At 34.0% G+C, this 53,421-nt stretch overlaps 3 protein-coding genes and 1 pseudogene across 3 annotated transcripts; 1 reads left to right on the top strand and 3 right to left on the bottom strand.

The window, feature by feature from the left end:
- Positions 1-17,107: 17,107 nt before the first annotated feature.
- LOC121203529 (uncharacterized) lies at positions 17,108-18,634 on the bottom strand. Its single transcript, XM_041074153.1, has 6 exons — positions 18,573-18,634; positions 18,470-18,501; positions 18,027-18,158; positions 17,844-17,927; positions 17,654-17,758; positions 17,108-17,570 (listed from the first exon to the last, which is right to left on the bottom strand). The coding sequence occupies exons 1-6, from the start codon at positions 18,632-18,634 to the stop codon at positions 17,278-17,280; spliced, it is 708 nt and encodes a 235-aa protein (XP_040930087.1). The 3' UTR covers positions 17,108-17,277.
- A 1,710-nt stretch (positions 18,635-20,344) lies between these two features.
- LOC107952726 (E3 ubiquitin-protein ligase BRE1-like 1) lies at positions 20,345-26,903 on the bottom strand (annotated as a pseudogene).
- Positions 26,904-34,871: 7,968 nt separating this feature from the next.
- Positions 34,872-35,608, top strand: LOC121232326 (mitochondrial import receptor subunit TOM9-2). Its single transcript, XM_041118078.1, has one exon. The coding sequence runs from the start codon at positions 35,021-35,023 to the stop codon at positions 35,336-35,338; it is 318 nt and encodes a 105-aa protein (XP_040974012.1). The 5' UTR covers positions 34,872-35,020; the 3' UTR covers positions 35,339-35,608.
- Positions 35,609-38,646: 3,038 nt separating this feature from the next.
- LOC107952724 (plasmodesmata-located protein 1) lies at positions 38,647-40,975 on the bottom strand. The gene is made up of 3 exons (XM_016887885.2): positions 39,910-40,975; positions 39,469-39,603; positions 38,647-39,009 (listed from the first exon to the last, which is right to left on the bottom strand). The coding sequence occupies exons 1-3, from the start codon at positions 40,658-40,660 to the stop codon at positions 39,002-39,004; spliced, it is 894 nt and encodes a 297-aa protein (XP_016743374.1). The 5' UTR covers positions 40,661-40,975; the 3' UTR covers positions 38,647-39,001.
- Positions 40,976-53,421: the final 12,446 nt, after the last annotated feature.

Genomic DNA, 53,421 nt, shown 5'->3' with positions numbered 1-53,421 from the left:
TGGCGGGGAGGTGTGTGGACTTGCAGCGGCTAGGGTTAGGGTTTTTGGGTAGGGAAGACAATGAATACTGTAGGGTTTTTATAGATTTGTTGCACACGTCCAGATAACACGCCCGTGTTCCCCAATTTCAGGCCGTATGATTTGCGAATTTTGAAGTTGGGCGCGTCTGACATTTAGTACACGCCCGTACTCCTTGGGCGTGTGGGTGCACACGGCCGTGTCGCACGATCGTGTCTGGCGTTGTTCACTTCTCCCACGCTCGTGTATGAAAGCCCCATGCCCGTGTTAATTTGACAGGTTCGACCACGGGTGTTAGACACGGGCGTGTCGCACGCCCTTGCTATTTTAACAGGTTCACCCACAGTTCTTCCACACGGGCGTGTCTAACGCCCGTGTTGTTTTGACAGGTTTGACCACGGCTATGTCGCACGGTCGTGGCGTTTTATCGCAGCCCGTGTTTGGGAAAATTTATTGTCCTGTTTTCACACGGCCCTAAGCACGCCCTTGCTCTTGGTCGTGTCCCTGTGGAAAACCTATATTCAAGTGCTCCATTAGTAAGTTAGATGTTGAAGACTAAATTTTAAAGAATTTAATACAGTTATTGCTCGAGTTGCCTCTACAGAAGCGTTTATTTATAGTCTAAGCTTGACTTACCTCTCCGTAGAATGATCATGGTGGTTTGAGGAGTTTATACTCCTCATTCCTACTATTAATCTCATCAAAATAAGGTTTTAAACGGGTGTTTTTTACCTTAAAAGTGTTGAACTTGGGATGACTCACCTCGACCGTACCGAATGGGAAAATGCTGAGTACCGTAAGAGGGATTTCTTCATTCAATGTGGTAGTGACAATGTGGGGATCTATGGCATCTAATAAGACTCTATCTCCAACCTTAAGTTGATTTGGAAAGGGATTGAGCTCGTTCTGTCGTAGATTCTGTTTGTCAAGTGTTTTCGGTCTATGCGTCCGCCATTCATCTAGCTCCTCAATTTGTATCCTTCGATCGTCATGAATGGTTCCTCTACTACTACTTGAGAATGGTTTATGTACTTCATTTAAACTCATTTCCTGCAAAGAAGGTTGCACCATATTGTCAGTTTGAGTAGAATAGTTTACACGATCACCTTCAATTTCCATTTTGTTCCAGAATTGTGAGCTTGAAGGGTGATTGTTTCATCTCCCACACGGAGTGTGAGTTCACCTGTGCCAACATCAATAATTGTTTTAGCAGTTGCTAAAAAGGGCCTTCCTAGAATTAAAGGAGTGTTGCTATCCTCCTCTATGTCTGGAACAATGAAGTCAATGGGAAATATAAATTTATCAATTTTAACTAGCTCATCTTCAACAATACCCCTAGGAAATCTTATACTTTTATCTGCTAATTGAATGCTCATCCTAGTCTGTTTGGGTTTCCCAAGACCTAATTGCTTAAACATTTTGTAAGGCATGACATTGATACTAGCCCCTAAATCAATTAATGCATTATTAACTTCATCGCGTGATTTCGTGATAGGTTTTAAATATTTATAATTAATCGTTCTTGAAACTAACTATTATCGCGATGTAGGCGAGTGTACATATCGAATAGTCGTATAGTTTTAGCAAGACTGGATTGTCGAACCCAAAGGAACTAAAAGTACTAGTAATGACTATCTTTTTAATATCTAGCCTAAGAATAAAGAGGTTTTTGTTTTAACTAACTAATTATCTAAACTAAGAATTCACAGAGAATGGAATTGGGGAATTGCTTTTGGGAAAATCAATTGAATTAAGACAATACCTAAGGAAAAATCCACCTAGACTATACTTGTTATTCTGGTTCTAAATCGGACGATTTATTCATTTAACTAGTTCTGTAGAGATTCCTAAGTTTTGTTATTATCCCTATTCAAGACTAATAACGTCTAATCCCTAGATTGAATAATTGAAACCTTTCTCTAATTAACACCCTAGGGTTGCTTTAACTCGATCTATGGATCTCCTTATTAGGTTTCACCCTAATCTGGAAAAATCTTGTCACCCTATGTCTAGGCGCGCAAACAACTCCGCTTAACTATGACAAATGTACTCTTAGATAAGGTCTATCCCTCCTCTAAATAATAGCTTATCTTGAATCAGTATCCTGGGATATCAAAACAAGAATTAAGAACAAGTTAAATATTTATCATACAATTCAGAAAATAATAACAAGATTCGTCTTAAGTTTCATTCCCCTTAGGTATTTAGGGATTTTAGTTCATAACTAAATAACAAAATATCTCAGAATAATAAAGAATACAAAACATAAAGAAAACCCAAAACTCCTGAAGGGAAAATTGAGGAGAGATCTTCAGTCTTGATGGAGAATCCGGTTTCTGAGATGGATCAATCGGCTTCCTTGGAGTAATTCCTTACTCTCTATTCTGTGCCTCCCTTTTCTTCCTCCTCTAGGGTGTATTTATAGGCTTTGGAATGCCTAAGAGCCCTCAAAATTAGCCTTTTCCGAATTGGACTCAACTTGGGCTCGGTAGGGACACGCCCGTGTGAATCGTGCTTTAAAACTACCAAATTGACACGGCCGTATGGTCTGCCCGTGTAAGGAAGTCCAAGCCGTGTTGATTTCGTACTTTGGCCCATTTTCTCTATTTTTGGCGCGTTTCTCGTTCCTTTTGCTCTCCTATGCTCTCCTGAGTATAAAACATGAAATTAAAGTATTAGGAGCATTGAATTCACCAATTCTAATGGAAAATCATCCATAAAATGCATTAAGCATGGGTTAAAATATGTATAAATTATGGTTTATCAATGCTCTTGATAAGAATATGATTTGAATGCTCAATGTATGAAAATTATTGAAACATTGACATGATTGATAATAAGAGGAAGAAAAATCTCGGTTGAATGAAATAGGATATTCGATGGATTCTTGAAAAGGAATTGATGGTAAAAAGGATCTAGCCTGGACAGGTGATCCAATCCCTATATAGCCCTCCTGAAGAATATGTGTAAATGGATTTAGCTTGGAAGGGTAATCTGAATTAGGTTTTGAATTTTGCCTGGACTGGTAATTCAGATCTGAGCTCATTGGAGTATGTGTCGTTGCAGAGGATTTAACCTGGACTGGTAATCAAGACAATATTCTATGAGTATATATTACAGGGGATTTAGCCTGGACTGGTAATCCCGCTGTAAGAAAGGAGCTTCGTGGGAGTGTGCTTTTTAGAAAAGGAAAATACGAATTGACGGACGTGAACTTGTAAAGTGATCTAGCCTCCCGAAAAATATATGTGCTGAAATGGATTTGCCCAGATGTGTAATCCGATAAGGATCTGAATTTAGCCTGGACTTGTAATATCCTGATTTTGGGCCTAATCGGAATAGTGGTTTCATGACCACAAAATCTGAGATAGAAATAATTATTTTATGATTATTTTAAGGTCTATGATATGATTGCTTGATTGTGTGAAAATTTCGTGAAGAAATTTTATGCATAAAGTGCTTAAATTGAAATTAGGGACTAAATCGAATAATTTGCAAAACTTGCATTCTAGAAGTTTCTAGTATGAAATTGTTTTGAAATATTAATTAGGAGGTCTTAAATAGAAATTTTACCAATTTATAAGTCTATGGACAAAAATTGGACATGGATGGAATTTTTGGAAAGTTTAGTAGTAAGGGCATTTTGGTCATTTAGGGGTAAAATGAATTAAAATACAAAATTAAAAGCCAATTTTGCTCATCTTCAACCCCATGGCCGAATATAGCAAGGAGAAACCATGGCTAGGGCTTTTCAAGCTTCCAAGCTCGATTGTAAGTCCGTTCTAGCCTCGTTTTTAATGATTTTTACGTTTTTGGAGTCCTGGTAGCTCGATTTAGCTTATGCTAGCAATAATTTAACCTAGGGTTTATATTTGGAAAAATACCCATAGGTGAAATTTGTGTATTTTGGTGTTTTATGATAGAATATGTGGTTTTAAATTATGTTAGACAACTTGTGCTACTCGGTTTTAAGTGAAAACGAGCAAAAGGGCTTAATCGGTAAAAATACCTAATAGTCATAAGTACATGTTAGAGTGAGAATTTGATGTTGCCATAGAAGGGAAAAATGATCAGCATGTCATAAAACATAAGAAAATAGGCTGAAGTTTAATTTACGAGCTTTGAGGAAAAAGTGTAAATATGCAAAAGTTTAAGGGCAAAATTGTAATTTTTCCAAAATATGATTTTGGGTCAATTTGAATAATGTGAGTCCTAATTAGACTATATTTTTAATGATAGAGCAAGGAAAACTGAAATTCGGGCTAAAATGGGGAAAATACCAAGTTGTGGACGAAATGGTAAAAGTAGCCATTTTCGCATACAAGGTAAGTTCATATGTAAATGTTGGTAACATAGTTATTGTTTTAAATGTTTTAATGTTATTTAAATGATATGATAATTATTATGAAATATCATACTTGTGACAATTGTTTGATAATATGTCAAATTATGTGATATACTTGGAAAATGTGAAATACTACCGAGTATCGGTATCGACATTCCATAGAAGATGGTTGAGACATATGATTGGGAAAAATGTCCCGTTGAACCTTAGGAATGGATTAGGATACAAGTGACATGTCACTGGGATATTTGGGCATCCGAACTCATTGAGTTGAGTCCGAGTTCACTTATGGATGCGAATGTCCGAACTCATTGAGTTGAGTCCGAGTTCGTGAAATGTAACTAGGCATCTGAACTCGTTGAGTTGAGTCCGAGTTCACCTATGGATGCGAACGCCTGAGCTCGTTGAGTTGAGTCCGAGTTCGCTTATGGGCGGGTTACATGGTAGCTTGGCTACATATGTGGCACTTATGTGCAAACTTTCCATGTATCCGAATTATATTCCGATGTGTTCAACGGGTAAAGTTCTACTGAAATGGAGGAATACTCAAGATGAAAGGGACGTATTCGTAAGTGTTGTGAAATGGGTACTTTGAACAGGTATGTACTTAACCCTCGGGTTGAAAAATTGATATAACAACAATATGGTAAGATGATAAATGAAAATGTGATATGAATGTCTTGGTGATGATTATGCAAATGATATTTTATGTTTGCTTATATGGTTATGTTACTTGCTATTTGCATGTGAACTTATTAAGCATTTATGCTTACTCCCTCCTTTTCATTCCTTGTAGTTTTGACAAGCCAGCTCGGAAATCGGGAACGGTCGGAGGCTCGCTCACACTATCCGTATACCATCTTGGCATAATGACTTGTATATTTTGAGTATGGCATGTATAGCATTATAATGATTTTGTATATATGGTCTTATAATATGGTTATTGAGTGGTATGAAAATGCTTGGTAGTGAGTAGCCATTGGAATGGCTAATCATGATCATATTTGGTGTTATGTATGTCAAATTACTAGCTAACCATGGAAACCATGAAATAGGTAAAATTTACCATAAAATAGATTTAGACAGCAGTAGTGACGTGAATTTATAAAATCACTAAAAATAGTAGAAATGGAATTAAATAATGAATAAGTTATGGAATCGAAGCTTGATGAGTGTATTTTCATATGGAAGAAGCGAAATAGGTATATGAGCTATATTTTATGAGATGTTTAAATTTTTGTGAAACAGGGCCAGAGCGATTTCTGGATCCCCTGTTCAGACTTTGGAAATTCACCATAAATTTTACAAAGATAATTAGAAGTCATACTTTATATGTACAGATTCATTATTGAGTCTAGTTTTATTAGAGACAAATGGCATATTCATTGAAGATCTGTACAAGGAGATATCTGATTCGAAATACACAGAGGTCAGAGTAGTCAAACCCTGAAACAGGGGAGTCTTTAACTAATAAACTGTACTAATTGGCCCAACCAAAAATTCTAGAAAAAAATTAGTAGATGGATATATGAGTCTAGTTTCAGGAAAAATTTACGGAATTTGATTTCGAGTTTCGGAACTCGAGATATGATTTTTAAAACGACTGTGATGCAGTTAGCCAGCTTGTCTGGAAATTTTAAAATGAATTGTATGAGCTGTTTAAGTAATGAATTAAGTCCGTTAACACCTCGTGTTCGACTCCGGAAGCGGTCTCAGGTACGAGGCGTTACAGGACTGGTAATTCAGATTTGAACTTATAAGGGTAATTGTCACTGCGGGGGATTTAGCTTGGACTGGTAATCCTGACATTACCATATGAGTTTATACTACAGGGGATTTAACCGGACTGGTAATCTCACCGTAAGAGTGAGGTTCGCGGGAGTGCGTACTTGAAATGATCACTTGTTTGAATTGACGGTGAATGGGATATCCATCGAGATTCTGAGAAATTCAACGAGATTAATTTGAGAAATGAAATAAAAAGGTTCTTGCCATGATAAACTCATTTATTTTATATGATATTGTTATGATGCATATGAATTGTCACATTTAGAAGAGTGTTCTGCTAAATGATAGCACAGGTAAGTACTCGAAACCCATGGACTTCTGATAAGAATGAAAATGAATGAGCGATACTTATGAGAGTAATTTCATGAAAATCTTGTGATGGTATCATTATATTGTACTAAAATAGTTTAGACAACAACAGTAATTCGACTTTGAAAATCCACAAAAAATTGTGGAAGTTGAATTAAAGGTAAAATAAATATGGAATTAAAACTTATTGAGTTTAGTTTCTTATAAAGGAAACGTTGTAAGTAAAGGAATCTCATATTATGAGATATTTGAATGTTTGTGAAACAGGGTCAGAGTGATCTCGGACTCCCCTGTCTTAATTTTGGAAAATCATTAAAAATTATATGAAACTAATAATGGGTTATAAATTACATGCTTAAAATCATTAATAAGTCTATTTTCAAGGGAAATAGACAAAAGCATCATACGATTCTCGTACTATGAGAGAAGTAAATTTTAGTGAAGAAAGGTCGAAGCTGTCAAACAACGAAACAGAGGAGATTTTGAATAATAAACTGTATTTATTGGCTAGACCAAAAATTATAAAAATTTTATAGTAATAAGATATGTGAATCTAGTTTCTAATAAAATTTGCAGTTATCAATTTGGAATCTCGTATCTTCGGATATAAATAATTTAGTAACCATGACTCGACAAAAAAACTTAACTGGACTTTGAATAAATAGAGAGGAATTGAAAATAGCATGTTAATACATTGCTTATTATTTTTCATGCGAGCTTACTAAGCGTAAAGCTTACTCCCTCTTTTCCATTTCTTTTAGTGTTGTTAGGTCGACTCAGGGTTGATAATCGTCGGAGGCAGCATCACACTCTCAAGCCAATACCTTTGGAATATTGATACATATGTTAGAAATATCAAGAGAGTGGCGTGTATCGGGACCTAGTTCTATGACATGTGTTATTATGATTTGGCCAAAGTATTGGCCTATTTTGACCTATTGTATATGACCATGAGATGTGGCTCATATTGATTATGGCTTGTAATTATAGCTAGTCAAGTTATGATTAATTGCTTATGATATGAAGATATCATTATGTTTGTTTGTCATGCATGGTTGGCAATATGTCATGTGTGTTGAATGCATGTTTTTTAACCATGAATTAAATGTTTAATATGGAGATAAACTAATAATTCTTTGAACATGAAAGTTTGATGATAAGTTGAAATAAATTGGCACAAAGATAACTATGGTATGACTAGTCTTGGTTTAATGTGAGAATGTGTGACACATGCATGTTGATAGGTAAATGATATGTTTGTATCATAATTGAAGATGTTTAATGCCATTAGATCCATGTATATGTGTGTGCATGTAAGGGTGACAAAAAGGCTTGGAAAATAGCCTAAGAGTTAACTACATGGGATGAGACACGGCCGTGTGTCTCAACCGTGTAAGGGACACGGCCTGGTGACACGGGCGTGTGGCCTGGCCGTGTGGTTCAATTTATCTGCTGACATCATAAACAAAGAGTTACACGGCCTGAGGACACAGACGTGTTGATGGCACACAGGCATGCCCCTGTGTCCACACGGGCATGTGACCCTGTTTCATGGGAAAAATTTCTAAGTTTTTCCTAGAGCTTTCCAAAGTTCTCGGTTTAGTCCCGAACCCTTTCTAAAGTATGTTTTGGGCTTCGTAAACCCAAATAAGGGACTATGTGCATGTGATTGAATGTTTTTAAAATATGAATGAAATTTTATGGCCTAGTTTGCATGATTGTTTATGTTTAAGTCTGGTAATGCCTCGTACCCTGTCCCGATGTAAGACACGGGTAAGGGGTGTTACATTGGTACTCCCCGACTTATACTTTATTGTGAAATCAAACTCAGCTAGGAAAACCTGCCAACAAGCCTGTTTGGAGACAACTTTTTTTGGATTAGAGAATAAATATTGGCAACATTATTGGTAAGGACCATGAACCTGGAACCCAGTAAATAATGTCTCCATGTGCACAAGCAAAGCACCACAACGGTCATCTCCCTTTCGTTAAGCTTTCGAATCTCGAAAGCAATTGGATGCCCGTCTTGCATCAGTACTCCCCTAATGGCATAATCTGATGCATTCGTGCATACCTCATAAGGCTTTAAATAATCTGGTAAAGCAAGTACGGGCTCCTTCGTCATCATTTGCTTTAATTGATTAAAGGCCCTCTCACATTGTGGATTCCAATCCGATACTTTCCCTTTTTTCAACATGTCCATCAAAGGTGTGGTAATTCTAGAGTAGCCTTCAATGAAGCGTTGATAGTAATTTGACAACCCAAGGAAAGACCTCAACTCCATCACCTTGGTCAGAGGCTCCCACTCAACAATAGCCTGAATCTTGGTCTCATCCACTTGGATTTTGCCACCTCCCACAATGTGGCCTAGAAATGACACTTCTCATTGGGAAAATGAACACTTCTCCTCTTTGATGAACAATTCATTTTCCCTTAAAGTTTGGAACACTTCCATCAAGTGTCTTATATGCTCCTCAAGAGACTTCCTATACACCACAATATCATCAACGTAAACAACCACAAAATGACCAAAGAAATGTTGAAGTACCTTATCCATTAGGGTGCAGAATGTAGCTGGGGTATTCGTGAGCCTAAAGGGCATCACAAGGAACTCATACGAACCATACCGCATCACATAAGCTGTCTTTGGCTTGTCCCCTTCGACTATCTAAACTTGGTGGTACCTCGATCTCAAATCCAACTTGGTAAGCCACTCACATTACCAAGTTGATCAAACAAATCCGCAATAAAAGGAATAGGGTACCTGTTCTTCACAGTGATCTTGTTTAAAGCTCAATAATCGATACACATTCTCAACGACCCATCATATTTCTTTTGAAACAACATTGGCGCACCAATAAAGATTTAGATGGCCTAATGAATCCCGCATCTAAAAGCTCCTTCAATTGTCTCTGCAGCTCTTCTAATTTCGACAAAGACATATGATATGGGGCCCTTACTGGTGGCATCATGTTGGACACTAACTCGATCTTGTGGTCCACCCTCTTAAATGGAAAAATTTTGAGCAACTAGGTGGGCATCACATCCCGAAATGACTATAGCAATTGACTTACTTCTTTCAGGATCTCGCCAACGGACTTAACAGTTTCCTCGATCTTCAAGGTGGCTAAGTTGGAGAATTCATTTCTACGTACTCCTTTAGCAAATTGGATTGCCGAAAAGGTCTTTCCTTCCATGCTTCCTTCCTTGTCATTCTCACCATGCAATGATAGTTCGAATCCGAAATCACCACGAAATTACTAGAAGGAACAATAGACGCATTAACCCGGTCAAGGAAACTCAATCCAACCACAAAATCATAGTTATCAAGTGGTATTACCTTAATGGATGCCTTACCGGTCCAATCGCCAAGTTAGAGATCCACTCCCTTTGCAACCCCCTTGAGTGAAATACTTTTTGAGTTCACCGTTTTGATCCGTCCCAGCTCATTTTTTATCTTGAGGCTAAGTTTACGAGAAAGCTCTTCTAACATGAACAAATTAGATGCACCTGTGTTGACAAGCGCATTTAATTTTCTACCAGCCACCATGATGTCTACAAACATCAGCCCATGACCCTTCTTATCTTTGACACCCCTTAGTATCGAACCAAGATTGTTATAATCCTCATCTGACTCCTCATTTACTTCCACAACAGAGAGTGCGACCTTCTTCAGACAGTCTTTGATCATATATAGACCATCACAATGGAAGAAACTTATAGGCTCATTCTTCTTTTTGTCCCAAGGCTTCTTACCTTTGCCATTCCTAGTGGGGCCTTTCTTTGTCTCCCCCACCATTACCCTTTGGTTTGAATTTGGGCTTGGAAGACTCAGGCTTGTCTTTCTTCCCACTAAATTCAATAAACGATTTTGCCACAGACATGGCATTGGTAAGCTCTTGGACTCCTCGGTGTTACAACTCTTGCTTCGCCCATGGTTTCAACCCATCCATAAAGGAAAGGAATGCCTCTTTCTTACCCATATATGAGATTTAAAGCATGAGTTCAATAAACTCCTGCACATACTCCCTTACAGTTAGGGGTGAGCAAAATTCGATTCGACTCGAAAGAATTAAAAAAAATTCAAATTTCAAGCTAAACGAATCGAGTTATTCGAGTTGATTGAGTTATCGAGTCAACTCAATTTTTTTTTTGAATTTCGAGTTCGAATTGAGTTGAGTTTTCGAATTTGAATAACTCGAATAATTCGAATATCAAACTATATTATTTTATATTTTTACCCCAAATTCCCAAATCATTTTATTTTTCCCTCAAAACTTTTACTCCTTCTCACTTGTCCCCCAAAACTTTTACTCTCCTCTATCCCAACCCCCCCATCTACCCAAAATCCATTTCCCACCAAAATTTTACTCTCTCATTTACTTTTCCTCAAAATTTTACTCCCAAAAACCCTTAAAACTTTTTATTTTCCCTCTAAATTTTTACTCTTTCCCACTTTCCCCTCAAAACTTTTACTTCCTTCCCATCCCCTCCTTTTTTTTAATATTTTCCCTCCAAAATTTTACTCCCCCTATTTACTTTCCCTCAAACTTTTACTCTCAAAAACTTTTTATTTTCCCCTAAAATTTTACCCCCTTAAATTTAATCCCTAAAATTTTACTTTCTAAAATTTTACTTCTCACTCTTTACTCTCAAATAAAAAATCAATATTATCCAAAAAAATCCCTAAACATAAATAGTAATAATTTTATTTATATCTACTCTTTATATTATTAAATTAAATTTTACATTTTATGTTATTTATATTATTGAATTGTTTAGTCATATTGAATATTTATATTAAAATTGAATTATTAATGATGCCATAAAATATTCGTGTTAAAATTTTATATTGGTATTAGTTTCACATTTTATCTTTAAAATAACTTTTATTAAAAAATCACAATTTTACATTTAATATATTTTTTAATTTCAAAATACATAGTGACAAGAGTATGGAGATAATTGAAACAACTAAGCGAGCAAAGAATTTGCTCGCTAACCCGTATATAAAAGATTAATAAATAAATTATGAGGTGATGAAAGGTAATAAAAAATTTGATTACGGTGGACAAATTTTATTACGATGGGTGATAGTGGTTACAAGGACCCAAAATTATTTTTTAAAATTTAACTCGAACAAATATATTCGATTCGATTCGATTCGATTCGAATTCCATCTCACTTGATTCGATTCGAGAAAATTTCAAATCAAATTAGGATGATAAAATATGATTCGTCAACTCTATTAACTCGAAATTTTTTCATTCGATTCGATAGAACGCTCACCCCTACTTACAGTGCCTTGTTGCGCGAGCTGACACAACTTTGCCCGAGCCTCATCCTCAGCATACTCTGGATAAAACTGTACTTTAAACTTACTTTGGAACTTCTCCCAAGTTCCAATTTTGGTCCTACCACGTCTCATATTGGTGGACCTATGATGCCACCATAGCAAAGCAACGTCAGTAAGATACATAGCGATAGTAATTACCTTAGTAGTATCATCCTTGATACTTTTGGCACGATGGTATTGCTCGATTCCCACAAAAAAATGTCCACATCTCTTGTGAACCTTGTTCCCTTGAACTCCTTAGGATTGGGAACATCCACACTGGGCTTGGTTACTACATCGGCTAACCCTCCATTGCCCAAAGCAGCCTTATAGATTGTGAGCTCACCCTTGAGTTCCGCAATCTCCCCTTTCAAGGCCGTCATCAGGGATTTAAATAGCGGTTCAATACATTTATAGCGACCGTTATATAGCGGTAGCGACACCGTCTAAAACTGTTACTGCCAAAACCGCTATTATTGTTTTACAATAAGTTGTGTGAATTTTTTTAAAAATTCACGACCGCAATTGTAACACCCTGATTTTGGGCCTAGTTGGAACAGTGGTTTCGGGACCACAAATCTGACGATGAAAATTTTATTTTTTATTATATTTTTATGGTCTACGATTTCACAGAATAATTTCGTGAAAATTTCGTTCGAAAGTTTTGATGTTCGGGCACTTAATTTAGTCAAAAGGACTAAATCTTAAAAAGTGCAAAAGTTGAGTTCTACATACTAGAGGTGTCCAATTGTTATGAAATTTTAAATTGAGGGTCCTTAAATGGTAATTAGACCATTGGTTAATTGCTGGAAAAGAATAGACATGAAATGGGTGTAATAAAATATTTTTAAGTTAGGGGTATTTTGGTAAACTAAGAATTAAAAGAATTAAAAAGGGAAATAAACCAAATTAGCTATCATCTTCTTCATTCAACCATTTCTACCAGCAGCAGCCATGGTTAAGGTTTGTTCAAACTCCCAAGCTCAATTGTAAGTGCTCTCTAGCCCCGTTTTTAAGGTTCTTTACATTTTTGAAATCCCGGTAACTTGGTTAAGCTTATTCTAGCAATAATTTAACCTAGGGTTTATATTTGGAAAAATACCCATAGGTGAAATGTGTTTATTTTGATGTTTTATGGTAGAATATGAATTTTAAATTGTGTTAAACAACTTTTACAAAGCGATTTTACGTGAAAACGAGTAAAACGACATAATCGACAAAAATACCTAATGTTCATAAGTACATGTTAGAGTGTGAATTTGATGTTGCTATAGAAGGGAAAAATGATCAGCATGTCATAAAACATAAGGAAATAGGATGAAGTTTAATTTACGAGCCTAGGGGCAAAAATGTAATTTTGATAAAGTTTAGGGGCAAAATTGTAATTTTAAAAAAATATGATTTTGGGTTAATTTGAATAATGTGAGTCCTAATTAGGCTACATTTGAAATGATACAGCAAGGAAAAATTGAAATTCGGGCTAAAATAAAAAAAATATCAGGTTGTGGACAAAATGGTAAAAATGGTCATTTTCACATACGAGGGAAGTTCATATGATTTTTAATAATGCAATGTGTAATTTAATGTTATTGCCTTAATATTAAATGAGCTGTAAGTTCATGTGTAAATGTAGTAACATAATTGTCATTTTAAGTAATTTAATGTTATTTATATGATATGATGATTATTTAATGAAATATTGTGCTTTGTGGATTATTATTTAGTAATATGCAAATTATTTGAGCTACTTGATAAATATGAAATGCTATCAAGTATCAGTTCCGACGTTCCATGGAAGACGACAAAGATGTGTGATCGAGGAAAATCTCATTTGAACCTTGGGAATAGATTAGGATACAAGTGACATGTTACTAGGATATTTGAGTTTCAAGCTCGTTGAGTTGAGTCTGAGTTCGTGAGATGTAACTAGGACTCCGAACTCGTTGAGTTGAGTCCGAGTTCACTTATGGATGCACACACCCGAGCTCGTTGAGTTGAGTCCGAGTTCACTTATGGGTGGGTTACATGGTAGCTTGGCTACACATATATTCAACGGGTAATTTTGCGAAGTATTCATTGATGATCCCAATGAGATAAGCCATTGGTGAGTATGTCTTTGAGTTATGTTACACGTTGTACAGGTATGTACACTAAACTTATGTGTGATGCCTTGACATGTGATGATCTATGATGTATATAGTATTTGGTGAATATTATGAAAATGACATGATTTGGAATAAGTCCTTGATACTTGATGACATTGAGATTATGGATTTATGCTTATGAAGCATAATTATGCGTTCTTACCATTATGAATGAAATGATATTGTACGGATTTGGTGAATAATAGTAATGAATGAGTAAATTTAGCCTTGGCAGTTTTGGGTTACTGCAGTGGTGCAACTTTGGAAATTCACCATAAATTGTGAAAATTGAATTAGGGGCTGAATAAAATATGAGGTTAATTCCCAATGAGTCTAGTTTCACATAGAAGAAATGGTATATGAAATTGAAATTTATATTATGAGATATTTAAATTGTTGTGAGATAGAGTCTGAATGAATTCGTAATCCCCTGTTCCGATTTGAGAAAATCATTAAAAATTTTATAAAAATAATTATGAGTTGTAATTTATATTATTAAAATATTTAATGAGTCTATTCTCTAGAAAGATAGATGAGAGCATTATCCGAATTCTATACTATGAGAAAAATAATTTTTTACTGAAGAGAGGTCAGAACTGTTGGACAGCAAAATAGGGGAAAATTTAATGAATAAACTGTACTAATTTGCTAAACCAAAAATTTTGAAAATTTTATGGGAGAAAGGTATATGAGTCTAGTTTCAAGTAAAATTAACAAAACTTAATTTGGAGTCTCGTAGCTCCAGATATAAATGAATTAGTAACTGTAACTCGGTAAAACAGTTTAACCTGAACAAGAGTAAATTATACGATTAAGATGTTTTACTTAAAAAAAATGTGGGTAATTGCTTATTAACTTCATATGGACTTACTAAGCGTAAAGCTTACCCCTCCTCTCTACTTCTTCAGTTTTGGTAGGTCGGCTCGGGGTTGGAGATCGTCGGAGGCAAAATCACACTATCAAGCTATCATTTTTTTGGAGAATTAATTCAAATATTAGAAATATCAAGTGAGTGGCATGTATAGGAAGTTGGTTTGTGATATGTATTATTATTATGACTTTGACCATACGTATCGGTCTGCATTGAGTTATCGTATATGATCATGAGATGTGGTCCTTATCCATTATGGTTTGTAAGTTTAATTAATCATGCCATGTCGTATGTTTTGATGTGATGATATAGTTAGCTTTGTTTGTTATGCATGATTGGTAATACATCAGGTAAGTTAAATGCAGGCCAGTGGATCATGAATTAAATGGAAATGAGTAATGTTGCCTTGAATATGGATGTTTAATGGACAAATTGGTAACTACATTATGATGGTATAAAATGAGAATAAGATTTAGCATGTCTAATTCTGGCTAATGTAAGAATGTATATTATATACAGGATGGTAAGCAAATATGTTTAAAGTGAATGACATGTTATTGCATGATTATGGATGTGTAAGTGCTCATTTATGCTAAGTTATATGTCTTTAAATATGAGTCTATGCATGTGTTCGAAAAGTTTTGAATTAAATGAAATTTTATGGCCCGGTTTTCGACTATGTGTATGGTTAAGTCTGGTAATGCCTCGTACCCTGTTTCGGCCTTGGATACGGGTAAGGGGTGTTACAACAATACCCACAGTGACCACAATAGTATTCGTTATGTCCGCAACCGCGACAAACGCAACGCGGCTGCGACCGCAATTTAAATCCCTGGCCGTCATCATGGCCTCAATGGCATCATCCCTACCAGTCAGCTTTTCAACAGAGTCCAACACATAATCTCTAAGTTACTCCTTCATGGACAGTAACCCATCATTGACTCTATTATCGACATCATCAATCCTCTCATTAACATCCCCCATGGATTCCTCGAGAATAAGGACTCGATCTTCCAAAGCTGACAATATGTCCCTCGAACAACTAGCTTTCCTAGCCCTCCCACGAGTCTCCATTCCCTCAACATTCTCAGCAACTTCTTTCGACATATCTTCAACGGTGCCTTTGAACGCTAGCTTGGATACCAACTGTCACGGACTTAGATTTTTCTCATGCAATCCGTGCGGCCTTAGGCAATTTCTTCTCTAAAAAAGCCTAAGTCAGCCTAACTCGCAACAATTGAGGATTCAACATAATTCTTCTAAGGCACCCACAAAGAACAACCAAAGAGCAAAGTAAGAACGAACTCGAAAGATGAACAAAAGCCACAGAAAAGCAAGAATACTTGAGAGAAAAGTTTAAGTGAATGCTCTCAAAATTCTATTAATAATTGAATGAATTACAATTAGGGGAGAGACCTCTATTTATAGCTGAGCCTCCCTAAAATCAACTGTACAGATCAAAGTACATCAATGGCTAAGATTAAAAGCTATCTAGATATCAAATCTCCAAGATTATAGAATCTTATCTTCTAAAGATTACATTTAATGTCTAAGATCACATATCTTTGAAAATCACTTTCTATATTTGTCAAGCTTCGGAGATGGGCTTTCAATCTCTCCAAGTAACGGACCAGTCCGATTGGGCCAAATGACCTCTTTTGAATATGATGGGTCGTACAAGTTCGTCATGGTTGCGGGCTCTCATGCGCAACCTATGACACTAGTAGTTGGTAATAGTGAGTTAAAGATGGTGATGTGTATATGGTGATTCACAAGAAGGTTGGGGCTATGTATTGTCAAGAGTGAGAGAGAGTTCAATTGTTTCTTGATAGAACCTGTTGAATCATTTAATTTAAGATCAAATTGATAGAATATATAAATATTAAAGGGTAAAATTTGTTATTAGATCAATAAAAAAGTCCACATTAAACTTTTGTTATTGAATATATGAAAACTAACGGGGAAGTGGCTAAAAAATAAACATTTAATTTCAAAAAATTAAATAACTAAATTGAAGGAAAACAAATTGGGTGATTATTCTTATGTTTTTTTAGTGATGCAATTTAGAAATGACTTTGCGGGACGGAAAAGGGTGTAGGCAAAAAATAACCACGTGGCAAGTGGAAGTTGGAAGGCAAAAACAAGTGTGTCGTCTTTGCCATGCATTTCCAGTCTCCGCTAGCTAAGTGAGGTGGGCCATGTGAAGAGAAATGAAATCTCTTTTAACTCCAAAAGGCTTCACGGTATTGTTAATTGTTGCTTTGTTTCAAATCAAGGGCTGGCCGAGGCAAAGCACAAGAAGAAATGGTGATTCTAGTTATATATTCCCCTACAAAGGGAAAAGAAACTAAAAACAATTGAAGGTGCCCACCAGAAGAAAAAAAATGTTGTCAAATGTAGACTCAAGATTATCATTTGAATATTCCCAAAATACAGATTTGTTAAAATTCCATCTCCTATACGTACTTCAGACGACACCCTTCCTAGTACTTGCAGCGAGTCCAGGATTTTTAGCCTTGGGGCCTTTCCCAACATTCGAATCTGGAGTGGGTTTAACAATGTTAGTGTTGTAGCCACCTTTGGTAGTAATCTTGGTTCGTGCAACACTTGGAGTGTGTTTAACATTTTCAGTCTTGGGCTTGGGGCCTTTCCCAATGTTAGGAGAACTTGGTGTGCCAACGTCGGCTGGACGTTTCTTCGAAGCTGAGGAGGAGCTTGCATAATCTATCTTGTTTATGCTCCCAATCATTCTATCGTTATCTAAAACAAAGATCTCATTTGAGCTCCTTCCTGCACTAAATTGAAAACATGATGAAGAAAAGAGAAAAAAAGAATCAGATTACCAGGACTGGACAGAACAGCTCGAGGGGGTAGTACTGAACTAGCTTTTACATTTGATTTCATATCCTTCCCAATTTGCTTCTTGTTCTTCTTGATTGTTCCACCATCTGACATGATAAATGGAGAAGCTGTCTGATCAACATAATAAGAAAGCCATGCCAATGCAGAATTACCATATATATATATATCAACCTTTTGGAGTCCGGCTAGTGATATAAGCTTTTGTGATACTGGAAATTGAATTTGAAGGTGGGGAATTGATTTTATTCTCCTTTTCTGCAAAAGACACCAAATGTTCAAAATACTTGAAACAAGTAGACATAACATAACCTTATTTTACTTTTTCAAAAAAGAAAAAGTAGATGCAAGTATAACCTTGTTTGGATACAGATTCGAGAAGCCTCAAAAACAGACAGGGTTCATGGTGGTTGTTGTTGTGGGGTGGGAAATGGTCCTCTTCTTCTTCTTGAACCCTCACTTTCACCCTCACTTTCACCCTTGGATACACTTCACATAAATCAACAAAATATTCAGATTAGAAAATCTACTATTATTTTTACCATCACAGAAGCAGAAGATGAATATGATTATGCAGGGAAAGAACCCAACAACTAGGAACTTGATAAATTCACAAAACTAGCTAGAAAGCCTTGGAAAAAAAATGAAGAAAACCCAAGTGAGAAGTCCTACTTTTGTGTCTTTTTAGTTTGAAATTCGAATGGCTGTTGTCTGCCATGTCATGTTGAAATAAATATAGAGAGTAACAATAAGTACAATGGTATACGTAAGGTGGAAGGAAGCAGAGGGTTAACGGCTACCTGGTGGGAGAGGAAAGTGGTCATTTTCTTGACTTCAAAACCAAGGTCTCAGATTCTTGAGCTTACATTTGGGTTGGGGGCTCCACGTGGCTACTGTACTGACGCCTGGGTGGGTCTCTGAATTATGTCGCTTCTCACGGACGAAAGCAAGGAATAGTAATTCATTTTGGTAATGATATATATATATAGGTATGAGAAAAGATTGTTTTAAAGTATGATTCTACTTTACTACAAATCAGATTTTTTTCTCTTGATATTTTTTTTTTATTTTTAGTTGTATTTAAATTTATTGAGGAGGAAAAAAAATTGAAAATCAAAAATAAAAATTTAATATGTTATTCTCTTATTGAAAAAAAGATAGAGATAACATGAAATTAGAGTTTCATACAATCCCTTCTGATATAGGTATTAATATACTTTTATATACTATTATGAATTTATTGGTATTAGTTTATTTTTTAACTTTAAGGGTGCGTTTGGTTCGCTGTATTGGATTAGAGGTGTATTGGATTAGAGGTGTATTGGGATTAGAGGTGTATTGGATTAGAGGTGTAATAGCTAATCCACTGTTTGGTTGAATGTAATGGAATAGAGGCGTAATAGTAATCTTGTGTTTGGTTGAATGGAATAGAGGTGTAATAGCATAATAGAAAAAACTAAAATGACTAGAATACCCTTAGCATAAATTTGTTTTGGTAAATGATTTTTGTTATTGTTATTTAAATTATAACAAGATTTTTATTATCAATAATAAATAATTTAATCATATTTAAACATAATTATTATTAAATATATTTTAATTAAAATATATAATTTAATAAAATTCTTAATAATTAATATTCTTATATTAATTTACTGAAATCATAATATATGATACTGTAAAATATAAATTAACATAATTATTATTAAATATATTTTAATTAAAATATATAATTTAATAAAATTCTTAATAATTAATATTCTTATATTAATTTACTGAAATCATAATATATGATACTGTAAAATATAAATTAACATAATTATTATTAAATATATTTTAATTAAAATATATAATTTAATAAAATTCTTAATAATTAATATTCTTATATTAATTTACTGAAATCATAATATATGATACTGTAAAATATAAATTAACATAATTATTATTAAATATATTTTAATTAAACTATATAATTTAATAAAATTCTTAATAATTAATATTCTTATATTAATTTACTGAAATCATAATATATGATACTGTAAAATATAAATTAACATAATTATTATTAAATATATTTTAATTAAACTATATAATTTAATAAAATTCTTAATAATTAATATTCTTATATTAATTTACTCAAATCATAATATATGATACTGTAAAATATAAATTAACATAATTATTATTAAATATATTTTAATTAAAATATATGATTTAATAAAATTCTTAATAATCAATATTCTTATATGAATTTACTAAAATTATAATATATGATACTATAAAATATAATTTGAAATAATTATTATTAAATATATTTTAATTAAAATATATGATTTAATAAAATTCTTAATATTAAATATTCTTATATGAATTTACTAAAATCATAATATATAATACTATAAAATATAATTTAAAATAATTATTATTAAATATAATTTTTCTAAATATAATTTAACATTTTTTCTAAATATTTTGTAAAAAGAAATAAATTTAGTGGCAGCTTACTTAGTGTTAAAAGTCAAATTAAGCCGCAAAGAAGAGTAATTTGTGTTAGTGAAAATTACATTTCTCTAAGATCCTATAAACTGTGGCAGCATATACTCATTGAAACATTTATAAATTCCAACTTTAAATATGAACTTATGGAAATCAAAGGCATTTATGCAGCAAGTATATTATGGGAATCTAATATAAATTTGCTGCTTTATAGTGAGCTTGTTAATTTTGAATAACTTTAACACTTCCACACTCCTCAAAGTTTTACAAAACCTATGGCATTCCATAAACCAACAGCATCTCTCTAATGCTTCAAACAAACAACATCAAGTAACCCGTCCTGGAGCATGCGACGAACCAAAACCGTTTCCCGATCGCTTTTCTCATGAGTCATCATATTCTGGATCTGCTGTACAATCTGCCAACAAACTGAAAATTAGTACCATGGCAACAAATTCACCATAATCGATTCTTCCATTCTGTAGAAGCAGAACATAAATTGCTACAAAGTAAAGACATTAACAACATGAATGCACTAACGTCTCAATATCTGAATTGCCAACATATCAAAATTTATATAAATATAGAATATTTTGAATACAATTACGGCACAGCAATATATATATATATAAACATGATACGGATACAACAGTAAGTCTCATGATTCAATCATTCTCATTAGTCCCCTACCTAGAGGAACACAAGCAAAATCAGACTCGTTAATTTCCAAAGGAAGGCCTTATAATGGCTACTTCCTCCACAATAAATAAAAGAAATAGAAGACTATTTTCCTTCAACATGTAACTGTCATAAACTACCATTAATATATATATAAAGAAAAAATGAAAAAGAAAACAAATAATACTAAAATGTTCTACTAAAATCTGTGCAGCCCAAAAACTTTTGAGTACTGCTCCAAAAGGTTTCAGCAGAATACAGAAATTGATCAATTCTGAATAATCTGCAAACAGTAACTTGAAAGATTCCAGTGGTTCCAGGCAGTTAAATGAAGAGGCAAACATCATAAAATACTGTAGAATTAAGTCCAATCAACTTGGAACCAAACAAGCAAATGTTGAGAGGATCTGCACTGACCAAACGGATAGGAAACCTCTAGTTCCAGTCTAGATTCTTTTCTAACAACTCTAAAACAACAATACATGGAACCTGTGAGTGTTCATATCTGTGTTGACAGTGCAAGCATGTGAGATGTGCATCGAATCTCATGGATAACCAGTTCTGATGAGAGCTCCTAAATCAGATATAAACAGGTTTAACATCATTGGCACCAAAGCTTGCAGCACAAACCGGACACTTGCGGTGACGATTTTCGGTGACTTTATGCACACAAGGGTTGCAGAAGAGATGGTAGCATTTTGTAATAACAACCTGAAGAACGGAATAATCTATAAGCAAATTTGGAAATAGATGGAGAAAACAGGCCAAATAAAAAACAGTGTCCAAAACAGAATCGAACAAACCATAGCTGTATGCTATGTTACTTGAACTTGGGAGTGTGCATCAGATAGGGGCATGTGCCCAACACAAGTATGGCCAATTTTTCTAAGTTTTTCCATATACTTGGAGAATCATACCGACACCGTAATATGTTTCAGATACTGCTGTCGGACAAAGGTAATTCAAGGAAAATGAGGAAAGCAACATGGGCTACATGTTATGAAGTATTTCTTCTCTAAGTAACAGGTACAAAACCATTCTTAATGTAGTCAAATGGCACAGAAGCAAGTTTTTCCAATTGTCAGGAAATGAGAACAAGAGCTCAAACTACAACACTGAAGAGCCTAGTTGAAGAACTGCTACCTTGAAATACTAGATCATAATCAAACTTACCTCTTTTGGTCTGTGAAGACAGATACTGCACTTTAGTATTTCTCTGTACTCTCTAAGTTCTTCTTGAAGCCTTTCAATCATCGAGTTCCCTTCTGTCTTCGCTTGAAGAAGTACGACCTTTCTTCTCGCTACTTCCAATTCTTTCTCAATTCTTTTCTTTTTAAACCTAACAAATGAATGACATGCAGAAAAACATACATGAATTCACCCTATGCATTAAGAAAACAGGGAAACATAAAAGGACCAATGAATTCTATTACCTTTCTCTCTCTATTTCAATCTGCAACTCCAGTAATGCCGCTCGACTTCTCTCAATCTTGAATTGCGAGTCCTCCAGTGACTCCTTTGCTTGATGAGAGGATCTTCTCATATCTGACAATCGCTTTTGTGTATTTTCCAATGAAACTGACTTTTGAAATCTTTCTTCTCCAAGTTTCTGAACCTGGTCTGAGCAAAACCTCAGCTGAAAAAGGAATTGCTTAATACTTGAATGCCTTTAATAGTGTATTTCATATAAAATACCTAGTTCATGATCATACCTGATCCTCGATTCTTGCAGCTTTCATATTATAAAAATCAAGGGATGTGTTGGCTTGCTGAATCTCTTTCTCCATGTTATGCTTCTCCAAGAGTAGAGTGTCCTGAAGCTGTTTGGCCCTCAAACCTTCCAAAACAAGCTGAAAAGGACACCATTAAAGTAAAATCAAGTTCTAGGAGAAAATATACAATAGTGACAAAGGATCATGGAGGCTCTACAAGTAGAAGTTCTCTACATGAAGGTAAATATCAAGAAATAGAATATCGAACCTAGATGCCTGATGTCCTTTACAAGAATAGGTTATAATAAAACCGAAGGCATTAATTGCTCTTCCAGTTTCATGATTAAGTAAATTCATCTGTCTTTAAATTAAAATTACAAGATCAACATCATTTTTTATTTTTGCAAATTTCAGTAATGTTTGGGCCAATAAAACCCTCATCCTTGATATATTTGGAGGAGTTAGGCTATTCAAAAATCTCAGTGCCTGCCAAAAATAAATGAAATCTCAATAAAATTTTACATTAATGAAAATGGGCACTTAGTTATCACAAGTCCAACCAATCATATCAGATGACCAGCCAAAGAGAATACCTATGAATCTTCACACCGACAACTAACACCCAAATGGAGACCAAGAACTGAACCCAGCTTCCCAAGTTCTATCTCATGTTTAACTCAAGGGAAATGATGATTGTTAGCTTCTGTGATTGGTTACCAAGTAAAAATTTCTATTCCATGATCAAACATCTATGAGTATATGAAGCACCGTTCACCTCTAAGTACACGGCTGGCAGTGGTAGCTAGTGACAACTGGATGCTTGAGGGTTTAAAAAAGGCAGAGTTATACAAAATCAATTTAAAACTAGTTAGCATAAAGACATAGTTACAGAAAACTTATCAAGAGACCATCGTTTTATGGCAGTAAGTAGCAAAAAAGAAAAAAAAAGAAAGAAAGAAAGAAAAGGGTACAATGATGCTAGTGCATAAACTTTCAATGGATCTCTGAATATCATAAACCAAATAATTGATTACCTTGATGTTATAGTCATCTCTTTCAGTAATTTGCTGCAATAGCTACTGGTTTTGAGTTTGCATATCATCATATGCCTGTCCAATTGACTGAGGAAAACCAAACTAATGGTGTAATGAAAACATCATGAAAGTACCAAAGGCAAAGCCAAGACTAAATGACAAGAAGCTAACCTCTATTTCAGATAAGTAAGCCTCATTTTCTTCAATTTTGGCTTTTAAAGAATCAGTAAGCCTAGATTTATCCCTGAAATAACAGCATAATTAACACTTTTCACTTGCTTCTCGTAAACCCATTGTTTGATAAATGAAGGTAGCGACAACATAAATACCAGCTACACAATTTCTAATACATCTACATTCTGGTAATGAGAATTTCAACAGAATAATGTGTGGTGGAATTCTCTAGGCACATCAAATAAACATTTTACGAATAGCAGCAGGTTTGCAGAGATCTAGGCAAAATCCGCTTCCAGAAAGAAAAGGAATATTAAAATAATAAACCTGAATCAGTGACATCAAAAGGTAAGCTAATATAAAGAAAAAGAAACAAGTAAACTGTAACCTCTTAGAAGCCTCCAATTTGTGTCGCAACTCAGCAATTTCAGCTTCTGCAGCAGCCAACTTTTGCTGGGATATTGCTTCAGCTTCATTAGCTGTCTTAACACGCAATTCCAAATTATGCTCATCAAGACAGGATTTCAAACTTTGAACATGCGCCCATGCCTTTTATACGATTGAATGTACAAAAACAGGATCAGATCAAGCAAATCAGCACCAACGGAATCAACATCGTCGAAGCGCGAGGTGACGAGAAGGTCGGATTCAGAGTGAAGCACCGAGGCGAGAGTGTCGAGGACGAGACGTGCATGGTCCAAAGAGATCTCGAGGGCGTCAGCGAGGGCCGCCGAGTCAACTCGTTGAGTGGAGGAAGATACGAGCTTTTGCTTCAGAGAGGTTAGGGCCTGGAGTGGGTCAGTGAATATGAGCTTCTGGATTGGTAGGAGGCCGTGCTCGAAAGGCTCGCGTCGCGGGTGGAGAAGAGTGGTCGGACTTGGATTCGGAATCGAAACAAGGGTCAGTAAAGAAGGTCGACTGGTTGAGAAGGCAATCGAAAGAGTGGCAGAGCGAAAAAGAAAAGAAAGGAAACGGAGGGAACAAATCGGCAGCAAAGAGGCGTAATGGACTGGGAGGAAATCGGCAGAAAACAAAAGCAAAAAAATAAGGAAGGAAATCGGATGAAGGAACAGAAGAGAAACAAGGGGATGGGGGGAGGGCAAATCAGGGAGGTGATGCTCAATCGGTAGCTAATCTGGGCAAAAAGGGGGGAATAGAAATCGGTGGTTTTCACCGATTAAGAAGGTAATGGATTAGGTACGTATTACCAATACATCAAACCAAATGACGTGTTACACCCGGATTAGGTGGGGCCCACCGATTAGGGGTGTATTGGCTATGCCAATACACTAAACCAAACAAGCTGTAAATGAAATATATATTAATATATATCTAAATATATTTTAATTAGTTTTCTTAATTGTACGCGATTACATGAATTAATAGTATGTGCAAATAAGTTATTTTTATTATTTTATATTTTTAATAAATTTTATGAATAATATAAATGATAGTATGAGTTTCTCGACGATCCACTTAACACTTTTCGCAAGTTAACAATCTATAGGGAAAAGGAAAACAACAGAGTAAGCATATTGAATACTTAATAAGTTCATAGACATTAACCATTACTTACCTCAATATCAATTTAATATGATAAGCTACTAATTGACAAGTTTGCTTAAACATGACAATCACGATTCAACAAGGTGAGTTTTCAAAATATATCATATAATATAGTGATTCAAACATATAATATTTCAATCCATTTATAATGCAACACCCCTTACCCAAGTCCGAGATCGGAGCTGGGCACGAGGCATTACATGACTTAAACGTATGCATTCAATCTTTTCTGAAATGTAAAAACTAGGCCAAATTAAAACTTTCCTTTCATAGTCCGTTGATTCCTAATATGGCCTACGAGGCCTAAATCATACTTTGGAAACGGTCTGGGATTAAATCGATCGCTTATGAAAACTTTGGAAAATATCACTTGAAACAAGGCACACACCCGTGTGGTCATTATAACATGACCGTGCTAATGGCCCGTGTGACACACACGGCCTAAGCATCTAGGGACACTATCGTGTCTCATGCCTGTGTGAATTAAACTTTAAATGCGAACTAATAGGGGTTTTCACACGGCCTGACACACGCCCATGTCTATTGCCCGTGTCCCTCACACAGCCATGACACGCCCGTGTTTAAAAACCTTGACATTCTGTTTCTAACGTTAGCACCCAATTTGGGGCACACGGCCAAGGCACACGCCAATGGCCAAAAGTTGTGTCCTCCACACGGTTGAGACACACAGCCGTGTCTCTGCCCGTGTGTTTACTACCATGCATTCTGACTTGCAAATTTTACGTGTAGGGGATACAGTACGCCCGTAGGGCTGACCCCGTGTCACACACGGCCTAGACACAGGTCCGTGTGTCCATCCGTGTGGACAATATAAGGCTATCTACCAAGCTTTTGCTACCTTGAAACAAAATCTAACATCAACCAACACATCAAAGATTAACTTAATATGATTTCTCAACCAAACAACCGTAGCTAAGACTCATATACATTACATATGATCAACCATGCCAACAATTTCACATTCATGAAAGGCTAGCTTGCATTTACACAATAACTTTCAATATTAGCCATTTTCCATGGCCTAATACAAAATAACTCAAATGTTAAAGTAAGCCAACATATCTGGCCAATTAACAATGACATAAAACTCAAAAGTCAAGGTCCTATACATGCCATAATCAAAATAAAAGATCTAACTATACCAAGTGCTTTGGATGATAGCGTGACTGGCTTCTCCAACGTAGAGATGATCCACGAGCTACTATGGCGGCACTATAAGAAAATGGAAAAGGAAATAGGGTAAGCATAGAGCTTTGTAAGTTGCATGAAAATAAACAACAACTACTTATCATAAAGAAATATGCTAATAACCTTTCATAGATTATTCATGAATACCATAAGTACGCAAGTACAACTTACTCGTCACCATCCAATACAACTCATATTGCATACATTGAGCCTATGTCTCATACATTTCAATTAGGTACCTGTACCACTCATCACATGATCACGACTCTTCTCATTTCAATATAAATCATAAACCTTTTGTTGAAGCATTTGGAATGCTACCGGATACTCAATAGCCTTAACATGGGTTAAGATACCAACGCCATGTCCCAGACATGGTCTTACACTGGCTTTCATATATTGAGGCCGATGCCATGTCCCAGACAGGTTTTACACTGGCTCTCATCTATAGGTGTCGATGCCATGTCCCAGACAGGTCTTACACTGATAAACCACAAGCTGACGCCATGTCTCAGACAGGTCTTACACTAGCTTGTATATCGCGAGGCCGATGCATGTAGTAAACATGTCTTAAACTGGCTTAAATATCTCGAGGCCGATGCATGTCCTAGACATGTCTTACACTGGCTCTCATACTATGGCTGATGCATGTCCCAGACATGTCTTACACTAGCACACAAATGACCCAAGTGTCATGGCATGAATATCCGAAGATTCCTAAGGCTCAACCGAGAGTTCTACTACTTCAATTCTCATCATGCTTAGTCATTTCCACAGTCATATAATTTATGCTATAAAAATTCATACATTCATACATGATAAAAATATAGTTGTGTTATTAACATACAACTTACATTAGATTACAAAATGTAAGCGGCTAGACGATTTACTCAACTTGCTTGGCCTTACCCCATCCAAGTCCAGTTTTCGTCTTTCTTGATCTAAAATAATAAAAATTCACTCATTTAACCTCTAAATAAATTTAAGCAATCATAAGTTCACATTTTTTGGCAAAATGACCATTTTGCCCTTAGACTTTCACAAAATGACCATTTTACCCCTAGGCTAAAAAATCGATTTTTATTGCATTTCTTTAAATCTTAAGCCTAACCGAACCCTTTTTACTCTTATAGTGACCCAAAGTTCCCATTGTTTCACAACATTACTATCCATTTTACAAACTTTACAAAATGGTCCCTTTTAGGGTTTTCAAGAAAAGTTCTTTCACAAAAGTTGTTCACTATACCACTAAGATTCATTTTCTTCCATAAAAACTCAGCAAACATCATAAATCCTTTCATGGAAAAACCCTAGACTATTAACCATTTTGCAAAATGGTCCTCTCATTAGCTAGCTCATGCTACAAGGGTTCCAAAAGTACAAAAATTATAAAAAATAACCTTCAAATTGACTTACTTGCAAAAGGATAACTTTGCTAAAATTTTAAAGCTCCAAGAACCCTTATTTTGCTGAGAATTTTAGTGAAGAAGAAGGGGTGAAAGGGATGATATCATTCTTTTTTCTATTTTATTTCTTTTTAGTCAATTTAGCCACAAAATCTTCACCTAACATTGACTTTTCTATCCCTTTGTCTCCTATGGCCGACCATGCCTCTTTAAAGGGTCTAATTACCCTTTAAAGACCTTCAATTTAAGTTCTCTAGATATTTTACACCCTTAGCTATCAAAATAGGACTTTTGCACTTTATGCGATTTAGTCCTTTTTCGCAATTAAGCTCACAAAGGCTAAAATTACTTCACCAAAATTTTCATGCACTAATATAAACATGCTATAACTCCAAAATAATAAAATACTAATATAAACATGCTATAACTCTAAAATAATAATAAAATTCTTTCTTCGACTTTAGATTGGTGGTCTTGAAACCACTGTTCCGACTAAGCCCAAAATCAGGTTGTTACATATAATCAACATTTCAGTGTCATTCACATAATCAATCAACATTTAATCAATTTAATAACAAATTCATACCATTTCATCTATTTATCAACAATACATCCAATTTTAATTTAATGACAATCATTATTTCGATTCATTGTTCGAATTTTGAATAGAATTTATAGATTCGTCACATTTCCATATCGGCCCTTCAGGCTTGTATATCTATTCGCATAATCTTTCACATGTTATTAATATTCATATATTGTAAATCGGTTTTGTATTACCAAGTCACATTATTAATCCAATTTGTATATCATTTATCAAATATCACATTTTATACCACTATTAACCTGACTCGGACTCAAACGAATACGCAGATCTAATCAATACATCAATTTGACACTCAGTGCCTCATTGAACAATTTCGAAGTAAATAAGTTACGCCTTGCACTCATTGGTATAACTAAAGTACAAATGTGCCCAGCACTCACCGACCTGTGGTTGACGTAACCGTATTTGATCTATCATATGACATGTCAATTATATTTGACTCTACTCGAATAGTTAATAGGATAATAACCATTCAAATTTCAATTATAGTCAAATCACCATTTATCATATTCAATTCATTAATCAAATACTCATTTAATTCATATAATAGCATGAATCATCTTAATTTCAAACCAATTTCACACTCATTTAATTCATATAATAACATGAATCATCTTAATTTCAAACCAATTTCACAGTTTCACTAAGTTACACAGTTTTTAATTTTATTCAATTTAATCCTCTATCTAAAAAACTAGTTAAATCCATACCAATATGATTCAATCAATCATAATCAGCCACCAATTCATCTAATATCTCAAATTACAATTCATTACATTCAATTTATTAGTTCTTTACAATTTAGTCCATATTTCACCTTTTGTACCAAATTGTAAACATTTCAAACTACTACTAAACATACACAAAATCAAATATACAACAATTTAAATACAATCACACCATATGAAATTACCATGTTAAATTAGCAAACAAGTTGAACTTTAAGGACTATTTAATAATTTTATCTTTTCCTCGATTATTTTCGATTTAGTCCAATTTCTTATCTATATAATAATTCAGTTCAATTCAATTTATCAATTCAAAACATTTTATATTATACTATTTTATGTATATATCAATTCAAATTCATTTTATGAATTCCCCTAAATTTTTTCATTTTTTTCAATTTAGTCCCTAAAACCGAAATTGCTATAACTTTCAATTTTGAGCTTCGATTTCAAAATCAATCTCAATTACATCCTTCCAAGACCTTCTACTCTTTGTAATTACAAAAATTTCATACCAATTTAGAATTATTTACATTTTATTCATATGTTCAACACTAACAATTTTCACTTTACAAATTAGTCCTTTTCATATCCAAGCTTAAAATCTAACAAGATAGCACCAATTTCATCAAGTATTCAACAATGAAAACTTTTGAAAACTTTATCAGTTCTGTAAAATAGTACCCGGATCAGTTAAATCAAGCTCCCGATATCTCAAAAATATAAAAATTACAAGAAACAAACTTGAAATTGCTTACCAATTGAAAGGCTAAAGCTTAAAACCTCAAACCCTTGTTTTTCTCTTCAAGGTTCGACTAAGGTGATAAAAAGATGATAAAGATCATGGATATTAACATCTTTTCTTTTCTTTTAACTTTTATTCTATGTGTAACCTTTAATAAATCCTAATTAATTTAATTAATCATTAGTTAACTATACTAAACATGATTAATATAACTTAGTGGATTCCTGCATCGCATTCTACCCTTCATCCAAAAACATAGGTCCAATTACTAAATTGGTCCCTTTGCAATTTAACAATTTTTAGTGATTAAATTTTTACAACTTTTATGATTTAGTTATTGTGTCTTAATTAATTATTCAATTAACAAAATTTTGAGACTAATCTTTAATTAAACTTTATAACAGCTTTTACAATTTGATCCTTCTGTCATCCAATGTAGGGGCGTTCAGTCGGTTAACTGAACAGAACTAGCATTAATTGAATTAATCGAACTTTTTAGACCCTTAACTGTTAACTGAACCAAAATTTTTTCAAAAAAATAACTAAACCGAAATATTTTTGTTAATTCGACCGGTTAACAGAATTAACTGAAATTTGCCAACACCATTTCCATGATCAAAGTTGAAAAGGAAAAGACTAAAAATAAATTCTAAGATCTGAATCAACAAAGCCCTAGCAAACCACAATGACATGAAAATAAGTCAGAAAACTAAAAAATATAGCTCCATTTTTTTTGAAAGAATAATCTGGGACTTTTTATAAGAATTGGGCATCAACTAACTGTATGTACAGAGCTATTAAGAAAACAACAACCTAAAATAGAATTCAATAAATCAAACTAGAATAAACTACTCTTCCTAACCCAAAATAAAAACATCCTAAAGCCCAACTAGACCCCAATTCGGTATCCCTAATGCCCAGCTTTTAAAAGAGATGAGTCTTTTCTTCTTCCACAAAAGCTCTATCACCCAGATACAATCCCCAATACTCCTCTATTTTATTTACCCATTTTCTGATCAAACATACTAAAAAAAAGGATGAAGACAAAAACCAATTTTAATTCATTGATGAAAATGATAACAAAAAAGATTTTACAACCAGAAATGTAACCAAAAAAAATTAAAATAGAAAGGGGTTGATGAAAAAAAGTTGTCTTGTTACCAAATAAAAATGAAACAGAACATTGCACTATTTACCTGGTGGACGCTGAATGGTGGTGACTGGTGAGGGTGTCGGGCTGTCGGCACTAGAATGTTTGGGATTCTGGGAGATTTAAATTAGGGATTTTGGGTGAGGGTGGCGGTGAGTTAGTTTTAGTTTTTAAGAATTTTAATTTTTATTAATTAGTTATGTAATATAAATTAATTTGATAATTAAATTAATTATTTAGATTGGATTGGGTTATAAATTTTTATTCGAATTGGGTTGGGTTTATAAATTTTTATCTGGATTGGGGGTGGCTGGGCCTGGGTGGGAAGTGGGCTATTTATTTTGGTTAATTACCCGATTTTGAATCCAATTAACCGATAACCGAACTTCCAAAAAAGTTATTAACAGACCTCCAACCAAATTAGATCGGTTAACTGACTGATTAACCAAATTAGATCGGTTCAGTCGGTTAATTTGGTTTTAACCGAAATTTGAACACCCCTAATCCCATGTATCCTTCTTCGTTAATGGATTCTAATCACCCTTCCCTTCCTTAAAGGCTAGCCGACGTGCATATGATACACCACTAGTTTATACGGTTTCTTTGAACGCCCTTGGCATTCCTTAGTGGTGGATCCTTATCCACAATCCTTGGTTAAATCATTTCTCATTCGCCTGTACATTAGGCAACACTGGTGCGTCAACTTCTATGACTAATTTCAGCTAGATTAACATCCTTATGCCCTATTGATTTATGCAACTACTATTCCCGCAGTCCTTTCTCGTTTCCATTACATTTCCATTCATTGGCGGATTCCGTCGGCCTGCTACTCAATTGTTGCAAGTTCATACTTCTATTTTCCTTTCAACCCTTTTTATTGCGGGTTATCCTACAATTTCTATTCTTATTTCCCACCCATGTTTATTGCCCCGGTGGACTCTCTATGCTGTCATAGTTAACCTATAGTCTTACTTGTTAGATTCAATGTCTAATGTATTGGTTCCCATAGTCGAACTAGGGTCTTACCTCTATAATCTTCATGTTTACTAGATGATGTTTAGCGTCCCATCAAACTATTCCATGTTTAATGTCTCGTCAAACTATTTATGATATCGTAACGTCTTTCAGCTATGGTCTTACTTAATATAACCTCATGTTTACTATCTCGGTGGAATATTAAAGGATTCCATAACGTCTTTCAACTATGGTTTTAGTCATGTTTACCATGATGCCATAGCGTTTTTCAGATATGGTATTACTCAATTACATTATAATGTCATAGTGCCTTTCAAATATGGTCTTACTCATGCTTATCATGACGCCATAACATCTTTCAGCTATGGTTTTACTCATTTTAGGCTTATAGCCTTTGAGTAGTCTTATGGTCTAGCCATGATCTCTATTTTCCCATTTCATTCCATCCATTCCTCTAGTTCACCATCTTATACCTTGATGCTCGAACACCGCAGTGTCCCCTCCACAAGTCTCGGAGTTTTACTTATCACGAGTGCATACAACAACACTGTATGATAGTATCTAACATAATCAACCATTTTTCCCAGATCCTAACTTCTTCTAATTCCTTTGGTAATTACCCTACCTGTCATACATGCCCAACTAGAATGGCGGATAGTAAATAACTTAAGCAATCAGGCAACATACTTTAGTAGTTCAGGGTTTGAGTATAGAAATTCATTTGATGCTTCTCCCCTAGTTCGCTTAACTTTCCCAAACGTCAAAGCTTTCATCCTCTTAGCAGCTAAGCAAGACAACCAATTCATGCGTTAAACTCGGCAAATCCCAATTTAAACTCAATTTTCTAGAAACATACCTAGCCCTAAAAATGGTTTTGAAAACTCTATGTTTATAAATCAATTCATGTTGTTCTAAAATGTTCTCAATTAAATCATTTGACTGTTAAAAAGAATTGACTATGATATCCTGTCAATTATAAATTGCCACGTGTCATCCAGTGATGTTATTATCCAGAAAAACCTAAAAAATAGTTAAAATATTAAAAAACTACAAAACTATAAAAATTAAAAATATATATAATTGAATTTAAAAATTTTAAAATATATTAGAATTTAAAAAACTATAAAAAATTAAAAAATCTTAGAAATTGTATAATATTGTAAAAAATCGTAGAATTATTAAAAATTATAAAAGATTGTTAAAAAATAGTAATAATTGTTGTATCTTAAAATAATGTATACCTTCACTAATCACATTTAAAATATTAAAAGTTGATGTAAACTTTTATTTAGTTAAACAAACAATCAATTTTTTTTATAAAAATTGTATTTTAAAAATATTTTAATAAAAATTAAATCAATTTTTATATTTTAAAATACATCAATTTTTAGTATTTTCTCAATGTTACTTGCATCGTGTTTATTTAACTTGACTCCTTATTTCATATTTGGATAAGCTTCTTCATCTATCATCGTGTACATACTCTATTTTGTATCGAAGTTTTTTAGAATGGTCAAACACTTGAAAATAGTGGGCTTAGAGAAATGATAGCATATTCGGATATTTACGGACATTTGATTTATAATTGTGATAATAAATACTAAAGATTCAAAAAATATTAATATATAATTACACATTTCGATATCCACTTAGCTTTTAAATTTTTTTATTTACAAATTCAAGATATTAGTGTACAGATAAGCTAATATAATGAAAAAGTACTTAAATTATTATTTGAATTGAATTAAAATTATTTTTTTATTATTTAAGTAATTTGGAAAAAAATATCTAAATTTTAAATTTTATAAAATTTTTAAAAAATGAAGTTTCTTTATTAAAAAATAGTAAACTTTTAAATTTTTTTTTGGATGATGAGTATATTATAATATTATTGTATGACATGTGATAGCAAATAATTGATTGGATATTCTAACTGTTTTTTTTAGGGTTTTTTTACCCATATAATATAAAATAATAAAATAAAATACCAAAATGGTATTAATAGCAAAATATTGACGGAAATGGTATGGGGCAGGGTGGTGCCGCCTATGGCAGAGGCATGACCACCCTGCCGGCTGACATGAATAGCAAAAAACAGTAAAAGTAGCTGAAAAAAAGCTGAAACTGAAAAAAAAAGCTGAATTTGAAAAAAAAAAGCTGGATTGGTGGTGTGCCTGCCACAGGCGGCACCGATGGTGCCAATGGCAGAGGCAGGACCGGTCTCCTGCATGCACACCTTGTTTTTTCTGTGTTGGGACCATATATTATGGTCCCCAACTCCATTTCGGGAAGAAGAAAAGAAATAAGGAGAAGAGGAAAATAAAGAAAGAGAAGAAGAAAAGAAAGAAGGAGAAGAAGAAAAGAAAGAAGAGAAGAAGGAGGAGTCGGCTGATGAGGGAAAGAAAAATGAAAAAGAGAAGGAGAAGAAGAGGGAGGGAAGGAAGGAAGGAAAAAGAAAGTTGGCATGTCAGTTTGACCAGTGTTTTTTTTTTGTATTTTAATTTTTTTGTTTTTTTAATTTTTTTAATTGTTTTTAATTGTACATGTCAGCTGGGAAGGTGGTCACGCCTCTTCCATACGCGGCACCACCCTCCCCGTAACATTTTCGTCAATAATTTGCTATTAGTACCATTTTGGTATTTTTTAAATTATTTTATACATTTTTTTTGATGTTGAAAGAGAAAAAAACCTTAAAAATTAAAGTGGAAAATGGGATAAGGAAAGTGAAAATTAAGAGTTTTAGAATTTATAAAATCAGTCCAAATCGATCAACTTTTCCCCGTTTAGTCGTCGCTCCTAAGTCCTAAAGCTTCACGTAAAAGAAGAAAACCCTCTCTACAACTAAAACCCTCTTCCGACTTGTACTAAACCATGGCGGCCCAACCCAAGCAAGGCGGTGTTCACCTGCCCGCTAGGCGATCTGCCTCCAACTCCGACCCCAGCATCCTCACCAAGATCACTTCCTCCGCCATCGTTTCTCGTGGTAAGCAGGCAGCCTGCGATGCCGCTTTCGTCTCCAAGAAGCTCCTCCGTAGCACCGGCAAAGCCGCCTGGATCGCCGGGACAACCTTCTTGATCTTGTTTGTCCCTTTGATCATCGAAATGGACCGCGAGCAGCAGTTCAATGAGCTCGAGCTCCAGCAAGCTAGTCTCCTCGGTGCCCCGCCCACTGGACCACCCCATAAGTAATCGGGTCAGAGGTTAGAGCTTAGTTTTTTTATCCCTGTTTCAGGCCATTTCCCCCTTGGTTATTCTAGTAAAACCATTCAGTTGTAGTTTTAGATTTTTTCTTTAAAAAAAAAAGAAAAGATTATACCTCTGTTTTAAGTTTCAAATACTAGTGGAAATGTTGGTATTGGACTTGGTTTTATCAAGTTAATCCCTATGGATTTATGTGAAGTTGGACTGTGTTTGATATTGCTCTGATAAAGTAATTAAAACCTGGGAGTGTTCATTTGAGTTACTTTTGAACGATACTAGATGGTTGTGGAATGATTTTTTTAAATGTTTGATTGCAAATAGTGATCTGAGGAATCATAGGGAATTTGTGATAGCAGCGATAAAGTGCTCTAGTTTGTATGTTGATGAAAACTACTTTTACATTGTCAGTCTGGGGTCTGGACATCATATAGAATGAATAAATCATAGTTCGAAGGACAATCTTTTTATGGTTTGCTTTTCGCTGTACCATATATGTATTCAAATGCATTTTACTTGATCACTTTGCCGCGAATCAGTGTTTGCGGACTATGTTGCAGCAATTGAGTTCACATGTGACATGGCATAATATAAATATCTGATGAGTTCTTGCTTTTCTCTAGGAAGCCTTATGCTTCATGCATATATGTTCTACTCTGGTGTTTACTATTAACATTGGTGATGAACAGTTCGGACTTGGGAGGTGGAGTAGGTTAATAATTATTTTAAGTAAGCACTTCATTGGTTTGGTATTTCTCTCGTTGGTTCTGATTTGCTTTAACTGGATATATAATGTTCAGAACCATGAACTCCTTGCATATGGGAGTTAGGCCTGCCAGGGGAGTCAGGAATTTAACTTTTTCATGGCTATGTGTAATAGCATATGATAATTGAAAGACTTCAGTTCTTTCTACTTTCACTTTAAGGGCCTAGCTTCATGATATTTCATAGGACAAACAGGGTTCTTGAGGGACTTTAGTTGTTAGATTCATGGTTAAGCTAATTCTTCTAGGAAGGTTTGATGCTGATTATCTTCTAGTTGCATTGGTGGTTGAATCTGTTAGATCAGAAGAATCTATTAGGTCTCTGCTCTCATAGGCAAGGACGAGAAGAATGTAGACTATATTGAACTTAAGGTCATTGATACCTTTGTTTTTTTCTTTTAAAAGAAGAACACTGTGTTTGAAGGTTAGGTTTTTTGAGAATAGTGTTGCACCAGCACCGCACTGTTCAATCTTTGCTCTCTAGAGAGAGAGTTCAGAACACAGATTATGTGTTGTCCATAGTACCTGTAATATTTTTCTGTTCAATAAGCTAAAGTCCATTCACCAAGGATGCTAGTATTTCACCCCTAATTCATGTCTTTATGTTTCCCAACTTGGCATTTACGATGACTACGCATAGCTTTCAACGTAAGTTTGGTCCAAGTCAAAATGCAGTGTTGGGGATGAAGTGATCAAGGAAGGAGGCAATACAATCAAGGGTGATTTGCCTTGGTGGAGATGTAAATGCCTTAGAATAAATTTATTTTCTAACACATACCAAATTATTTTTTAATATCACAAGTTCACAAAAGCTTTACAATATTAACCTCACACAAACCCTCCCAGTTTTTTATTAGCCCGTTCGCTAACCTTCCTAGTTTAGTTCTACCTAGGGGGCAAAACAAAAGCAGGAGTTAATGGAAAAAAAACTTGTAAGCTCTTGATACTCGGCTACTCATGTTACCAGGGCATCTGCTACTTGGTTAGCTTCTTTGTAACTAGAAATTAGGTTCGTGAAGTGAATTTAGCCAAACTGGCAGGACTGCATCGGTTGGAAGAACTGATGAAGCAACATATCCAGATGACAAGATGAATGATCCAAATCTTACATAATAAACGGGGTTTTATTTTGACATGGATTGATTCTTATAACTATCAGCGTTGTCCCTTAAAAGGTGAGGTAATTTCATCTCATGGTGACTAGCCTGTTTGATGGAAAGTTAAGAGAGGTCGGCCCTAATGAAAACTAGTGAAGATAATTTGTTTGCTTTTTAAGATTGGTGGGGAGAGGAAGTATTCGATATTGTCGATGTTGAAGGCATCTATGGGACTGATGGGAGGACAAAAAAAAAAAAAAAAAAAAACTCCACCGTAGTGCACTAGGCTATGCCTTTTACGCTTGATGGAAATTGTTGTGGCCATTTGAGACCAGAAAATCAGAAAAAGGATGGCTATGGCAATGATATGTATCTGGGGCATATGTTAGCACAGTTATTTGATGAATATCGTTAAGGATACAACAGCTAGCTGTTGGCAATCAGTTAAAGAGTTGCCTTAACAACTAAGATAAAGTAAAATATTTATGCTGTGCCTACTATAATTTTTTTTTTCATTTTCAATGATTGCGACTCAAATGGAGCTAACCCACCAAAGAAAAGGTAAAATATCAATAAAAAATAATTCAACAAACTTATTGGAATTTCAGTACTTATAATTTTTTAAAATTTGTAAATTAGGATGTTTCTTTTGAAAAAAAGAAATAAAAAGGTTAAACAAGCACAGTGTTGGATGTTCTATCCAAAAAAGGAAAAAAAAAAACAGAGAGTTGGATGGTGAATAATGTTAACATTAGATAATTGATGTTGAAAATTGTAAGGTGATTGATTGTAAATATGAAATAGATTTTGTTTTCCTTGTATATTAATTAATGTTAGGTACCTAAAAAAGCTGCTATATGTTGGAGTGTTCACTTTTTGCAATCATTTTCACAATGGGAATGGGACTGTAAAGTAGTAATCCAAGATTGTGGATTTGCTTAAGAAAAATGTTTAAACAAATACCCCTTTGCTAGACAGCTATTAAAATGTATTGACTATTGTGTAAACCATTTGAATCGTTTCCAATTTGTACTTCTCTAATTGCTATAATCCACACGGTTAATATAAGAAAAAGAAACTATTTAGATTTTAATTTATATATTCTTGATGTTTAAAAGTGTTTTTTTAAAAAAAAATGAATTGTAGAAAAAAGGGAAAAGGAAAATGTGAGTTTTAAATTGGTGTAGATAATGCAAATAGAAAATGTTATACTATAACGATTTTAAACAGTTCAATGACTTGAATGAAAATTTTCGAATAATTCAATGACTATTTTGTAACTTTTTGAAGTTAGAGTGATCAAAATATAAACTTATTAATAGTTTAATAACTTTAGGCGTAATTTATCCTTAAAAGTAATAATTAACATTAAACTTAAATTTGAACTCTTAAAAACTTCCACTCATACCTTTTATGAAAAAGGAAAAAAGAGTAATCCTTTGACAGCGATAAAAACAAGTAAAATTGTAGTTTAAACAACAGCATTTCCCCCGATATATTTGTGTAAATACAATGATAAAACCCAAGGGGATTCACACTTAAAAGTGATTTTTTTTTTTGGGGGTGGCAGGTGGGGAGGGGGTTTAGTCACTATTAGCCTGGATGTTACACGTACCCTGTCTCTTTTTTTTCTTCTTTTTATAAATTACAAAATAAGCTCTCAAGTTAAAGGTTAGTAATTGAGTATCATCTGTGGGGACTCCTCAAAGGCTCCAACTTTGGTAAAAGCTCCTCCCTTTTTTTTAGTTTTCTAGTATTTTGTAGCCACCCATTCTCCATCTTTCAGGAGCCTCTCAATAGCCTGCATAGACAATCGTCTCTTAGAACATAATATAATAATTTTTCGATAAAAGTATTATAGAAGTTTTTGCATTAAGAGTTAGATTGAAATTTTGCTTCCTCTATTTAAAAATTTGATAAATTAATTCCCGTACATTAAATTAAAGAGTAAATTAATCTTTTTTTGTTAAAAATTTCATTAATTTATACCGTTAAAAATTAGCATAATTGATAGAATCACCAAACAATGATATGTTTACAGGACCCCTTTTTTTACAACAAAAATAGATAAATTTTTTAGCAGAATGACCAGTTTACTTTTTGATTTAAGATATATATATATATAGACTAATTTATCTATTTTTTTAGTAAAAGAGATAAAATATAATTTAATTCTTAATATAGGGACCTTTACGATAATTTTACCTAAATCTTTCAAAAATGAATGGTTATTTATGGAGTTAAGAGAAGCAAATCTAACCTTCATGTTTCTTACTTCGTTTCTTCACCACTGATTTAAGGAACATCAAACAAACGACAAGAAACCCCAAACCTGCGACTCCTCCAACTGCGATTGCCACGGTCTTTTGTGTACGTTGCCTCGTCTCTCCGGTCCCTACACCAATCATTCAAACCCCCCTATTTGGTAAGTAAGGAACCTATACGATACCATACTAACATAATTAAAAGGACAATAAATCATACAAGTGACCCCTAGAAGGCTATCCCCACAGTTCACAGGGTCCCATAATAATAAAACAACCAAGAAAATCCACCTGTCTTTATCCCTTCATTATTTGAAGTCACTTAGTTTAGCTTTGGAGAGAAAAACAAAACTGGTGAGGCCATTGATCTTCAGGCTTTTAAACAGGTAATTAATTACTAGATAGGATGATTTATTTTGTCTTCTCTCCAGCTTTACCTGAAGATATAGTTGGAATTCCATTGGGATAGTAGCTATAACTAATGTAGCATTTGTGCAGATAAAGCTGTGCTGAAACAGAGTCGCCACAATCATTTTTTACCGTCTCAAAAGCAGTTTTCACGCAATCCCCACAGTTGGCTGTACCCATATCACCCTGGCACTGAGCTAGCACATAAACAGATTGATAATCCCCAGTGTAAAACAAGCTGCTACCACTTTTCACCCCTTCTTCCGCCATGTTGAAAGCCGTCTCTCTTCTCTTCTCAAACTCCGTTCTTCCACTTGATGACGACCCACATACCTTGTACAAAAACTCTGTTTCTGGAACCTGTTTGAACCCAGATATCTCGTACCTTAAGTAACATCCACTCAGCTGGACCCTGGCTGCTACTGCTTTCCCACAAACTTTATCACTTATTTTCGGGATCTTGCTCACACAGCTGTAACACTGGCTTGTCGATAGGTCCCCTCTGCATTGATAAAGTCCATTGATTGCATTAGGGTCTTCACCAGAGGCTGCGGTGGAGAAAGTTCTCTGTGATGATTGTGAAACCAAATCTTGCATTAGATTTTTGAGGTTCTGTAAGTAAAGCCCAGATGGGTCTTGAAATTTCTGGTCAGCACAGCCCTTAAACACCAGGTTAGTATAATCTGCAGCTGTAGCAACAAAAGGAAAGGACCCCAAAAAGATTGTGATTGAAACCAAAGATACAGAGAGCAAAGAAGGGGATTTTCTAGGCAAACCCATTGGAGAAATGGATTGTTTTATTTTCTTCTCTGTCACAACATGGAAGTGATGGTTGTAAAAAGAGGGCTTGTATGGGAGCTTCGAGATTTGGGTTTTAGCTGGAAACAAGAGCGCTGTTGCTATATATGGTCTTCAGTCTGAACGCTTACCTTTATTTCTTTGGGAAGTTGCTTTATTTCTTTTGTAATCTTCCTTTGCTTTCTTCAAATCCTTAAGTGCTTAACTTTAAAGGTAGAAGATGGATTAATAATTGTTTGACGGAGACATTTGAAAGTGAATTTTTCCTCTTAATTTCATAAATACATTATTATTTCATAATACAACAGCCTTCAGGTTGGTTTCTGGGTTTAGATTTCCATTTTATGGTTTGATTGCATTGAAATTATATAATACTAGTATAGTTTAATTATTTTTGGATTAAATAATTTAAATGTTACAATATGCGCTCTGTATATATTTGAAATTTAATTCCCTTATTTTTAATTTTAATAATTTAGTCCCTCTATTCTTTGAACTTAAAAAAAAGTAAGTCCAATTATTAATACCGTTAAAAATTGTTGATGCGAAGTTCTAATTTTTTTAAATACTTACTTGATAATCATGTCACAAAATAATGGCATTGTAAAGGATTTGAATTTAACAAAAAAATTTAACGATGTTAATAATTCTTTATATTTACATCAACATTTAATTAGAATAAAATATTTAGACTAACTATTGACATTATAAAATACTAAGGTACCCAATTATGTAAAAACATTGAAGTATAAAGATCAAATCTTAAAATTGAGCATAATATAGGGGCCAAAACTGAAATTTAATTGTTTTTATATAATTAAAAAATAGAGGGACCAAAATTAAAATTTAAGAATGATAGTTAAAAATACTAAAAATAAAATAAGAGGAAAGACATGTGTTACAAAAGGAAGGCCTTTATAATAGATATTTGGTAAGATTAGAGAATTGACGGAACAATCTGAGGAGGTTATTTTTACTATTACTCTTTTGGAGCATGACTTGTTCTTAAAGAAGAGTTTTTCTTTTGACTCGATTTGAATAAGAGTTATTCGGGGTTAATAAAAATAAATAATCAAGAAATAACCTTACACTGTCTAAAGGTCCTATGCTTTATCCACTCCTCTCCCGTTTCTTTACTTTCTCATTCTCAGCAAATTAGGATGAAAACAACCCTTAAATAAATATTAAATGATATAAAAACTTAACAAGAATACACAGCAGCTCAAATGGTTAAGTAGCTACTTTCCCTTTACATACCCAGTTGGAGCCATGCCATTCTTCTCCTGTTTCCCTTTTTTTTTCGATAGAATAGAGATATTACCCTGCTACCCCTTAAATATTGAGAACCCAACTATTTAGTCCCCTTTTCCTATTTACATTAGGATTTTTTTATTTTATTTTCTATTCTAAATTAGAATTTCTCCCTTTTTTTCTCCCTTTTCTTTTTCATCATATTTCACATTATTTTGTTATTGAAAATTATTTTTGCTTCCCGAATCAAATCTATTCCTGATTTTAACTCGTTTTTCAACCGGATTCCTAATTGTAATTAGAAACATTTTTCGATCATTGCCAAGAACCGGCAAGAACATTCCAATCCCGATGTTTAAATCTTAAAATTCTTGTAGAATTTTTATTCACATTAATTTTAAGATCGATTAAATGATCTTTTATGAATATTACCTAAATCTTCCAAAATTTGATTTTTCTTGAAAATTATTATTAATTCTTGCGTAAATATTGTTTGAAGGACCCGATTTAGGTACCTCAAATTAAATTAGAACGCGAGGAATATTGCTAGAGACCCCGATGACATGTGTGTGCTCTTTTTAAACATTATAAAAAATAAGTAGATCTTTTTTGTTAGTTCAAGTTTGAAATTCAAAATTAAAAACCTAGTGACAAAACAGATTAAATCAAGGTTGAAGCCAGCTAACCTGCCTCACTAACTAAACCGAAATAGAGAGCATTGCCATTGAAGGAAGATGTGATGTAACCATTTTCCTTTGCCTTTTTTTTATTTTTATTTTATCTGCAAGTGATTTATACAAATTTTAATAAATTTTCTAATTTTTTAAAAAAATAATATTTACATACTTTTTATTATTATAAGTGGAGTCGAGTAGAATAAGAAGTTTGATGTCTATTAAGAGTAAAAGATGATCTCATTCATATTTATTATGTTTATAATACAGACTTTGGAGTAACATTGTATAGATCTCTAATGATGAGTTTTTGAGGAAATTTGTTTTATTCAATATTTTAGTTAATTCGTATAATTTGTTTTGTTTTTTAATGTTTTGTTTGAGAAAATATTGTAAAGAAAAAATGCTGATGAAATCACCAAAGAAAAGTAAAGGTTAAATGGGAATCAAACTTGCAACCTCAACAAAAGAAAAGAAGAAAGAGAAATTAGAAAATTGCCAAAGGAAAACTCCAACTCACATCTCATGTCTTTAACCATTCCACCATGCCATTTTTTATGTCGCAGCTAATCAAATTCATACTTGGTATGTTTCTAAATGTTTTAGTTTTGAAAGATTGGGTTATTATGAATGATATTTGGATAATTAAATATTTGACTATTGAATTAATATTGGGTTATATTGAAGAAAATAGTCATGCAATTTTATTATCTTGAATAATAATTACCACCACTCTTATTATTATAATTTGATGTGATTTATGTTATGATTGCTAACATTTAGCTGTATAAAAATTTTGTGGTTTTTGAATTTTTTTAATTTATGGATTGATATATATATAATGAAATCCTATTATATTATCTAGATAAATTATAGTATTTTTAACTTTGTAGATATACATGTTAAAATGATAATTTTGATAAGTCTTATATGAAAAATTGAATTGGCCATGTTTATCTCATGATCTTTTTTTGTCGTCATCTCATGTAGGATTGAAAGTAGAATATCTGGACGTGTTGTATCCACTTGAATTATGAAATAATTTTAAGAGAAAGATGATCAAAATATGATAATTCTATCTAAAATTTATTATGATTGGATGCACTTGAACTTACAAGATTTTAAAATTGTAAGTATAACTTCTGCAGTAGCAATATCCTGAAGAAAGTTTTAAGATATATTTTGAATTAATATCATGTTTACTTGTGTTTAAAAAAAATAACAAGCTATTAAATGAAAAATCATAAAGCTCATCTTATTGGATCTACTCCATTATTTGAAGTGAATGCAACCGTCTATAGTAAATTCGAAAGATATAATTTTAGATGTGAATATGATAAGTAATTCTATAATTCCTTTCATAACCAAAAGTGAAAAATGAAAGAAAATATAAAAACAAATAACAAGACTGATGTTGAAATTTAGATTATTTATTTTTCATAAAGTACTCTTAATAATATATGGCATGTATTTATGATTTGAGGTTTGGTATTTGAGTACTTGATGTAGACTTAATGTTGATTTTAGTTATTTGGAGGCTTTTGGTACATGAAAAAAAAACATTTTTTTTCTATTTGAACTGTAATTTGGGAGCATATTTATTTTATTATGATTGAGATATAATAAAATATTAGGTTAAAGGTTAAAAGGGTGAAATTATAAAAGTTCATTCCACCATATTTTAGCATATATATATAATCATTTGTTATTTTATTTTGCACCATATTATATTCACAACATATAATTATATATTTATATATTTAGAATTTTTAATAACTAATAATTAATAATTAATAATTTTTATAATTTTTTATAATTTTATGTTTGTTCAAAATGAATTTAGACAAATAAATATTGAAATTCAAATGAACTTGGACACTAATTTGTCCAATTCATTATGGACGTGCAATTTTTTAGTAAAATTTAAAACTTTGTTTTTAGATTTATTATTGTTTTAAGATTTTTATTTTTATTTTAAAATTCTTTAGGATGTGGCATTTAGAGATTCATGGGTTAGGTTAGATCTAAGTTGAGGTTATCATGATATTAACATATTTTATACTTGCCAAATCTGACTTGATCTGAAATATAAGCCTAAAATTCTGTCCAAATCTACTTATATATAAATGACTAACCCAAGTCCAATTTTGGCATGCCCATATTATTTTTTATTTTTTTTAAAAATATTTATATATATATTAATTTAATATTTAATAATTTTATATACTTTTCATTTATTAAAATTTTATATGTATACAACTTAATGTTTTTAATATGTTTACATTATAGTATTATTATTACTATAAATTTAATTTTTATGTGACATAAGTTACATAATATATAAAAAATAACATAATATAATATATTACAAACTTAGAAACAGGTTGAGGCGAGCTCGGGTCTTGAATGTTGAGCCTAGAACCGTTTTATATTTTAAACGGGACTAATTTGTTTTGCCCAATCCCTCCCAAATTTCAAGTGGACCTTCAAGTTTGGGTTGGTAGTTCAACCCTTAGACAAATCTAGTAGTTTTCATGTCAGCATACTTCTCCACATGTCATGTTAGGTGCTAGTTTTTCATTTTTTTTTTGGTCACATCAACAGCCATTAGCGGTCAAACCGGTTAATGATGGTGTTCCTTAACAAATGAGACCAATTGATTTTTTGAGATCACTGAAGACTTAATTATGTTCATACTTTCTATAAGGGTTTAACTTATTTTCTATTTTTTTACCCTTTAACCAAAACTTTTTTATGCTCATTCTTTCTTCTATAAATAGAGGCAAGCTCTCACTAGTTTTCTCAAGCACTTGAGAGTTCCTTCTATCGAATAAACACCTTGAGAGAGTTTAGTGTCAAAGTTTTGTGTTTTATAAAGGTATAATAACAAATTTAATCGCTTACGTTAATCCCTTTCATGACTTTGCTCATAATTCATTTTTTTTCTTTTATAGAAAAATTGATTGAGGCATTAAAATTTTAAAGGTGTTGATGTGGCAACCTACATATGTACTTCGTAAAATAATAATATACATGTAAAATATTGAAAAATCATAAATTCAAAAATTTCCTATCTTTTTTTAAAAAAAATTGTCCACATTAGTAATGAAGTATACATGGGTTACCATGTCAACATTGTTAAAATTTTAATTGTTCAATAATATTTTCATACAAAATAATTTAACTAAAATTTGAAAGTTGAACACCAAAAGGATAAAAAAAAGTAAATGTTAGAAGCTAAATTTATTATTATTGTAGCGACCTAAAAATTGGGCGCGCTAGTCGAAGTAATTATTGAAAATTTGAAAACTGAATCTCGATTTTATTTGAAAAAGGGAGTCGCCACCGATCCTTTTTTATAGGTGTGATCGGATACCTAATAAAATTATTTTAAAACAAAAAGAAGGCCGAATTTAGGTCTACGTGAAAGTCCAGAGAAAAATTGGGGTTCGGGAGTCAGTTACGCGCGAGGAAGGTATTAGCACCCTCGCGACGTCCAAAATTGGTATCTCATAAACATGTGTTGACTTGATTTTCAAAAATACGAGTTCAATATAATATTTAATCGTGATCCGATTGAAAAATGAGAATTTTTAGTTTTCGATTTTTTTAGAAAGGGTGTCCCGTTTTTTAACACAAGCCGACGAATTTCACCCAACATAGCGATGAAATCGATGACTTAATGTTAAAATCGGTACATTGCCTTATTCTTAAAATTAAAATGTAAAAAGTTTCTAAAATGATAGTAAAAATGTAAGAATATTATTGTAAAAAATGCGAATAGTGATGTGAATAATATAAAATATTAAAATATCAAAATATTAGAATAATAATAATTAATATTGACAAATAAAAAACAAAATAGAAATAAAAAATGTACATAATATATATTAGAAATAACAATGATGTTTAAAAATAATACTATTAATAATACTTCATAAATATGTACATATTATAACCCTTTTTAGAATAATAATTAAATATACAAAAATAATATTATATACACAAAAAGGTATATATACACTTATGGTGAAATATATGTACTAACATTAATAATAAGTATAATCGGAATAAAAATAAATACAATAATATATACTCAATATGGTATTAAAAATACGTATATGTATAATAGTATTTCGGAGTATGTACATGAGACAATATAAAGTATATACATAGAAATATACAAGAAGTATACAACTAATAACATTAAGAATATATATAATATAAATATAATATATACAATATATACATATGATAAAAAAACTATTAATATGTACATGTATATCTACATACACATTAAGTAAAAGTACTAGTGCTAACAATATTAATAATAAATATAATAATAGATATATATGCATATAATAGTAAGAAACGGAACATAAAGAAAATATATATATAGCTAAATATAATATAATAACAATATATAAAAATAATAGTGATAACAATATTACATATATAACATGATTAATATTTAAAGCTAAATTAAATAGCAAAATAATATGAAATCCAAGGTAAATACGAAAAATAAATGAAAAAGAAGAGAGAGGGAAGAGAGAAGGGAGGGGGGAAGGTAAATCCGGCCAGGGGCCGGTCCCCGGCCGACCGTCGGCCGCCGTCCGTCACCGGCGCCGGCCACCGCACGTGGTGGCCGGAAAAGGTAATTTTTTAATATTTGTTTTGTATATATTTTTATTATATCTTTTATTATGATGTATATATATAGATTAATAGATTCAAAAAAAGGAAAAAAATAAAAAATAAAAATAAAAAAAAGTAAAATAAAGAAGATAAAATCACCTTTAGGTATTTTTTGAAGATAAATTCTTTGTATTGATCAAAATTCCCTCCTCCACATGATTTTTGAATGGCTTTTTATAGCCATTTTTTACATGATTTTCCATTATTTCTTTTTCTATTTTGTAGGTGGTGGTGGTAGACAATGGATATCAAAAATGGGAGGAAAAATGGGGCAAGTGGGAAAGTGGCTAGGTGGCTAAAGTTTATTGGTTTTTTTTTGGGGGTTAGGTTTTTCTTTTTTTGGGGGGTTAGGTTTTTTCTTTTTTTTTGGGTTAGGTTTTTTTTGGGGAGGGCTTAATGGGCTTTTGAATTGGGTTTAATATTTGGGTTTTGTAATGGGTTTGGATAGATGTAAATGGGTCATGGGTTAAGGGTTTTAGTGAGTTTAGAGGTTTGGTTGGGTTTTGATATAATCGGGCCCGGGCAATTTGGGCTTCTACAGCTGCCCCTCTTTGCTCATTGTCGTGCAACGATAATAGAGCAAAGACTTTCAAGGAAGACCAAACTTGCCCGGTCTTGCTAGGTCTTGACTTGCTTTGGAACTCTTCTTGTTTAGTTAGTCCCTTTTCAGTCCACCGCATCTTGTAGCTTTGGTTCAATCCACTGCAAATTCGGAGATATGCCTTGTAGCTTCAATCTGTTCCAATGTAACTTCAAGGATATGAGATTTGTAGCTTCGATCCGCTTCACTGTAACTTCAGAAAGATAAGATCTACAACTTCAATAAGCTCTTCTATCGCTTCAATGAGATAAGGTTTTGGTCTTCTCTTCTGCCACTTTAGAAAGGCAAGATCTGATATCCTCGATCAGCTCCACTGTAACTTTAATTAGCTTCACTGTAACTTCAGGGATATAAAATCTGTGTCTTCGATTAATTTCAGTCTTTATTCTTTACTCGGCATGTGATCCTGAGCTCAACTCATTTTTCGCAATATGAATTGACTCTCTAAAAACAGACATTAAAAAAGAAATTGAAAATAGCTCAGCGTGTGAGCCAAGGCTCAACTCACCTCTCGCAATATGAGTTGATTTTTGAAACTTATCTTGAAAATCAGATTTTGAAAATACCTCGACATGTGACTCGAGGCTTAACTCACCTTTCGCAATATAAATTGAAAAAATACCACATGTGTGATTTGAAGCTCAATCACCTCTCGCAATATGAGTTGATTTTGAAAACAGAAATTGAAATTACCTCAGCGTGTCCCGAGGCTCAACTCACCTCTCGCAATATGAGTTGATTTTTTGAAAAACAAAAAATTGAAAATACCTCAGCATGTCTTGAGGCTCAACTCATTTCTCGCAATATGAGTTGAATTTTGAAAACAGAAATTGAAATTACCTCAGCGTGTCCTGAGGCTCAACTCATTTCTCGCAATATGAGTTGATTTTTTAACAACAGAAATTGAAATTACCTCAGCGTGTCCTGAGGCTCAACTCACCTCTCGCAGTATGAGTTGATTTTTTTTGAAAGACAAAAATTAAAATACCTCAACGTGTCTTGAGGCTCAACTCATTTCTTGCAATATGAGTTGAATTTTGAAAACAGAAATTGAAATTACCTCAGCGTGTCCCGAGGCTCAACTCACCTCTCGCAATATGAGTTGATTTTTGAAAACAGAAATTGAAATTACCTCAGCGTCTCCCGAGGCTCAACTCACCTCTCGCAATATGAGTTGATTTTTTGACAACAAAAATTGAAATTACCTCAGCGTGTCCTGAGGCTCAACTCACCTCTCGCAGTATGAGTTGATTTTTTTTTAAACAGAAATAAAAACATCAAAATACCAAAAGATGTCAACTGGTGGAACTCAGATGTCTTTTCCTTTGATTCAGTGCGACTCTTATTTAAGATTTCTTGCTCTACTGGAGTACCTGTATATGCCATGTATGATGTTATCATGATATGCACATGTTTGTCTTAAATGCTTTTATGCCTACACGATTATGCAGTGCTCCTTAAGCATGTTTGTCGTATGTCTATTTAGCCACGATTGTTGAGGATCTGTGTTCATTGCTTTGATTCTCGACTTTCTCTTCAGTCCTTATACCTGTCTTCAAGCTTCACGAGTAATCGACGTTTCTCAGATATCACTCTTCTGCCCCCGATTGAACTTTGTTCTTACTTTGAGACTCTTGTGCTTATCAAATTTTCATCCAGGTAATGCTTAACATTTCTTTTGTTTAGAGTATGTCATTTCACCATTTATCATGTAAATAAACACATAATGAGATGCATGAAAAAGGTCAGATAGGGACAAAAATGATATTTCATATTCATCTATTTCAAATGTGGCAAACAAAGCAAGTTAAACAATGAGAGTAAAAAATGTCAAAAAGAAAGAAAGGATCGTATTCAACGGATACAAATGCTCTAGATATTCAACACATGAACTCTTCCTCGTTCCTCAATCAAAAATCTTTCGAGCGCGGCTTCTTGCGTAGAAGATTTCGAGCTTTCAGAAATGCTTCAAATACTGTAGTCTTACTACTTGACCTATCGTTCGATCGCCAGGTTTGTTTCATTAGGACGTCCTCTCGGGTTTTCATCCTAATCTTTTTGTACTAATCAAGACGCCCTTTTCGGGTTTTCGCCCTTTTTTTTAAATGCCCTTTTCGGGTTTTCATCTTAAGCATAATATTTCTTCACCGCATCCGAATTCACCGGATTCGGTAACTCCTTCCCATCCATCTCGGTAAGGATTAAAGCTCCTCCTGAGAATGCCTTTTTTACAACGTATGGTCCTTCCCAATTTGGTGCCCATTTTCCTCGCAGGTCTTTTTGTATTGGGAGAATCTTTCTCAGAACGAGTTCTCCTTCATGGAACTCTCTTGGTCGTACCTTCTTGTCATGGGCTGCGATCATTCTCTTTTGGTACATTTGCCCATGACAAATTGCCCTTAGACATTTTTCTTCAATGAGGTTCAACTGATCATATCGAGCTCGAACCCATTCTGCTTCTTCTAACTTTGATTCCATCAATACTCGCAGAGAGGGATCTCAACCTCGATAGGTAGCACAGCTTCCATTCCATAGACTAGAGAGAAAGGAGTTGCTCCCGTAGATGTTCGCACAAATGTGCGATATGCAAACAAAGCAAATGGAAGTTTCTCGTGCCAATCTTTATATGTCTCAGTCATTTTCCCAATGATCCTCTTAATGTTCTTGTTAGATGCTTCAACAGCCCCGTTCATCTTTGGGCGATAGGGCGAGGAATTATGATGCTTTATTTGGAACTGCTCGCACACTTCTTTCATCATCTTATTGTTCAGATTCGTGGCATTATCTGAGATGATTCTTTCAGGCAAACCATATCGGCAAATGATTTCCTTTTTCAAAAACTTGCACACTGCAGTCTTCGTCACATTGGCAAATGAAGCGGCTTCAATCCATTTTGTGAAGTAATCAATAACCACAAAAATGAATCGATGTCCATTTGAAGCTTTTGGAGAAATTGGCCCTATGACATCCATGCCCCACATAGAAAAAGGCCACGGAGAAGTCATGACATGAAGGGGTGAAGGGGCTACATGAATTTTATCGCCGTAGATTTGACATTTGTGGCATTTTCTGGCAAAATTGATGCAGTCACTTTCCATTGTCAGCCAATAATAACTGAGTCTCATGATCTTTCTGGCCATATTGAAACCATTGGCATGCGTTCCGCAAATTCCCTCATGGACCTCTTCAAGTATTTTTCTGGTTTCAACATCATCCACACATCTCAAAAGCATCTGATCCTTTCCTCTTTTATACAGGATATCCCATCAAGAACAAATCCTGCTGCCATTCTTCTAGTTGTTCTTTATCATTCTCATTCACTTGTTTGGGATACCTTTGATTCTTGATATATTCTAAGATATCATGGAACCAAGGCCGTCCGTCTACTTCTTTCTCAATGCTACAACAGTGTGCAAGGACCTCGTATATGCTCATTTTGAGGGGCATTATTCTGCTTCTCTACTTGCTTTGAACATTGAAGCCAAAGTGGCTAGGGCATCAGCCAATTGGTTCTCTTCTCGTGGGAAGTAATGAAAAGTTATTTCTTTGAATTCCTTGATCAATCCAGCCACTAAATCACTGTACTTAATCAATTTTGAGTCCCTCACTTCCCATTCTCCACGGATTTGGTAAATCACTAGGGCTGAGTCCCCGTACACCTCCAAGATCTCGATGTTTCGTTCGATAGCTGCACGAAGCCCCATGATACAGGCCTCATATTCTGCGATATTATTGGTACAGAAGAAGTTCAGTCTTGCAGTGAACGGATAATGATTCCCGTCTAGTGATACCAGGATTGCTCCAATTCCATGCCCTAAAGCATTTGACGCACCATCAAAGAACATCTTCCATGACTTCTCTTTGATGACTCGGATTCTATTTCTGTGATGCACATTAAGTCTTCGTCTGGGAAATCGAATCTTAAAGGCTCATATTCCTCTGTCGTTCGAGTTGCTAAGAAGTCAGCTATTGCGCTCCTTTTATTGACTTCTGACTTACATAGGCAATGTCATATTCCGAAAGGAGGAGCTGCCATCGTGCCATTCTTCCTGATAGTGCCAGCGATTCCATCATGTATTTTATTGGGTCCAGCTTTGAAATTAGCCATGTCGTGTGATACAACATATATTGTCTGAGTCTCCGAGCTACCCAAACCAGAGCGCAACAATATTTCTCAACGGACGAATATTTGCCTCATATTCAGTGAACTTTTGCTGAGGTAGTAGATCGCCTTTCTTTCTTTCCTGACTCGTCATGTGTCCCAGTACGCAACCCATTGAACTTCGAACACTGTCAGATACAAAATTAATGGTCTCCCGGAGTTGGCGGTACTAGCACTGGAGGACTGGACAAATATGTTTTATCTTATCAAAGGTCACTTGGCATTCCTCGTTCCATTCTCCCGGGTTATGTTTCGAAGAAGCCGAAAGATTGGGTCGCATTGGTTGGTAAGTTGAGCGATAAATCGGCGATGTAATTAATCTCCCTAAAAATCCTCTAACTCCTTTGCGTGCGCGGAGGTGGTAATTCTTGGATGGCTTTTATTTTATCTGGATCAACTTCGATACCTCTTTCACTGACAATGAAGCCTAGCAACTTCCCGATGTAGCCCCGAATGTACATTTGGCTGGATTAAGCTTTAGCTGAAACTTTCTCAGCCTTTCGAACAACTTCTTGAGGTTCATTACATGCCTTATCTCCTCGAGATTTAGCAATCATATCGTCGACGTAGACCTCTATTTCTTATGCATCATGTTATGGAATAACGTCACCATAGCCCTCTGATATGTTGCCCCAGCATCTTTAACCCGAATGGCATCACCTGTAGCAGAACATTCCCCACATTGTTATGAAGGTAGTTTCTCCATATCCTCAAAGCCATCTGATCTGATTATACCCGAAATCCATCCATGAAAGAAAACAATGAATGTTTTGCTGTGTTGTCCACCAACGTGTCAATATGTGGCAAGGGAAAATATCTTTTGGGCTTGCTCGATTCAGGTCACGATAATCCACGCACATTCGTACTTTTCCATCTTTCTTTGGTACCGGGACTATGTTAGCCACCCATTCTGGATATTTGGAGGCTTGTAGGAAGCCAGCGTCAAATTGCTTCTTGACTTCCTCTTTATTTCAACAGCATTTCGGGCCTCATCCATCTTAATTTTGCTGGATGGGCTTACATTCTGGCTTTAATGGGAGCTTATGGACCACTAAATCTTCATCTAGCCCTGGCATGTCCTGGTATGACCACGCGAAAACATCTTTGTATTCGCGAAGTAAAGTGATCAAACTACGCCTGGTACTTTCTGAAATAGAAGTCCCAATCTTCACTTCTTGTTTCCTTCTTCAGTGCTCAAATTTATTGTTTCTACAGATTCTTCATGAGGCAGAACCTGTTTATCCTCTTGTTCCACCATTCTAACAATTCAGGAGACGAGACATAATCTTCAGCATTTTCTTCGGCTTCAAATTCTCCTAAGCAAACAGCCTTCTCAACATCAATTTCAAGATTCGTA

Source organism: Gossypium hirsutum, chromosome A07 (assembly GCF_007990345.1).
Source record: "Gossypium hirsutum isolate 1008001.06 chromosome A07, Gossypium_hirsutum_v2.1, whole genome shotgun sequence".
Lineage (NCBI taxonomy): Eukaryota > Viridiplantae > Streptophyta > Magnoliopsida > Malvales > Malvaceae > Gossypium > Gossypium hirsutum.
This window is presented reverse-complemented; position numbering and strand designations above follow the sequence as displayed.

Excerpts from the sequence above, each read along its gene's own strand:
- LOC121203529 (XM_041074153.1), bottom strand. The coding sequence starts at position 18,634 with ATGAATTACTATTCCTTGCTTTCGTCCGTGAGAAGCGACATAATTCAG. Across the intron at positions 17,928-18,026 it reads CGAATCTGTATCCAAACAAG|AAAAGGAGAATAAAATCAAT; the intron begins GTTATACTTGCA and ends TGTCTTTTGCAG. Across the intron at positions 17,571-17,653 it reads AGCTGTTCTGTCCAGTCCTG|ATAACGATAGAATGATTGGG; the intron begins GTAATCTGATTC and ends TCTTTGTTTTAG.
- LOC121232326 (XM_041118078.1), top strand. The coding sequence starts at position 35,021 with ATGGCGGCCCAACCCAAGCAAGGCGGTGTTCACCTGCCCGCTAGGCGA.
- LOC107952724 (XM_016887885.2), bottom strand. The coding sequence starts at position 40,660 with ATGGGTTTGCCTAGAAAATCCCCTTCTTTGCTCTCTGTATCTTTGGTT. Across the intron at positions 39,604-39,909 it reads AATTCCAACTATATCTTCAG|GGACCGGAGAGACGAGGCAA; the intron begins GTAAAGCTGGAG and ends TGATTGGTGTAG.